The 69,032-nt window shown below is 42.8% G+C and overlaps 1 protein-coding gene across 4 annotated transcripts; it reads left to right on the forward strand.

Annotated features, from left to right (window-relative positions):
- The first annotated feature begins 7,152 nt into the window (after positions 1-7,152).
- Positions 7,153-60,247, forward strand: MORC4 (MORC family CW-type zinc finger 4). Of its 4 annotated transcripts, none has more exons than XM_047716218.1 (17): positions 7,154-7,530; positions 7,649-7,721; positions 13,475-13,607; positions 18,847-19,064; positions 19,710-19,857; positions 22,161-22,293; positions 22,604-22,732; positions 26,845-26,964; positions 28,371-28,471; positions 37,724-37,822; positions 41,060-41,188; positions 43,664-43,732; positions 44,121-44,172; positions 45,545-45,720; positions 56,947-57,640; positions 57,925-58,208; positions 58,516-60,243. In XM_047716218.1, the coding sequence occupies exons 1-17, from the start codon at positions 7,429-7,431 to the stop codon at positions 58,667-58,669; spliced, it is 2,814 nt and encodes a 937-aa protein (XP_047572174.1). In that variant the 5' UTR covers positions 7,154-7,428; the 3' UTR covers positions 58,670-60,243. The 4 variants fall into 4 exon arrangements, with proteins under 4 accessions (XP_047572176.1, XP_047572174.1, XP_047572175.1 ...); XM_047716219.1 differs by having other exon boundaries at positions 57,925-58,170; XM_047716221.1 differs by lacking the exon at positions 7,649-7,721 and having other exon boundaries at positions 7,216-7,530; positions 58,516-59,946.
- Positions 60,248-69,032: the final 8,785 nt, after the last annotated feature.

The raw sequence follows: 69,032 nt of genomic DNA on the forward strand, positions 1-69,032 counted from the left end.
CTTTAGGAGCTGTGCTGAGTAGGCTTGAAGGTCAGGAGTCTCTGGTCCTGGGGGACCTGTCCAGAAGCAGGGACTGCGCCATGTGATCTAGAGGAGTTTTCTAGGTCAAGGCAGCCAGGCCTTAGGCAGAGCTCAGCAACCTACTCCTGGACACCCTTGGTGGCTGAAGAGTATGAGTTATACCTTGGACATCCTGTCAAGGGCTCTGTCTCTGCAGAAGTCCTCTAACACCTGCTGTCCTGCCTTTCTCTTCCTGGGAGGTGGAGGGAACTGAGGCATCAATAAACCCCAGGACATGTGGCCCATTACAAGCTGTGCTGTAGAGCAGGGGTGGCTCCCAAACTGAGCATGTGTTGGAGTCGCTGGGAGAGGAGGGTACTTGGTAAACCTTCACTGCTGGGCGACAGCCCCAGCACTTCTGATCAGTAGGTCTGGGATAGTGGTCGCTGAGAATGTGCGTTTCCAGCAAGTCTCCAGGTGACACTGACCGACACCTCTTGGCCAAAGGGATAAAAAGGCTTCTGTGTTCTTGTGCCTGAGGCAGAGAGGCCTTGGCCATGGAGAGAGATGCAGACCAAGGATCAGCCTGAACAGAGACTGGGGATTTATTTGGGCATCAGATGGAAAGTTCTGAGTGACTTGATTTTTTTTTTTTTGAGTTAAGGATGAGTGAGAAAAATACAAAATTATTTACACCATTTGTACATTCTGCCTATTTTTGGAGCTAATTATCGGATGATGTTGTTTAGGTGCCGCTATTTCACCAAAGGGAAGAGTGAAGAGAACAAACATTTATGAGTTATGTTAAGCTTTGCACTAGGACTTTTTCATATGTTTCCTTATTTGCTTCTCGTAACAACCATATGAAAAGACGTCGATAAAGAGAAGACATTCCTGTTTTTCCAGAGGAGGAAACTGAGGCTCATCTGAAGAGCTTGGGTGACCTAAGGTCACACAGCTAAAAGAGTTGGGCTTAGGTCCCAGCTCTGGCTGCGTAGCCTTTTCAGTGGCTCTGCTCATGAATGCATAAAGGACACATCCTTACTCAAAGACCAGAGGCAAGGAGAAGACAGTGTTTTCTGAGAAAACATGATAGAAACAAAGTGTTCCCCATGGAGAGTAAATAATGAGGAAGGGGACTGAGGGGATAGGTCAGGGCTATATCATGGTGGGCCTTAAATGTCACCTAAGGAATTTGTACTTTGCCACAGTCAACGAGGAGTCGGGTGGGATGTTCAACTGGGTGTAGCTTAAGAGAATGGGAGGTAGTGGTGAGAGCCGAGGGGGTGGGTTGGTGGAATCAGAGAACCCCAGAGCTGGAAGGCACCCTAGAGCTCATCCTTAGCACCCATGTGACAGATGAGAAAACTGGGGCCCTAGGAACATGGCCTGTGACACTTCCCTACGGTCACAGCCCAGTTCAGTGGAGTCAGGACAGGAACCTGTCCTTCTGCCTCTCGACCCTTCTACCCCCTCTTGCTGGCCTCCCACACTGATGCTTCTTAGGCTCCCTCTCCAGCACATCCTTCCAGGAACTTGGGACAAGTGACCTTAGGGACTGAGTCAAGAGGCTAGGAGAAGCCTCTCCTCCCCCAGGAGCACCCTGCATGGTAACAAGTACATGTGTGTGTCATACAAATCGAGCTACCTGTTCCAGGTGAATCCGCCAGGAGGAAATGCAAGGTGCCTTTCTAGTTCTCCCAGGGCTCCTTCATTTGCTGCAACATCGGCTAGGGGAACTCAGCCTGGACTAGGCAGAAATGAAAAAGATCAAGGAGGGACACCTGGGTGGCTCAGTCAGTGAAGCATCTGCTTTTGGCTCAGGTCATGATCCCAGGGCCCTGGGATCGAATTAGGCTCCTTGCTCAGCGGGGAGCCTGCTTCTCCCTCTGCCTGCTGCTCCCCCCTGCTTGTGCTCACTCTCTCTCTCTCTCTCTCTCTGAAAGATAAATAAATAAAATCTTAGAAAAGAAAAGAAAAGATCAAGTAGATGGCTCAGGGCTTTAGGCCCTAGACCCTGGATTAGGGCAAGGCTGGCCCTGGATCAGGGCGAGACAGACAGGGGCAGGCTGGAGGTTGTCAGAGGACCCCACCACACCCCTGCTTGAGCATTTCCCTGCTCCTCATTTTGAGGCAAGACCCAGGGTTTCACAGCCGCCACCCATACTCGGCCCCCTGACAGGCTCTGTTCGCTGGAGTGCTCCCTTACTATGTGCCAGCTGCTGCCGCAGGCCTGTTGGTGGCCAAGTATGTGGAACCTCGTGTTATGGTCTTTTTACTGCCCTGTGGAGCCACAGTGATGCAGTTTGTATGGATTCATTTGCTGCTTTTGTTTCTTGCTGTGCAGCGGCAGCAAGGCCCCGAGGGGGCCGAATCCCGAACTTCCAGAAGCTCCCTTGGCCACTGAGGACCGTCCCTCTGTCTTGCAGAGCTGGGGAGGGGCTGAGAGGCAGCCTCTGACCCCAGCTGCCAGTCAGGAGGCCAGAATCTTGGGAGGACACAAAGGTTTTGTTTAAACACCAAATCCCCCAAGTAGTAAACATACCAGTTCTTAGTGCAGCATTCCCAATGGCCATAGCAAACGGGTGACATGGACGGCACAGCTTAGAAGAAAGCAGTAAGGGGCGCCTGGGTGTTCAGTCAGTTAAATGTCTGCCTTTGGCTCAGGTCATGATCCCAGGGTCCTGGGAAATCCCTGCTCAGCAGGAAGTCTGCTTCTCCCTCTGCCCCTCCCCACTGGCTCGTGCTCTTGCTGGCTTGCTCACTCTCTTTCTCTCAAATAAATAAAATTTTTAAAAAGGAAGAAAGCAGTAAATGGGCATTTTTAGTAGTTCCAAGTCTTGAATCAAATAAAAGTGAGGGGCAAACGAGGTTTTAAGAAACGGTAGTGGGTCACTTGGCACGGAAAATTCTGAATGCTCCTTCCAGGTATAAGGGTTCTGGTCCGATCCTCACCAGAATGACCTTTATTGTCCTGCCCATCTGTTCTGCCCCCCATGCTATATTCTATTTCATAACTGCACTTCTGGCTCCTCCTCCAAGCCTGCTACTAATTACGCTAACTGCACCCACCTGACTTTTTTTTTCTTTTTAAGATTTTATTTATTTATTTGAGATAGGGCAATAGTGAGAGAGATCACAGAGGGATAGAGATAAGTAGGCTCCCTGTGGAGCAGAGAGCTCCATGCTGGGCTCAATCCCAGGACCCTGGGATCATGACCTGAGCCATTAACCAGCTGAGCCACCCAGGCGCCCACCCACCTGGCTTCTGATGGTTGCTCTCAGCCAAGGCTCTCCATCCTGTCAGAGCTGCTCTGGAGAGCCTGGCTCCGTAGTGGACACTCCCACTTGCAGGCCTGACCTGCGGAAGAGAACCAGGACCGGATTTCTTAGAGCTGCTGGTGCCCCTCTCGCCAGCTTGTTCCTCATCTTTGCTACATGGTGTATCCCGCAGCCTTTGGTTGAGTTTTTCAGGCCTGATTAGTGTATCTACTCAAGGATGCTCGCCTCCGAATACTTTTATCCCTTCTTCCACGATTGCCCCAGCAATGCTGACCTGCCAACCTCACTTAGCATAGATCCTCACTCTTCCTGTACTTCTAGGAGCTACCCCAGCAGTGAGTTTGTACCATTTCTTGTGGTCCTTGTCAGGGTGTTAAATCCTATACTCCAGGAGTGTTCCCGCATTGAGAAACTCACTTGTATCCAACATCATAGTCTAGTTCCATCGATCAGGCGCTTGCAGAATCCAATTCTATGGGAATTTTTCCAGCTCCTGCCAATCCATGCTGGCTAGATTTTGTGGCTTCCTGGGGGCATAGTCACTTTCCTCCCTCATCAGGCCTTGTTAAGCAAGCTCAGGCACTTCATTATAGGCCCAGTGGCCAGGAGGGAAAGTGAGTGCACACTGCCTTGTGGAGGAGAAATTCTGCATCATCTCTAAGCAAGAGGTAAGGAGGTTATCAGTAGGGAAGTCAGATGAGTTCTGTAGGCAAATCTGGGGATTCGAGATTTTGGTGGCATCCATCTAGATAGCCCCAAACCATGTGTCAGGGTCCTGTTCTTTCCCAGGAAACATTCTGAATTTGGCATTAGCAAACCTGTCTCCAAGGGGAGTTTACGCTTCTTGGGAGCTCAATAACCACTGCATCCTACTGGTCTTAGAGCTACTATTTCCCCCCTATTGCTCAAACAGTCAATATATATCACACGAGATCGTATGTTCTCTTCTACCGACATACCATTCCAGTTCACCACCTCGTGAAGATCTTAACAATAATAGGACTGCCACCTTGTGGCAGGGGATTATCTGTGATGTGGTCCTAATTGTCAACTGGGCTGTGAGTGACCCAGCTCCCAAGTAGCATCTACGCGCCAATTTCTTGGTTAAGTCTCCGTTTCAAGCATCATCATTTGAGTTCCCCAGGAAATGGATTGCAAGATAGATTGTAGCATGCAGGATGCTTCCTTACTAAGAGGTGTTTTTCGGGGGAAAAACAAGAAAGGAAAAGAGGTGTCTTTTGGATTAGCAGCTGTGGAAAGAAGCTTGTAAGGGCAGAGGGGGAGTGGAGGGGCGCTGCAGGCCCACCAGCAGCCTCAGGCAACCACACAGAGAGATCTAGAGTTAGAATGACCCTTCGGAATTGTCCCCAGTCTGACTGACATGATCAAGGCTTTCCTACTCCTTTTTTGGGCCAACACTGTGGCCGCCTCAGAAAACTTGGTGAGCTCGAGTGAAGCAAGTCTCTGTACCTGGGCAATCCCCGAAGGGACTAACAGCTCTAGTCAGCTTGCCAACAGTATTCTCAGCAAGCAGCTCAGCCCCAAAGTCCTTTATCGAAATGGGAGATGGGCCGGCGTATCACAGCATCCACCACAGGCACCAGCTTCTTCGTCCTAAAAATTGTCAATGAAAAGGAAAGGATTGGGCATTGATCCTCCTTCCTACAGGAATTATATTTCAGAGCAACCAACCAAACAGCCTAAGCTCCCAAGAACTTAGCGGATTAGACGATCATGGTTTTGCAACCCCAATAAATTTTTTTTTTCAGACAATGAACATTGATGAGACCATAAAGTGAAAGGCTGATGGGGAACTTTATAGCAGGATATTGAGGCTGCCTCCACCTGAACCCACTGATCAATCTGAATATCATTAAGTGTTGGATCGTAGGTACTTCCTGATGTGATGCAACAGGAAGTCTATAGCACCATCTACGAGCATTCCTGCTTTCAGAAAACCTTCGTAATAGAATCTAATGAAAGCTTTAGAGCCAACTCATGATTTCTAGTTAAGTTACACTTATTGCTCTAACAAGAAGAGCAAGCTGAATGGTAATTATGAAGAAGCAAACAGACAAATGAGAACATAGGGCATTCAACACTACAAGGGACTGGGTTTCTTCAGCGACTCAAAAGCATGAAGTAAAAGAGGGGAGACTGTTTTAAATTAAAGTAAGTTCAAGACAAATACCCCATGCAGTGTGTGCATCTTGTTTGGATCTAGGTTTAAATAAACCAAATGTAAAAAGGCATACCTTCGAGACAATGGAGGAGATTAGAATATGGACTGTACTGGAGGACATCAAAAAGTTATGAATTTTGTTTAGGGTGAAAATGGCATAGTGGTTATGTTTTTTAGAAAAGTCCATATTTTTAGAGGACACAGACGTATATAGGGTAAAATGATATGATGCTTGAGATTTGATCTAAAATGCTTACAAAAATGAAAAAAAGAAGAAAAGAATATATAAAGCAGATCTGGCAAGGTTGATAACTTTTGAATCTGAGTAATAAGTATATGGGGATTTGTTATATCATTTTCTGTACTTTTGTGTATTTAAAAAAAATTTTAAGATACCACAAAAAGGGACAAATGCAAAGAACCCAATGGAAGGAAAATGATGCTCAAAGGATATAAACAGGCACTTACAGAAAAGGAGATTCAAATGTACAACAAACATTTCAGCTTCACTGGTAGTTGGGGAAATGCAAATTAAAACAATAAGGAGATCCTATCTTTTATTCAGAAGATCCGCAAGAAGTTAAAAGAGTTACCAGATATCTAGCACAATGAGCATGGTAAAATAGCTGACTTGCTGAGGGCAAATTGCTTCCATCTTACAATATTTATTAAGAGTAAACCACGCATATGCTATTAGACAGCAATATTCTGTAGAAATTATAGTACCAGAAATTAATGATCTATACATGAGGATGCCTGAGGCAGCACTTCCTGTGTTGTCCAAAAAAAAAAAAAAAAAAAAAAAAAGTTGAGAACAACCTGAGTAGTCCTAGAAGGATGGTCAAATAAATTCTGTTTCATCCACACCAGGGAATGTTGTATTTTTTAAAATTAAACAATTATTTTCTATAATCAAAGAGTGTAGGTATAATAGCACAAAAATGGGAAAATGCAAATAAGAAAAATAAACAAATGTATGGTTCCAGACCTGGAGATATCCTGGAATACATCATGTCAAGTGTTTCTCATTGTGTGTGTGTATATGCATGCATATGTATTATGTATGTGTGAATATATATGCATATATAGAGACTTGTTTTTCCAATAAAAGAGATATCACGTTACACATGTTGTAACTTCTTGTTTAATTCCTTCATGAATATTTCCCACATCAATAAATATGCATCTACAAACATGGCTTTTAAGATCCGCATAGTATTCCATTTCATGGATACTACATAACTTAACCAATCCCGCATTAGGGGACATGTAAGTGCATTCCAATGTTTTCTTTCATAAACAGCCTCCCTGTACACTAGCAAAGCTTTGAAGATGAGTTCCCAATTGCCTTCCAGAAAGTTCTGGGTACTTCTGGAGGCACTGGAGCCAGCATAGTCAGAATGCTTTCCCATCACGCAAGACTGCTATCTTCCCAGATAGCAAAACTGTAGTCTTTTCGAACTTGTAAGACTTGTCTTATCCTGCCCGTTAGTCATGCAGCCGTACTGGGACTCCGTTCCAGAAATCCCTACACCCTCTCCCTCCTCTAGCCTCATTCCCGCCCCTCCCCACACACCCGCCCCCCCCCCCCCCGCGCGCTCTTTCCCGCTCGGCGGCCTGGCCTATGGCAAACACCAAGAATTAATTAGGGGCGGGGATCAAGGAGCGGCTGTCAGGAGGTCGCCATATTTCTGTACGGCCCGGAGGCCGCCCCGGCAGGCAGTCGGTGGGTCGGGAGAGGTGCTGACAGGGCGGGGCTGCCGCTCGGCTCTGCCGGCCTCACCCCTCCCGCCCGGGACAGGTGGCTGGAGCGCGCCCCGCCCCCGCCAGCTGCGGGTGGGAGCGAGGGAGGGTCAGCCCCAGACGGCCGCCGCCAGCTGCGAGGGAGAGCGAGCGAGGGCCAGTCCGGGACGGCCGGGCTAGGAGTCCGGCAGCAGCAAGCGAGTATCGTGGCGGCCAAAAAAATGCTCCTGCATCGAGGGGCCCCCGCTGGCCCTGGCGCGCCGGGCAGCGGGCTGGCTCGGCCCGGCGGCGGCCCACAGGCCTTTGGGATCCGCCTGAGCACCGTAGGTCGGGGGCCCGAGGGGGCGGACGCGCGCGCGGGCCCGGGGGCTGTGGGGGGCGCGCGGGGAGGGCCTGGCGGGCCGAGGCCTCACGCGGGACGGGACCTTCTCTCGCCCCTAGATGAGCCCCCGCTACCTCCAGAGCAACTCCAGCAGCCACACGCGACCCTTCAGTGCCATCGCGGAGCTGCTAGGTGAGTGGCGAGGGCGGGCTTGGCCGCGATAGCCCGAGGCAGTGGTGCCAACGTGGTGCCGCCGCGGACGGGAGAGGAATGCGCCGAGCCGCGGCGGGCTGGCGGGGGCTGGGGTGGGGGCGTCGGGACCGGCCCTGGCTCCGCAGGCGGAGGAGGGGGACCGCTCTCCGGCCAAGGGGGAAGAGGTTCCGCGGACAAAGCTGAGGAAACAAGGTGTGTCCGAAGAGTTAGGACGCCCGTGTGGTTTTTCTCTCTGGATCGTGATGTTCTGGGCACTTTGGATAGCTGAGTTAATAATCAAAAGGAGATGCATAAAAATATCGGGGCCCGAGACAGCTGGGCTCCTCAAGGACTGGCGACCGATGGAGGGCGCCAAGTTAGCAGAGGGGCATTATGGAAGGGTCCTCAGGAAAGGTCTGGAAAACGAAGTTCTTAACTTTTGGGACCAGAGAGTCTGGGAATGATGGGACATCTTTTAAGAGATGACACGAGTGCATTTGGCTCCCTGCGACCGCGGAGGGCTGGGTTCGTGGTCCACGAGCGCCCTCACACCGCTGGAATGAATACTGAGCACTTAACCTCTCGCTCCATCGATGTTTGCTTTTAAAGCATTTTCAGTTGATCCCTTGAAGCCAAGTACACCAGCTTTTGCAGTAGTGTGCTAAATACTGTGTAGAAAGCAAAGAAGAAAGGCATTCCCGGACAAAATGCAGCACAGAGAGTACATTGTAAATGTTTCAGACATGGAAAGAAGGGAGAGATGGTTACAGGACGAGGTAGCAGCAAACAAAATCTTGAAGAGTGGTTTCCAAGCTCGCCAGATGAGCCCCAGCCCCGACGGAAGCAATTCATTGTGAGTTGCCTTGAGCACGAAGTCAGCGGGCAGCAGAAGGGTCAGAAGAGGTATTGGGAAGGGTGACAGAGAACTTTGATGATTAGATTGACTATCACAAGAATGCTTACATCGTGTATGACCGTTCTTTTGAAGGTGCAAGAAAGAAAAAAAGTGACTTCGACACACTTTGAGTCCTAGAGAACAAGGACTGTACCATTAAGGGTTTGTGCCATCCTTTGAGCGAAACTCTGCAGGGTGGAACCAGACCTCTGTGTGGGTAACTCACCAAAAAGAAAAAAAGAGGGAAAAATAACAATTTACTTAGGGGGAAATGGGAGAAGTTGTTGTGTTACTCCCTCACAGCTGCACTGTGCATACTAAACTTTAGAGGTGACTTGAAGAGTGTGTTCTGTTTGTAATTTTGACTATACTATATTAATTTTGTCCCAAACATTAAAGCCTTAAAGCTGGGCCCAAGATGACTCCTATGAGTGCAAGTGTGTATGTATTATTTATGTAGACACACATGCCTGCACACATGCATAGAGAAACACAGATTTTAAAAACAAGTCACAGCTATTTGTGGTAATATTAACAGTAGGAAGAAAAGGAGAGCAAAGGGTTAACTGGTAACCCACAGTTTTCATTTTAGGTTTTCCCTCGATTTTTTTTCTCCTCCATTTACGCATTAATTTTGTAGTGAATCATTCATTCAGTGAATATTTATGGAGCGTTCACTGTGGGCAAGGCCACCATGGTAGGAACAAAAATGAAAACAACATAGACTCACTTTTCTAGTGGGGGGGGGGGAAACTCGTACAGAAGGTCTATGCTTTGTATAACAGCAAAATGGAAAGTGGTATATCAGCAAAGATCTACATATCAAGTGCTGTGGGAGTTTAGAGGAAGGAGGGATGACTTCCAGCTTACCAGGAAGAGGAGGGTTAGGAAAGGCTTTGTAGAGGAGGTGACATTTGAGCTGAGATTTGAAGGATTGGGACATGTGGATACGGGTGTGGGGAGGGGAGGGCATTCCAGGCAAAAGAAACAACTGCATGAACAAAGGCATGAAGAGTAGAGTTGCTGAGTTTCATTAGAGTGTGGAGTTTACAAAATAGTTACAACTGTAGGTCCTTAGAGAGTTTATAAAGTGCCATCACAAGTACATTTTTAACTTTACCCTTTGAGGTATTATTATATGGCATTATTATAATTAATATTATTATTGTCATTATTCTCGTCCTGCAGATCAAGATATGGAGGCTCAAGGAATTTAACTGACTTTTCCAAGATTACATGTTTAGTAAGTGGCAGGTCTAGGACTCAAGCATGGGTCTTTTTAATCCCAAGTACCAAGTAGGTCTTGAGGTTAGAAAGGCAGCCTGGGGCCAGGATGTGACTAGGAGGCCCAGCTATTTAAGTCTGAAGTTTTCTGAGCGGGGAGAAGTCCTGATCAGAGCTGGGCTTCAAGAGAGTTAATCTTGTAGCAGTGTAAAAGATGGATTGGAAAAGAGAGACAGCCATGATTTTGAAAGACTGGTTTGGAGGTTAATGTGATAATCCAGATGAGTGGGAATAAATTCTGTAAACTAAGAAAGTGACGGGGGAGTAGAAAAAGCTAGATGTGAGAGAGCTTAGGGATGCATAGGGTAAGAGAGAGTGAGGGATAAAAAATGATTTTTGAATTTCAAACTTGTGGTCATTTGAATGCTGGTGCTATGGGGGGGTGTGGGGGAGGGGGCGGACAGGAGCAAAGATTGGCTTGTGTTGGAAGGTGATGAGCGTAATTTTAGACAAGAATGCTTTTAGTTACCTGCAGGATGTCTGTGGGGCAGCAGCTTGGCCCTGGCAGCCTTGCAGGAATCCACACAGGCTGTCTTCCTGGAACGGGAAAGGATGGGGGGCTTGTAAAGTGCTACCTCAAAGCTACCTTCCACTTGCTGTCCTGTCTGTCCAGGGAGGCTGTCATGGGACAGTTTCTCATTGCGGCTCATGTTCTGATGAGCTCTGAGGCTTCATTCAGTTAGAATGCTTTCTTAGAAGATCAGGGGTTAGGTGGACCAGGCCAAGGGATAAGATAGATTCCCTGGGATCTGGTTTCTCATGTTCTTGCCTAAGTCGGGTGGGGCAGGGGAGGGAAGGAAGGAAGGGGAGACAGAGATAGGGTCTTCCCACTCCAGGTAGCTGGACCGATTTAGGAGAGAGAAGACTCCTTGGTAGGGGGCGTGGGTGGCTCAGTCATTAAGTGTCTGCCTTCGGCTCAGGTCATGATCTCAGTCCTGGGATCGAGCCCCCCATTGGGCGCCCTGCTCAGTGCAAAGCCTGCTTCTGCCTCCCCTGCTTCCCCTGCTTGTGTTCCCTCTCTTGCTGTCTCTCTGTCAAGTAAATAAAATCCTTAAAAAAAAAAAAGACTCCTTGGGATCTGGTAGCACGTGAGATTGTGTAGGCCAGGTTAGGAGGATAAAGACATCCCAGGATGTGGTAGTGCACTCTGGCCTAAAAGGTGGGCAGGGGGAGAGGAGCAGGGGTTCTCCAAGGTTCTCTGCCTGTCCTACCTGTTTGTAGGCTGGGTGGGCTGGGATAGCATGTGTTACATGTTGATACAATTTTGGAAGGTTAAGCAGCAATATAGAGGATCAAAACCAGCCACCAGATTGGGGCCTTATTATTATACGTTCACTTGTGGAGGCTGACCTTGATATTATTATAATTTCATTTGTTGAGGCCAAGGGAAAGGTCACTTCAAACTGAAAATAAGTGTAAAGCTGGGCTTGCTGCTGCTGGCTGCTGTCTCATTCCATGCTGCTCCAGCTGACCCTGGCGGCTGGGGTGCTCCCCTCCCCCACTCCAGCAGCCTCTAGCCCAGGAGATAAAATGCCTAGCTGCTTCTTTGCAGCTACCTTGTAACTCCGGGAGTGCCTGTGTTAAAACTCTCTGGTATGTTTCCGTGTAAAAAAAAAAAAAAAAAAGCGTCTAATAGCATTTGGGCAAAATCTGCAGTAAACAGGAAAGAATGAAAAGTGATTTTGTGATAGGTGCGCGCTGATTCATTAACTGCACTGTTACATACACTTAGAATTGGGATGGACATGTGTGATGTGCTTGAGTTGTGAATGTCCATAAAATGTTAGAAGGACTTTCTCCTGTGTTCAGTTTTCAAAACAGAAATGACGCCCTGGCCATTGACAAGGTAAAGGTATCAGTCTCAATGGCCCTAGCTTTCTGCCAGCAAGAGTGACTGATAAGTCCTTAAACAATTCAGGGCCTGTTTGCCAAGTGGTTTCTTGAAACAATGTAGGCAGCTTCACAGTCCTGAATCCTTCTGTCAGTTTGAGGAAAAAAAAAAACTGCCTCTCACACAAAGTAAAAGACTGTATTTGTGATAAAGCCTCTATTGCATGTCAAACTTATAATTCCTGCCAAAAAAGTTGGCCCACTTGATTTACCACATGACACAGGACTTTGGCCCCACCTAGTTCTTAAAGATTGACTCTCTCAGACCTCTTAATTCCCTTTTGGGGCTCTTGGTAATGGTTTACTGCTGTTAAGACTTGTTTGGCTTACAGTCGGTGAGGATTTTATCAATGGACACGGGCAATACCACTATGGCCCTTGAAATCAATCCATGTCTTATTTTCATTGCTGGACATTCCACACATCCAAGTAGTTATAACTGAAACTGCAGATTATATTTTGAATGTGAGTAATATTTCTCTTGCTTGTAAGGGGTGTTCCCAGTGGAGAAATGCCATGATTTGAACAGTGGCAGCGGGACAAATACACAGCCAGGACCCCACCTCGTGCTCTCTCTGCCCAGCCATGTGGTATCAGTAAGGTAGTCTCGGATGCCAGGGGAAGGGAAAGGGGGTGGAAGGGAAGGTCTCTGTCTTGATTAAAGAGCTAGTAGGGACAGGAGTGCTCAGGGAACCCATCTGACATGTGGTTCAAACTGCCCTCTCACTCGGGCCAGCAGGTCCTGATGAGGCTGTTGCAGTCTGTGTGTCCGTGACTGACACTTGTGTGACCTCAAGTCTGGAGCACAAAGATATGGCTACTAGACATTGGCACCCCTGGACAGTTGTGAGCTTTGCCCGGATGTTAGAATGAGGTTCTATTGGTGACTTCAGAGTGATGAAGCCCGTTATGAAGACGGAACTCAGGAAGAATCATGTAACTTTATCTACAGGTTTTTTTCTTTTTCTGCTTTGATTCCACCTTCTCTATTTAATGAGGGGGGACAGTGTCACCTTTAAGACTATGACAGTGTACTTAGGTAGAATCCCACCCTCTCTGTAAGCATGCTTATTAGCATTCACTGGGACCCCACCACCACCACCAATGAAATGTTTCGGTTTGAACTGCTAACTCAGTGCCTCTTAGGCCACAAACAGGTATGGTGATAATGTCTGTGTTCTTTAACAGAGGAGGTGATGTAAAAAAAAAAAAAAAGAAAAGAAAAAAAGAAAAGAAAATGTTTACAGATGCACTGTGATGTGTGCAGTGTGCACCAAAATTGCAGATTTAACTCTTCTCCATAGCCCCCCTCTCCTGTATGTGTTTATGAGCAGTGAAGTGGCTGAAAGACCAGAAAGAAGTAATAAGATGAAAATGGAGCAAAATGCTTTGTGTAGAGGAGTTATTTTTCCCATAGACCCTGAAATGTGAAGGGAGAAAGGCAGGTTGCAGCTCAGTCATTATATAAAATCTAGAAATCAGCTTTATAACTCCATCTGCCATCATTACCTATTGTTCCTAATAACCCAGTAAGTGCACTACCATCAAAGCGCCCCACCCACCTTTGGGGACATCCACCTGAAGGGAATAAAGGCCAGTTTCTTTGTCTTGCGGCACTGAACTAGAGATTTTACTGAAATATGAGAAAAGGGGATCTAATATCACAGATTTCTACCTTTTGCAGATAATGCTGTAGATCCAGATGTATCTGCCAGGACGGTCTTTATAGATGTTGAGGAGGTCAAGAATAAATCTTGTTTGACCTTTACTGATGACGGATGTGGAATGACACCTCATAAACTACACCGAATGCTCAGGTAAAAATGTCTTCGTTCTTGTTCTCTTGCCTTGAGTTCACAAACTCTACCTAGGGCTTCATAGTTTTCTTTAATATTTCCCTTTCAGTTTATTCATTCAGCAAATATTTATTGAGCATATATTATGTGTCAGGGCATTGGTGCTGCAGTAGATACTCTTCTTGCCCTCATAGAACTTACAGTTTAGTTGGCAAGTCTGACAGTGAGCAGTAATCATAATAAAAAATGGTAAGCACACTAGAAAAGCATAGGTTGCAATGGGATAGACCAGCAGGGGAACCAAATCTGATCCAGGAAGTCAGTCAAAGCCTCTTAGAGGAAGTGATACTTAAACAGATATCTGAGGGTGAGTAGTAGAATTTAACAAGGTAAAGGAGCAAGGGGCAAGGGGTTGAGAGTTCAGGCAGAGAATAGCAAGTGTAAAGACCTGAAGGCCTTCACTGACCTGAGACCACCTCCAAATTTTATTAGCCTGAACTCATTCTTTGATCAGAAGTATTGCAGTCGGGATGATTTGTGCGTTAGGACCATGAATATGCCTGGGTATAATCAAGGCCCATGAAAGATAAATAGAAGACATTCATACACATAATCTTTGAAAGGTTTTGCAGTAGGATGGCAAAATTCAGGAATTTTCTCTTCTAACTGCTGAAGCTGGTGATAGAGATTTCTTTTGCAACTCTCAGTTCATTTAATTACTTTAAAAACGTTTGTAGTTGAGAATGTAAGTTTGTACTTGATTATCTTCACATATCACTCAGTAAAAGATGAGTGCTTCCTCACGTCCTTCTCTCTTCTTTTTTTAGCAGATGAGGTTAATTACTCTCCCTGTGGCTTCCTGAACTAGTGTGTGAAGTATGAGTAACAATGGAAGAGGGGTTCTGTGGAGGAGGGAGAGGGCTCCAAACTATAAAAATGGCAAGCATTCATTTGGTTGTAGTTCTTTTTCAAGGTAGTCTAATTCTATAACCCTGTTTATAGGGAAATCCATTTGATCCATCAAAGAAAAGAAATGAAATTTGGGCATTAACCAATGAAATTGTTATGTTTTACCATTCAGCAGTCTGTGTACCTTGTGTCTCAGACCCTCATAATTAGAAGAATGTTTGAGGAAATCTTCTAGAGGTGAGATAGAGATGTGGCCAGTATGTTGGTGAAGGTATGGAATTGGCCCTATCTTTTAATTTATAGCATTATTTTTAGCTCTTCGAGTTGGTGTTTTATATTAAAAAATAAAATTTTAGATGGAACCAAAATATTGGTATGTCTAATTAGGTATATATTTATTTTTCCCCTAAAATCATTTATTTCTTTAGTAAATCCTTCCCACCACACTTTATCCCAGTGACATGGGTGTCTGATAGTGGGCCCAGCCAATCTTAGTGCCTTCAATTTGTTCTGTGGAACTACATCCTTGAAAGTTGGTGCTTTTAGTTACAAGGCAAGAGAAAGGAGGAGGATGGTTTCAAAACAATCACAACAGTTTTTGTTCCTGATTCATTCAAGAAATTTTTACTGAGCACCTGTGTGACAGTCACTGGAGATAAAGTGGTAAACCAGATAGAGATCCCTGCTCTCAAGGGGCTGATGGTTTAGTGAGAAGGGCAGAATAGAATTGACTAGTAATACAACTAAATAGGTTATCTCACTTAGTGGTAAGTGCTATGAAGGAAGACAGTTTCTATGAGAGTATATGGTGGAGGGATCTAACCTAGTCTAGGGAATCAAAAAAAGATCCCCCGAAGACGGGGCATTTGAATTGAAATACAAAGGATGAGTATTATCTGTTTATAATTTTGTTCCCTCCCCAAAGAACAAAATAGCCAAACCAGGCAGACACTTACTTAGCCGTAGCGTTTTTTGGCATTATCATACCAAGTATCTTTCCCACTAATTTGAGCTGGGCAATTGTTCTTCATACTGCAAAATTAATTTTACAGAATTTTGAATGAGTCCTGGATTAATGTATAGTATATATACCAGATTTTATTTATGGTCGTATCTTAAAACAAATTTGAATGAGCTAGAAGGTCCCATTTATTTAAAAGTTCATTTAGTCCAATCCTAACTCCTGACCATGGATTCCAGTTACCATAATTTCATTATAAATAATTGAACTTTAGTGGTAGCCTTGAAAATTAAGTATGTTCATTTTTCTGGATTTGGTTAGGGAAGTATTACTTTTGTATAATTATAGAGGTAATTATGCAAAATGACTAAGCCCACTGAAATTCTACTTCACCAAAAACATTTGTAATAACCCTATCCACATTTTCCAACCTTTCATGCTACTCTTCCTATTTCCAGGCTAGTAAAATAGTTCTCTAACTGCAGCAAGTTTCTCCCATAAATACAGAATCCCAATGAAAATCAAATTAAGAAGGAAAAGCCTGTCATTAAATTCCTTCAGAGTCCACAATGAATTCTCTTTAGCTTTTGGGGATAGCGTGAGGCAGCTAGTCTAAATGTCCAGCTGCTTTTTTCCACAAGGTAGAAAACCTCTTTCAAAGGTCTAGGATTAAAAAGAGCCACAGATCCTTGGATTAAAGGTATTTGCCACCTCTGCTCAGTAGTGCATTCCCTAGTAGGTCTGTTCTTCTAAAACAACAGCCAGAGAATAACTGTGTTTAGCAGTGTTCCACTGTTTTATGTTCCATATTACATCACCAGTATATCTAGGAAGCAGCACTGCCTGCCCTCCTGTGTCCTTGGGTTCACTGAGGTGTGTTTCATTGGTCAGAGTCCCAATTTAAATCGATCTCCTTAGATTCTAGAATCTTGACATTTTAAGGACCTTGGGAGCAAGCTGCTGTCTCCCCACATTCCACTCAGAGAGTTGGTATTCAGCCTTCCTCCCCCTGGTGTATAAAGACTGCCATCTCTTACACAAAATGATAGAACGGGATTTAACTTAGGGAAGCCACCTGTCTAAGCCAAGAGATCTCTGGAAAATTAGTGAGCTACACAAAACTATATAAAATGCATCCATACAATTCTGTTCTTCATTGTGAGGGCTTTTATACTCAGTAGTTGTTTGACTGGGATCTGGCATCCGTTCCACAGTATTGAGTTAAATGGAATACCTAACACAGGACTGTAGATGGAATAAAAGAACACATGGATGTGATAGGTTAACTGGAACATAACAACAACAACAACAAAATCCAGAGCTTCCGGCTCCTCCCTTCTTATTTTTCTTATCCTTTTTCATTTCTGGTTCTGACCCTGAGCTATTACTTGTCTTCTCAGCCTAATATAGTCATCACATCTCTCTAAACTAAGTAACACCAGGAGGTTGTATACTTCTTATAAAGGGAAAAAGAGGGGTTAGATGGCAGGAGAGTCAGGAATAGCTGGGAACTTAAGGGGATTGAATAGATTCTCCCTGTTTTCACCACTTCCCTTAAGCACCAAATTGAAGCTTGTGTGGCACTAGAGATGGTTTAAGTCCACATGACCATATAGATTTATTTCTTGTGGAGAAAGGCGGCTGGACATTTAGACTAGCTACCTCACACTATCCCCAAAAGCTAAAGAAAATTCATTGTGGACTTTAAAGGAATTTAATGATAGTCTTTTCCTTCTTAATTTTGTTTTCATTGGATTTCTGTATTTACGGAATTACTGTTTATGAGGAGCCCTAAGTTTTAGATACAGCATTTGATCTGAAGTAGAGGGAAAGGAAAGCCCAGGATAGTTCTCAGAATGACTTCTAGAGTTAGTTTAAAATTAAGGTTTAAATGCTACTTTATAACTTAAAATATGCTGTTCAGATAGATATAATTTAATACCCCTAATGACTCCATCATTTTTAGGCACTTCTTACACAAGAGGATTAGGAATGCCTGAATTTCACCAGCTTCCATAAGTTTATTTCCTGGGTTACTGAGGCCCATAAATGGCAGAAACTCAATGATCTTTTGGTATTTTCCAAGGAACTGCTGCCCTAGAAATTACCTTTTACTGTGGTTAGACTTATTTAGGATGTACAAAGCTCCTAGGAAGTGTCTAGAAGGACATAATGGTTTTATTGTGTAACACTTTTAATGGAAAATTTAAAGGTGGTCCTTTTTTCTTAGGGAGTAAGCACAAGCCACAGCCTTCAGGAAGTAGAAACCAGGCATCTCAGACCTTCTCCAAAGAACCGAGGCCAAGCCACTCAGCTGTGCCAGATAGACTTTCTGTTTTATTGATATTGGAGAAGCATCTAATCTGTAATACATGAAATTCTCCCTTAGATTGTAAACCATGAAGGCAAGAATCACATCTTTTCTGTTGTTATTAACAGTTGTGTCTCCAGTGCTGAGTACAATGCGCAGCACATAGTAGAGACTCAGTAAATATTTATTGAACAAGTGATAGTGTATGACATTGTACACTTTGTCTGGAGAGAAGCAGTCCTTAAAATTAGTTTTATTTGTGTTGAGAGAAGACCGTGAGGAAGTCAGTCATCATTTTCTGGATTTCGTATTGTTCATATTTTTTTTTTTGGTTCTGTTATTCTGTTGTGTGTTTGAATGGGGTCTCTAAACAAGGGAAAGGATCTGGCTGCAGACATTGTTGAGGTGACACAGTGTAAGTCCCTAATAAAACAAGAGAGACCTCATTCTGCAGCTGCCTGCTGATACTCAGTGGTGGACCTACCTATTTTTATCCCTTGGCCACATTCCAATGAACTGTCCCAGCAGATGGAGCAGAGGTTAAGAATTGGAAGGGTTATCCTTTTGGTGGAGGGTTGAACTTGTTAAGATATATAGCCTCTGGCTTTTCAGATTTCTAGAGGGTGATCTAGATCTCATACTTCTGACCAGCACTGCTGTCGGTTCCTTTTGTGACCCGCACTTGGGCACACTCTGAGCTAACCACCCTTTTCACCCTACCCTAACTTCACTATTAGCAGTCAGAACCATTGTATCTAGATAAGAAAGGCAGCTGCCCACCGCCTCCTCCAGTTCTCCCTGTTAGACAGCAAGAAGAGGCCATCTTGACATTTGTCAAGTATGACTGTGTGTACACATACCAGCTACATAGGAGAACCCGGGGCAATACATCATAGTAATTTCCTACGGTTTTCACTTAATAGTTTTGCCCAGAGGTACCAAAAGGAAAAAAGAAGGAGTGACTTTTTATAAGTGTGTTTTATTCATAAGCCATTCTGCCTGTCAGCCTGTCTTAGGATGCTTTTTATCTTTCTGGTTTCTTTTTTTTTCTGATTTCTTTTTTTCTTGTTTAATTACAGCTTTGGCTTTACAGATAAAGTAATAAAGAAGAGCCAGTGTCCCATCGGGGTCTTTGGTAATGGTTTCAAGTCAGGCTCCATGCGGCTAGGAAAGGATGCTCTCGTCTTCACCAAGAATGGGGGTACTCTCACTGTTGGACTCCTGTCACAGACCTATCTGGAATGTGTCCAGGCCCAGGCAGTTATTGTACCAATTGTTCCATTCAACCAGCAAAACAATATCCTTTCTGGAAATGGTGAATGTTGGTTAAAATGGGCCTGATATGACTATTATGATAGAAAGCTCTTGTCTTTAGCTCAAATCCAGATATCAAAAGTTTTCATATTTAAAGAGTTATTCAAGGGTCTTAAATTTACCTGGAGTCTCACCGTATGAAATACTTTTAAAAATAAATGTACCATTGACAGAAGCTTAGATGTGTTTTTTATTGTATTGAAATGTCCATTGTTTTGAGATACATACTATTCACCAGCTTATCTGATGGAAGAAGGGCTTGTTTCCCTACACCTAAGACAAGCTGTTGTTTCTGTTAGACCACAGGTTGTCTTGACCGAAGCAGCACAGTAGCCAGGTTTGAACTCATTGCTTCCAAAGAGGCTAAAAATTCAGCCTTTGATCTGTTTCTTAAATAGCCTTTGTTTACACTGTATCTTTGAAGCTGTAGTCTACAGGGGTAACTGATTTTGGTGTTTTGTCCCTGCAACCTTTCTCCATTTTCCCCCTTTCCTTCTGTAGCAATACTGCCTGTACTTCTGACTGTGTGTCTATATTTTGTCTAAACATGCAACCCAAAAGGCAGATCTTACTAATTGATAGCATCCTTTTAAGATATTAATTTTTCTTTGACTGTATTTGGTTTTACAAAAAATGATTATTACTGAGGATTCCTTGCCCAGCCTAGAAGCCATCTTGAACTATTCAATTTTCAACAGTGAAAATGACCTGCTTTCCCAGTTTGATGCCATCCCAGGCAAAAAAGGCACTCGTGTTCTCATTTGGAACATCCGCAGGTATAGTATCTCAAGGATGATAGATTCAAGTAAGCAAAAGTAGTACGATGAAGGACATTTTCAGAAATCTCTTAAGAAAAGCAGAGTGGATAAATTTGATACATATTTGTGTCTCATTTCATAGCTTTCCTTAACTTCTTGGAACCACAGCTCCCGTTTGAGAAAGTGGTTCTTACTGGTAAAATGTGGAGCTTGAAGAAATAGAGACATGCGTATCCTGAGGCTGTTGCCACAAATAATCAAGACAGTTTGACATTATTCTAAGATCTTCAGAATCCATTATGAATATCTTATATTCATGGAGATAAGATAATGATAGTTATTTTACGTATTTGACAATGGAGATGAAGTATGAGAAAGACAAATTAGAGTAACAAAGCACAACATGATCTTTAAAATAAGGACTTCTTAGTTGTGCTTTCAGAGTAGCTAGATTAGAAGTGTGAAAATCTTTGAAGCACATAAATTTGAACTATAATGAGGCTGGCTTCACATCATACGTTTAGAACTAATAAAACCATCTAGAAATACTCTAGGATATGTCATCATGTGTTTAATCTTCTGTCAAGTGGAATACATTTAACAGTGTCCACAAAAATCTAGAGACCTTTTATATAAAAGAGGAAATAACAGTATCTTTAGTAGAACAGGGTATCAGATATATTCATTCTTTTTCTCCTTAGGTGAAGTATTTTGCCTCATTTCTTAGCTGGGTAAAATGATATAAAAACTTTGCTGGTTTATACAAAGTACTTTGAGTTAAAAAGAAGAACATAAGGAAGTTTTTTTTTGTTTGTTTTTTGTTTTACACATTGGTAATTTAGATCCTTCTGTGTCCTACTGGGAAAAATCTCAAGTAATGTAATTTATATTATAAAGGATCATTTTCCTGTGGTGTTTCCAGTGACTCAGACATATTAGGCAGAATTTTTCTTTGTACATTGTTTTTAAGTTATATGGTATTAGGTGTTATGTGAATAAAAGTTTTCATGGTCAAATAACAGAGGAAACTGGCTTAAACAAAATTTACCATGTTACTTTATTGCAGGACTTCTCAGAGGCTTTCATATGCTAATGTTATTTCAATCTGCATTGAATGTTTAAGAGAGCAATATAGAATGTGGTATTTCCCAGTTTAAAAAAAAAATAGTTTCTCCATACCCCTTTTCCTTGAATGGTGAATGGTGAGGAATGGTGAGGACAGGAAACCTCCTCAGAGTATGTGAGAGTGGAGTGAGGTAGCAAGAATCAAGAATATCCTGGAAATTTCAGAATATACTATTATAGTGAGGTGGGCTTCATATAGACCATAACGGCTCTGGTCCAGCCCTGAAGAAGGAGCTACATTTTCAACACCACAGCTCTGAGCCTTTGGAGCCTGGAGTGTGTGTGTGTGTGTGTCGTGGGCGGGGGGTGGATATCGGTAGAGCTTGAGGTGGCCCTGAGGGCCAGGAATTGTTTCTCAATTTTATTCAGTCATACAACCCTTATTACTTGTTTCCTATTTAAGAGTATTTGGGGGAACTATGATTCCATGGAACAAACTTGGGTAACTGATATATATGTTTTCTCTATAGCCCATCATTTGTTTTGCGTTTTTCCCAGGAACAAAGATGGGTCTTGCCTTCTTACTCTGGCAGTTGTTAGTGATCTAATGCAGAGTCTTGGAGTGGATCAAAGCTAAGTGGCCCAAAAAGATTATGAGAAGAAGAAAGACCCTTATGAAAGGATTATGAGTACTTTTATAGTTAAATGATAATTCCATAAATGATATTCCAGAGGACTAGCAGATATATGCTATTTCTATAGCAACCTTTTTTTCCCCTCAAAGAAATAGGATTAGATCTGGGGAATCTTGGTATTTCATTATTCCTTATACCATTGCTGAAATCAGAAGAGGTTTTGATTCATTCCTCTATTTATTCAGTTGGTGAAGATGCTGCTGAATGACCTACCCAGCAATACCCCGAAAGTTGGGATCTATTTTAAGATCGCACCGTGAGGGTAGCTGACATCCATTTATCAGATCAGATATTTCCACCTTCCCCTTTTTTTCTCCTTTTCTTCTGTACCTGGCATCACTACTTCTATGAAACATAGTCAACTTGTTTAGACTGGGAATACCTCTAAATATTGTGTGATCTTCAAACCAAGTAATTTATAGTTCCTTTGCACTGATAGTCAGGGAAAGAAGTAGGTGTCTGAGTTTTGGCTCATATTGTTTCTTTTCTCTTGGGTTCCTAGTGCATTTTTGTCCTTTGGAGCCAGTATTTGTTAGATTGGTACTTGTCTCTTTTACCCAGAAATAAAGATGGAAAGTCTGAGTTGGACTTTGATACAGATCAATATGACATCCTGGTATCAGACTTTGGCACAGAAGAAAAAGATACTGGTGGTGTTACCTGTGAGCTGCCAGAAACAGAGTATTCTTTACGGGTGAGTAAGAGTGATTTTTCTTCAACAATGAGAGGTAAGATGTCTTGTACCATGAAAATATTGTAGAACAAGGTCTCACTTTAGTTAGATAAAGATGACAAACTTTTAGCCCTGTGATAGGATACCTTTTCACTGTCTCTGCTAGAGCTCATGTAGTCACTAGCACTTTCATGCAGTAGTTGACATAACAAGGTATAGAAACTAAGCCAGATCTTTGCCTGGAATAGATCTCTGTCACTAGTAGTGTTTTATGAGGATGTCAATAGAACTGACAATGTCATATAATAATTTTCCCTTCACTGTTCCATAGGCATTTTGTGGCATTCTGTATATGAAGCCACGAATGAAAATTTTTCTACGTCAAAAGAAGGTGACCACCCAGATGATTGCCAAGAGCCTGGCCAATGTAGGATATGATTTATATAAACCTACCTTCACAGTATCCTTACAACTACATGAAGCTGACCTCTTCATTCCAGGATTAGATTTCTAAGTTGGCATAGAGAAACAAAAACTTCCTTTTTCCAATTGAAAAATGTGTGTTATAATACAAACCCTATTACAGTATGTTCTGTTTTTTTTTTTTTTTTGAGAGAGAGAGAGAACAGGGAGGAGGGGCAGAGGGAGAGGGAAAGAAAGAACCTTAAGCAGGCTCCACATGGAACCCAACATGGGGCTCCATCTCACGATCCTGAGATCATGACCTGAAGCGAAATCAAGAGCTGGATGCTTAACTGACTAAGCCAGCCAGCGTCCCTACAGTATATTCTTTGAGAAGGTATTTCTTTTTTGTTGTTGTTGAAAATATTTCTCAAAGCCAGTCGATGTATCAGTTTCATCAGAAATCACTTGGAAATTGTTAAAATCATACAGCATCCTGAAATTTTGGAGCTTCTGTTTCAGTAGATTCTGAAATCTCTTTTTTTAATAGGAAATATTTATTTTTAAATTGTCATCTAATTCTAATGAGTAGCCAGGTTTGAGAACCTCTGCAATAAGGAATGATCCACGCTGTTTGGTTTGTACTGGAATTTTGTTACATATTACATTGATTGAAATAAGCAAATAAGGACTAGAACTTGTTAATCTTTTGGGCATGGTATGATTGTTGTTGTAACAAGTCCAGACTTACATTGATGGAAGTTAGGAGAGTGGAAATCAAAGGTTGATTTTCTAAGGTGAGGTAAACCTTCAGCAGGTTTGACATGGATTTCCTGGTACTTGTCATAATGGCAGCCACTCAAAGGAGTAATTACTGATATTCACTTCTACCCCCATTACAGTGAGAATGGATTTCAGACGCTTGAGAAAAATCTTAAGTTGTACTATGGAAGTGAGGTCCCTCTCTGTTGATGGCTTTTGGGGCAAAATAAAGTCTTTGAGAGGGTGGGAACTCCTAAGTGATTGTGAAGAGCTGCTTTTATACTTTATTTTCTAGTAATTAAGCACAGCTCCTGGCCCAAGAAACATGTTCACACTCGATTTGCTTTATCTAAGGCATTATCTAGTTTGCTTTGTCCTTCTTCCCGGACCAAAAATTAGAAATTGTTGTTCCCTTTTTAAAAAGCTGTCTAAGTCCTTACTCCTAGGTCAATTGATTTTCTCCTGTTTGGGGAACACATAAATTCTCTACTACAGAAGTCCATGTTAACAAATCCAGAGCTAGCTTTGTTACATGTGTAGGTAAATTAGTTGTAATATCTCTGTATGTAGGCTAGGATCTGAGTGTCCTAGGTTTCACAGAGCCGGTTTTAAAGAAGTGCTTTCTAACTGCTGTTTCGGGGGATACCACATTTCTGCCCCCAGCTTCTTTCTTTTGTGGCTTTCTATCAGAGCAACTCCTGTTGTTCAAAAACAAAATTCTCCTCAGTAAATTTGAAGATCTAATTGGCTTTGTTAAGTGATTAGTGATTAGGGTAGTATCCCGTCTAGCAATTAAGAGATGTTCCCAGGAGCTGTACAAAATGAAAGGTATTTATAGGGTAGGGCAAAAAGTTGGTAGCAAAAGCAAAGAAAGGATTCTTTTAGGCCAGGCTGGCTTCTTTTTGTGGGAGAAGGAACATCAGGGTTTTTATCATGTACATAGTGCTGATCAGGAAATTTCCTATTGACTATTGAAAGGTCATACTCCTGGGATTGGTTGGAACCATAACTAAGTCTTGGTTTGTCTTGGGCTGGGGGTGGGGGACGCCAGATGATTCCAATTTGGGCTTGTTTTTGTTTTCTTCTTTATTTTTTATTTTTTTTTTTATTTTTATTTTATTTTTTTTTAAAGATTTTATTTATTTATTTGACAGAGAGAGATCACAAGTAGGCAGAGAGGCAGGCAGAGAGAGAGGAAGGGAAGCAGGCTTCCTGCTGAGCAGCGAGCCCGACGTGGGACTCGATCCCAGGACCCTGGGATCATGACCTGAGCCGAAGGCAGCGGCTTAACCCACTGAGTCACCCAGGCGCCCCTCTTCTTTATTTTTTAAAGATTTATTTATTTGAGAGAGAGAGACGCACACCTGGAGGGTGGGGGAGAGAAGGAGAGAGAGAATCTCAAGCAGACTCCCTGCTGAGCAGGAATCCCCAAGCACGCTCAGTCTCATAACCCATGAGATTCATGGCTGGGCTAAAATCACAAGTCAGAGGCTTAACGGACTGAGCCCCCCAGGCACCCCATTTTTTTTAACAGCAGTGCATTTGATATGTGCTTCAACCCTCCTTCCTATTAGACTAGTTAACTTCCCCTACTAGAATTTGGGTTAAACGAATTCACTATAGGCATGAGTGAAATGAAACTCCTGATAAAATTTCCCCCAAGGTCACTGAGGGATGAGATCACTGATGTTGACTTACTTATTCCTCAGTTATCAAAGTCCTCCTTTGTCTTCTTGTCCTTTTTCCTTGTACTAATTTGGGGTAGGGAACCTCCTGTCCCAATGTACTCCCACCATGATTTAGGATTTTAAAAGCCTGCAACAGCAGAATTTGTCATATCTCTAAAAATGTTGATTTTATGGTATAGAGTTTTGGTTTGTCTGTTTTGGGGAGTTTGTCCTGCTTTTTCATTGGAATAGGGTCTTATCTGAGGTTTGACTGGAACTTCTGGAGCCCAGAACATATTTTCTGAGCCAAACATTACTGTGTTATGTACCCACTTTTATGATGCCTTTGTATCATACCTGACACATTTGTTACATGGATTTGATGCAAGTAGCTTATTATGTAGAGGGGACAATGGAGATCATTTTTTGAGTCAGTAACAAATAATTTTTAACTCATTTGGATGTGAAGATTTCTTTATATTTGTTTTAATGAAAATTTCAGTTTCTCTGTCTCCCCCTTTGTCTTTCTCCCTCTCTTACCTTGCTTTTTAAATCAAATAGGACTTGCTAAAAACACATCATATTCATTTTTTACATATCATAATTCGTTCTATTTCATCTATCCAAGCTTGTTCACTTCTTCTCATGAGACATATTGCAACAGGACGATTCATTGTCCTTTTAACTCTAAAACTGATTTTTGTTCTTGGTGCTTTTGCTTTCATTGTGTTCTGTATGATTAGCAGGGCTTACCTTATTGCTTATACATTTGATTCTTGAACAGTGCGGGGGCAGGGGTGGTTGGGGGCAGGGGTGGTTAGGGCACCTACCCCCTACACAGTCGAAATCTGGTATAACTTTTGACTCCCCAAAAGCTTAAGTACTGATAGCCTACCAGTGGTTGGAGGCCTTAACTGATACCATAGACAGTTGACATACATTTTTGTATGATACTAAATACTGCATTCTTAGAATAATAACTTTTTATTATTTTATTTGGTACTTCTGGGCTACACAGTTTGTTTGTGAGTCTTTAAAAGTTGTCACAAATCTCTAAAAACTTTTCTGATGTATTTATTGAAAAACATCCATGCGCAGGTAGATCTGTGCAGTTCAAACCCATGCTGTTCAAGCGTCAACTGGAATTGTGTGGATTTGTGTTGTACTAGTTATGACTCTTGTCTTATGCAACAGCAAACTGAGCAACTTAGCAAAGGTTAAGGAATGTTTTGTGATTATTAATGAATTTCAAACCACTGATGGTATTTTGATGTATTTTCCTACACTCTTTTCTATGCATGTATTTATATATACATATTTTTAGATAATGCTCATTGTTATTTTCTGAACATTTCCTAAGGGTCCCAAATATTTTTCAAGGACACAATTTTAAGAGGTACATAATAGACCATCTGACTATACCAACATTTTTTTAGTCATTCCCTCATTGCCAGACATTTGAATTATTTGTTTTTCTGTCATAACTAATTGATAAATCTCTAACTCATTAAACTTTATGGGCTTTCCTGACTGTTTCTCTAGGATAAATTCCTGGAAAGAGAATTACTTGGTCACAGATTAAGAATATTTTCAAAACTACTGCTACATATTTTTTAATGTCCCCTAGAAAGGTCATACCGATTTCTGTCCCATGGTATTGGATATTTTTTGCTATAGCATAGTACAGAATGTTGTCTGCTAAATCCCCTGGCATTTGTCTCCTTAATGATTTTCTTCTCAGAATAAGCAGGTGAAAATAACTTTTGGGTTCTCTTGCAAGAATAATAACCAGTTTGGAATGATGATGTATCATAACAACCGACTCATAAAGTCTTTTGAGAAGGTGGGATGCCAGGTGAAGGTGAGTAGTTAATGTTTCTTTGCCATAAAAGGCTGAAAAGAGGAGGAAGAGGATTTAAAATTTGCAAAGGGAATAGACTCATGAATGGCTTTTACTCCCATCTTAATGATAGTTGTTAAATCTGATCCTGGAACTCTGTGTTACCAGTGAGCTGTGTTTTGTTGAAAAGCTGTTTCTACTTCTCATTCTTCACAGATGTTGATCAATCCAGGAGCTTTACTCAGTGCATTTTCTAGGTAGCCGTAGAGAAGAGATAGTATTAGAACACCAGCAACTTTGCAGTGTGTATCAGTTTATTAGTGTTTAAGGTAGCTCTTTCTCAGTATTGGAAGACTGCAAAGCATAGGAGAAGAAGCATAAAATTTAGTTGTTAATGACCAGGATTCGAGTTCTGACTTTTCCATGTAGAAGCTGTGTAACTTTCACTTCATTGTTTAATTTCTCTGAGGATCCCTTTCCTTCCCTGTAAAATAGAAACAACAGTAATAATTGTTCCTGCTTTGCCTATACTACAGCTTACAGGGTTGAGAGACTTAAATGGGATAAAGTATGTGAAAATACTTTATAAACTGAACTGTATAAATATCATCATCTTTAATGTTTTAATGGCAATTTAAAGTAGTAATATCCACAAGTATCCTATTCATTCCTGTTTTACAGGTAAGATTTCTAAAGCACGAAGAATGATAAAACACTTTGTATTACACAGTAGGACAAAGTTATAGAAGACTCAGGACAGCTAGTTTACAGCCTATGCTGCTTTTCCTTGTTCTATCATCTTTATATGTGCAACTCATATTTGTATGCCAGTCTAATTAATGACTTTGTAAATCCAAAAATCTCTTGTATCCGCTTCCCATTAAAAACCACTGCAAGTCAGACTCCCTTTAGTAACTGTTTGGTAGCCTATGTATATAAAAATTACTTCTTTTAATAGAATGTCATGTTTCCGCAGCATCCTTAAAATCATTTTTCACGTGAAGTTTGGTTTCCATTCCCTAGAACAGTAGTACGTGGCCTTGATTTTGTTTTGTTTTGTTTTGTTCTGTTTTTTAGCATTGTCATTCTTTGTTCAAAGGAAATCTTATGGCCATCCCATAATATAAAACGGATGAAGGTAGAAGTAGTGTGTATTAAGTAGAGAAGGCAATTAATCCCTGGAAAATCCTAGAGATTCTATGGATCATAGTTTGAAAATCTTTGCCTTAGAATTGGTCGAAGGTGCCAGTTCAGTTTAATACTTGCAGTCTGTTGAAGTACATTCTGAGTATTTCTCTAGATGTTGCTGTACTTTCCTTGCCTTTGAATGTTATGTAACCTTTCTATTACTGCCTAAAATCAAAAGGAAATGTCTCCAGACCATCAACAGTAATGTAAGTGTTGAAATTACATTATTTTTTTCGAAGCCAACTCATGGAGAAGGTGTGGGAGTAATTGGAGTCATCGAGTGCAATTTCTTAAAACCCGCCTACAACAAACAAGACTTTGAGTACACCAAAGAGTACCGGTGAGTCACTCCCAGCCTGACATGTTTCTAATAGTTTCTCCAGTTACAATTCTCTTCTCTTCTCTGAAACCTCTAAAATTATCTCTAAAAGCAAGCAAGATGAGTTAACTGAGAACTCCTTCAAATCTCTCTTCCAAGATTGGAGATAAGATGATTTGACTTTTCAATTAAAACTTACTGATACCTAATAGAGAGAGCCCACTAGAGATAAACCTTACCTTTAAAAAGTATGGAGAGAATATGGAAGTCGTTTCCTAAAATACTTGTAGTGAAACAAAGAGTTGGTATTGATCTTAATGAAAAGGGATGAAAGGATCTGCAGGTATTGAATATGTTGGGGGGGGGATAAAAGCCACAGTTTGAAATTTGTTCCAAATGAGTTTCTTGAAGCCAGTGAACAGATTGAGAGGAAAGCAGCGGGAAAGACATGTGTTTTCATAGACGCATCTAGATTTCATAGGTGAGACAAGAAAAGAATAAAAAAGGAACTTGTTGTTGAGGCTGAAGCAGCAAGGATATTTTTAGAAGACAAAAAAAGGAATCAATAAAGCCAGGATAAAATAGTTTGTTGTAAAACTTTTCAGGAGGGATGTGTCATCCATTCCTTTTTCATCAAGTATGAGATATCCTATGTGCTAGGTACTAGGGACAGAAGAATGAAAAGTAAGAATCCTTGATGTCTGTGAACAAATGGGATGAGATATATGCAAATAAGAAACTCACAAACCTATAAAATAATTGCTTCAATGGAGGATACATGCAAAATGGGAAGAGCCTTTAAATACACCTAAAGGAGTCACTCAAGGCTTCACAAAGCAGGTCCTATTTGAGCTTAAACTTGAGGGAGAAATTGGAGTTGGCTAGGTGGACAAATAGGGCAAGGACATTCTAAGCACCAGGAAGAATAGGCACAAAGGGGCAAGTGGTGTTCTGGGAATAAGGAGAGAGAAGGTATGAGGACATTTGGTACTGCTCTCCTTGAAGCCTCAGTAGCAAATTTTAGAGTGGGGGGAAAGTATTTCCCCAAATCTCTTTGGGCATATACACAAAAAAATGTAACAGAATTAGTTAACTCTTCTGCCTCAATTTGTCAGAAACCATAGGAATTTTAGGTTTAGTGCTTGAAAAAGAGACTGCTGTTTGGATGGCAACCCTAAATTAATTTCCGGGCAATTGGTTCATGAACACTAGGGCTACTCAGTGGGTATGGTAACTACCTGCCCTCCATTTGAGTAAAATGGCCTTTTGAATGTGAGTCTGGTCCAGAACAGAGATCTTTGAATAGAACTTGACTCTTGAGGGTGAAAGTTTAGAAATGATGTCAGTTTGACAAGTCTCAGAGCTAAGTCATTCTATTTCTCTTGAGTGAAAGGAACAGTGAATTTCTAGTGATTAACCAAATAGTTAAGATTTGTGACATCCAAATATTAGATACTAAACATCACTTAACATTTTCTTATATCCTCTCTGTCACACACCCCTATCTAATTTTAAAATTTTAGAGATATTAGACCTTGGCTTGTGATGTTTCATTTCAGCATGATGAGCTTGAGGTGGTTACAGGAGATTCTAATAGAGATAGTCTATAGACAGTAGGTTTATTTGGCTATAAACATCTAGGATTTTTGCCTCAAGTAGCTTAATATCTGCTACACATTTTATTAAAAACTGGAAACTAGTATACTATCCTATATACAGTCTTTTGAGGATAATAAATTTGCATTACTTTTATTCCAGTTCTGGCATCATGATTCTTTTTTACTGTATTTTATATAAAAGAAAAGGTGTTTAGTTAAAAAAAATTAGGGGACTTTGAGAAGGGGATTAGAGAAAGCTGTCTGCTATCAGAAATTCATCCTAAGAGTATTCTAGATATCAAAACTGCAAATGCATAACATTTGAAGATATTTGAATAGAGACTAGCTCTGTGATAATATTAAAGAATAATTATAAATAAAAAACCTGCGAATGCTAAAAGAGATACCAGCCATCACAGTGCTGGAATGTCTACAAATAAATCATCTGTAATATCACTCTTAATAGTTGTGGATATCAGATTTCAGTTGCAACTACCAGGGCTCAAACTGACAACATTTTTAGAATGAATTTCAGCTTAAGAAATAACACCACTGAGCACCTCCCCGGTGCATGGCACAGTGGCTGGGCTTTGTGGAATTTTCCAGAGAAATTCAAGACATGGTTGCTGTCTTTGAGGAGCTTACAGTCGATTTATAATGATGAATTGTTGGGGGTGGGAGGTTGGGTGAGCCTGGTGGTGGGTATTGTGAAGGGCACGAATTGCATGAAGCACTGGGTGTGGTGCATAAACAATAAATTCTGGAACACTGAAAAGAAATAAAAAAATAAAAATTTTAAAAAATGAATTGTCACATACATGAAACAATTTGGAGATCAATAAAATGGCCGTGTCATCAGCCAAAACCTAATATGGTATGGGAAAAAAATGCCCTGATAGAGCAGATAGGGAAGGTTTTAGGTGGAAAGTGTGACTTGAGATTTGTCTGAAAGGATATAGGACTTAGAAACAGGAGAGAAGGGAATTCCAGGATGGGGCTATAGCATGATCTAAAGTAATGACAGGAACTTAGAATGGTGAGAGTATAGGGAGTGGGGCTAAGAGGAGACAGCTAGAGTGAAGGAAAATAGAGTCTACTAGATAGAGTAGAGCTGTCTTCCTAGAGCAGGAGTTGACATCCTTTTCCTGTGAAGGGCCAGGAAATAAGTATTTTAGGGTTTGCGGGCCATATGGTCTCTGTCACAACTGCTCAGTTCTGCTGTCCTATAAAAGCAGCCCTAGACAAGAAGTAAAGGAATGAACTGTGTCCAGTACAGTGTTTTTGTTTTTGTTTTTATTTTTGTTTTTGTTTTACAAAAGCAGGCAATGGCCTGAATTTGGCCCACAGGCTGTATGCTGAGCCCTGTCCTAGAGCCACAGTTCCCAAACAACGTGTCAAGCTGCACCTAACGAACTCACAGAGGATTCATAGGATATTTGAAATTTTTGAGGGAACTACAATGATACTTGACTTCTGCCTATAAATCCTAGAAGTTGTTTTCTCTTCCTGCTAGAACAAATCACTACTCACTTCACCGCTTAAGACAATGCTCATTTATTGTCTTCGAGTTCTATAGTTTAGAAGTCCGATGCAAATCTCACTAGGCTAAACTTAAGGTGTTAACAGGGCTACATTCCTTTCTGGGGGCTCAAGGGGAGAATCCATTCCCTTGCCATTTCCAACTTCGAGAGGGCTGGCATTCCTTGGCCTGTATGTGGCCCTCTTCCTGAATCTTCAGAGCCATCAGTGGTGGATGGAGTCCTTCTCACATCACATCACTCCGATGACTTGCTTCTGTCTGTCATCACATCTGCTCCTCTGCTTCTGACTCTTCCCCTTCACTCTTCTCCTTTTAAGGCCCCTTGTGATTACATTGGATAATTCAGGATAATCTCCCTCTTTTAAGGTCAACTGGTAAGTAAGTAACCTTAATTCCCCTTTGCCAGGTAACCTGATACAGTCACAGGTTCCAGGGACTAGGACATAGGCGTCTTTGGAGGACCATCATTCCACCTACCACAGCCTGCTCCCTGGCCTCCAAAGATCCACTTATACCTCACCTACAGAATATATTTGCCCCATCCCAACATCCCCAAACTCTCAACTGTTACAGCGACTCAAGTCTAAACCCTCCTCTTAATGTCAGCAACTCATAATCCCCAAATCTCATCATCTAAATCAGGTGTGGGTCTGATGCATCCTGGGGCAAAATTCCTCTCCCTCTGCAGCTGTGTCCTTTATTTATTTGTTTTTGTATTTCACTCTAAAATATAATGGTGATACAGGCACAGGATATCAGTTAGGGATATTCCAGTTCAGACAGGGAGGAAAATGGAAGGAAAACGGAGCCACAGGTCTCAAGCCACTTCAAAGTCCAGCCAAACTAATTCCATTGAATTTCAAGTCCTGTGACAAGTCTAGGGCTTGCAGCTTCATCCTGCAGACCTCATGCTCTACCCTCTGGGCTCGTGGCTGCACCCTCAGAGTCCTCTTACCTTTTTCGGGAAAGGGAGCATGTCTCTGCAGCTCAGGAGCCTCATCAGCCTGTTTTCCTGACTCTAGAGTTTTGGAGGTCCACCAGCCTTCTTTCAGTGTTATACTCTCTCCATCCCTTCAGTCCAGTGAGGCAGTGCGCGTGCCGGTATGCCAACCTCAAGACCCTTGTGGGTCTCCCATGTATGTCATGGATATTCGTTCACTCAGACAAGAAGCTCTTGACGGGTCTTTCCTAGATAATCCTATTTCTATTCTTGGCTTCTGCTGAGATGGCTGTGAAGATCTGAGTCACATGTTTAAGCTTTTCAAAGAGCTTTTTGTGTGACTGAATACACTGACCTTTTGATCTGAGATATTAGCAAAAGGTTTTCTAGACACAGCCTTGGCTTTTTCTGTAGAGCAGGCTTTCCTGACAGTGAATGTCTCAATTTTAGCATCTTCTTCAGTCTGGTTAGGCTGAGGATTTCCAAAATCATAAAGTCCTGGTTCCTTTTTGTCCAATAGTTCTCTCTCAATATATTTGTTTCCTCCCCACCTTTTTATGTGAGCAGCAAGAAGACACTAGGCCACACTTTCAACACTTTGCTTGGAAATCTCCTCAGCTAAATGTCCAGTGTCATCATTTACAAGTTCTGCTTTCCACAGAACTATAGGACACAGTTCTGCTGAGTTCTCTGCCGTGATGTAACAAGGATCACGTTCCCTCAAATTTCCCAGTAGCATGTTCCTCATTTCCTCCTGGGCCTTCAGCAGCAGCACCTATCCTATCACCCGTGATTCTGCTAACAGTCCGTTCCCACTGATGAAGGTATTCTGAGGAAATTTGCATTTTCTCCACTATGCCCCTCGCTTCTTTCTGAGCCCTCACCAGGAGGCTTTTTAACATCCATATTTCTACTAACCATCTGCTCAATCTAGAATCTAGGTTACAGTCTCATCCATTTCGGTCTGGGTCCTCAAATTCTTCCAGCCTCTGCCTACCGCTCAGATCTAAAGCTGCTTCCACATTTGTGGGTCTTTGTTACAGCAGCACCCCACTGCCAGATAACAAAATCTGTTGCATTTCTTTTGATTATATCATATCTTTGCAAGTCTGGGTGTTTAGTGGTTGTTGTGATAAAAAGTAATACAGGAAAGTCAACATTGAAGAAGAAGTGAGGGAAGCCGTGTCCAGTTTCATTCCAAGGTTTGAGCAGTGGTACACTGCCCAACAGGTATGCACACATATCCATCCCAGTAGTAATTGTGGCTGTTTAAGAATGAAATAAAAATTTTCTTTTCAATTTATATGTATTATTTTCTCAAATAGCTATTAAATTGTTTGGACCTAACTGTTTAGTAACTGGAACTGGTACGTATTACTTTTGACCTGAGGGTGCCGTGAAAAACTTGAGACACAAAGGGTGCCACAAACTGAGAAGGTTTGAGAACTTCTGTCTTACAGGATTGTTGGGTAGAGTAGTTGATACCTTAGACAGTGAGACTCCATTGTGTATTCTTGAATGGCGGAGTGACTTGAAACCCTTCTATCTTAAGGATATACTATGTTATAACTATATACTGCTTTATGGTTTTTAGGTGCTTTACATGAATTAGGTCAGCTGATAAATCAGGAAACAGGGCCCAGGATGGATTGAAGGAAGGATTAAAGGCTCTTGGAGTAACATAGGTCTGAGATGAATGTCTGAAATAAGAGTAGCTGTGAAGAAAAGTTCAAGTGATTTTGGTGACGTACTATATAAGACATATAAAGGAGAGGGAAGAGTCCAAGATCATTGCAAGGACTCGAATTGAGTACACTGGGACATTGGCAGGATCACTGATAGAGTAATGACTCTACTTTGGGGAAAGGAACAGTCTTGTGGAGTGGCGATGGTGGAAACTAGACCATAGTGGGTTAAGAAAGGAGAATGAAGAGGGGGTAGTGGGTGTAGGCCACATATACCAGGATTGGGGAAGTAAAAGGTTGGAGATGAATAGAACTGTAGAGTCAAGCCAGGGTTTTTTGAGAAGAAATGGGATTTTAGAACACCTGGTAACAGTATCTCGGTTGAGATGGTGGTTACGTGACTGTATACATTTATCGAAACTGTTAGAACTACACACTTAACAAAGATTAATTTTACTCTGTGTAAATTTTACCTGAATACATGAGAACAGACTTTTATTTTTCTTTTTGGTAAAGGTATAATTCACATACTATAAATGTCACCATTATTAAGTGAACACTATAGTGGTTTTAGTATATTCATAACCTGTGCAATCATCACCACCATTGAAGTCCAGAACATTTCTACCACCCCAAAAAGTGACCTCTTGTCCATTAGCGGTCACCCCAGTCCCTGGCAACCACATAATCTTTTCCCTTTTTTCCTCCAGTTTTTTTTTTTTTTATTGTGGTAAAATACATGTACCATAAAATTTACCATCCTAACCATTTTTAAGTGTATTGTTAAGTGGCATTAAGAACATTCACACTGCGGGGAACCTGGGTGGCTCAGTGGGTTAAGCCTCTGCCTTCGGCTCAGGTCATGATCTCAGGGTCCTGGGATCGAGCCCCACATCAGGCTCTCTGCTCAGCAGGGAGCCTGCTTCCTTCTCTCTCTCTCTCTCTCTACTTGCTTCTCTGCCTACTTGTGATCACTGTCTGTCAAATAAATAAATAAGATCTTTAAAAAAGAAAAAAAAGACCATTCACACTGTTTTACAACCATCACCACCCAGCCCCAGAACTCTTGTCATCTTGTAAAATGGAAACTCTATACCTATTAAACAATAAGTCCCATTCCACTTCCCTCAGCCCCAGGCAGCCCCCATTCTCCCTTCTGTCTCTATGATTTTGACTACTCTATGATTTTGACTACTCTGACTACCTCATTTAAGTGAAATCATATAGTAATTTGTCTTTTTGAGACTGGCTTCCTTTAGCATAGTGGCCTCAAGCTTCATGCCCGTTGTAGCATGTGTCAGAATTTCCTCTTTTTAAGGATGTATAATGGCCTAGTGTTTGTGTGTGTGTGTATCTATACGTATACACACATGCACACGCACAATACATTTTGTTTATCCATTCATCCATTGGCAGACACTTGGGTTGCTTCCACATTGTAGCCCTTGTGACTTATAGTCTGTTTTGTTGGACGTTAGTATAGCCACCATTTTCTCTTTTGGTTAATATTTACACGGGACATCCTTTTACTTTCAATCTATTTGTGTCTTTTTAAATCTAAAGTTCATCTCCTGTGGGCAGCATATATTGACATCATGTCTTTTTTTGTGTTTGTTTTTTAACCCATTCCACAACTCTCTGTTTTTGATTTACATTTAAAGCACTTAGGGATAAGGAAGGACTTCTTTCATTTTGCTGTTTTCTGTATGGCTTAGAAGATTTTCTTTTTGTCCTTCATTTCCTGTATTACTGTCTTATTTTGTGTTCAGTTGATTTTTTTGTAGTGAAAATTTATTTCTCATTTCTTTTTGTGTATCTTTTATAGCTGTTTTCTTTGTGGCAACCATGGGATTACATGATCTGTGATCAGGAGCAGCAAACAGCTATCAGAGTCCATATCCCCAATATTTGGAGGGCAGTCTGTTTTTGCCCATCCTGGATCCTGTAGGTTGCTCCTAAAAATGTGTGCACAGCTGCCTGCCATGGGTCTGTGGATGGGAGATGGTAGCTATTCCTGTTCTAAGAGCGGAAATTTGCCCATGTACCATTCAAGCCTTCTCCCGAAAGTTGCAAGCCATCAATAGACTCTAGAATTCCAAATAGTTCAGCCAGTTCTGCTAGTGCAGTGGCTCTCTAGGTGGGGGGATAGATTCCTGGTGCTTCTTACTCCATCACCTTTCCAGAATCCCATCTAATCTTCTTTTAAAAATAGTTTTAAGAGGCACCTGGGTGGTTCAGTCAGTTAAGCGTCTGCCTTCAGCTCAGGTCATGATCCCTGGTTCCTGGGACCAAGACCCGTGTCAGGCTCACTGTTCAGTGGGGACCCTGCTTCTCCCTCTCCCTCTGCTGCTTCTTCCTCTGCCTCCTGCTCCTTCTGCTTATGCATGCGTGCATTCTCTCTCTCTCTGACAAATAAATAAAATCTTTTAAAAAAACAGCTTTAAAATAGAGTTGTAAGAGAAAACAAGGAATAATTCTTCATCTGTGACTTGAAGGAAAGATACAAACATAGAAGTGTGACTTTTTGGTAGCTTGGAGGGGAGTAAGTGTTTATAGGGGAGCTCACGAATGATTACTCTTCTCTGTATATAGTCAGAATCTAACTTAATATTAGTAAGGTGGAAGTAAGGAAGAATACCTCTTAAGGAGAGAAGAGGTCTACAATACCTTTGGGAATGATACATGGAGTCCAGAGATTTTTTTTAAAATACTAAATTTGTAGTATTTCAGGTGTGTACAGCTTTACAGTAAGGTGTAACACTAGGTTATAGAATTAAATATAAAGCAGTCATTTGAAATTGGCAGTTTTTAAAAGTAAGTTTTGACTTATACCATAACATCGTTTGACCCTAGGTTTACTGTTGTTCATTGGGGAGGAGGGATAAAGGAGAAAGAGCCAGAGCCAGAGCTGGGGTCCAGCCTCCACTAACAAATGTGCAGTGGAGGGTTGAAGGGGGCTTTGTTGTCCATTGGTGCCCTAACTTCTGTGATCAACATTTGAGTGAAGAGCTATATAGACATTTTTAAGCTAGGATTGGATTGATTCGTAATAAGTAGGGTGCAGTATTTGATATGTGATCCTTTGACTTTCGACTGGGTCCTAAATTGTTTACCTGGAGTTATCTGACAGTCGGAGCAGCTCCCTATCAACTTATCAGTATGGCTCTGTCCTCGCTCTGCAATTTAGTCTTCCATCATTGTCAATAATGTCAGCTCTCCCACCTCATGATTCTCAAAACCCTGAGTATTTGGAGAACACAGTACTTTTTAGGACTTGTGGCCATTTTACCTTTGCAACCAACGTGACCACTCGACATGATGACTGTCATTTTATACATGTAATTTGCAAAGGCCGTGGATTCCCATCCTAGTTTCTGGAAGTGTAGTTGTTCAAACTTAGACTGAATAGTCTACATTGTCAGCTTCTCTTAAAGGGGAGCATCTCAAAGATCGTGAAATTGTTTGACAGATCCTCAGCATTGATGTGCTTCTTCCTGCTTTTTCTTTCAGGTTGACAATAAATGCCCTTGCCCAGAAGCTCAATGCTTACTGGAAGGAAAAGACATCCCAAGAGAATTTTGAGACCTCAGCCATCACCAGGCCAATACCGTGAGTAGTAAATAAGAATATAAAAAGTATTAGGGGTGATGTCGATAGAGCGAGTGGAAGGGACAAGGGTAAGATGGTGCTTTTCACATATGCAACTTTAATGAACTTTAATGAATAGGAAATCACGGGTACTAATTCCATCATTCTCTAGACCTCTTCATTCTGGTTGAACACATGTGTGGTTTGGCTCATTAATGTGAAGAGTTTAGGACTGTGAGTTTATCCTACAGGCAGTGTGATATAGTGGAAGATGAAGCCATTTAAATGAGACACTTGTGGGTTGAAAATCTGGATCTGGTTCTTAATGGTTTGGTGAGTTTGGGTAAGTAAGTCACTTCACCTCCGTGAGAATATGAAATTAGGTAGCATAACATTTTTAGCATAGTACCTGGCATATAGTACATGTTCAGAAGTGTTAGCAAACTTCCTTTCTCTTTAATCTTAGAGAACATTGTTGGGCCTGTACCAAGGAATTTGAGGGTAGAAGTAAAGAACCCAGCATACCAGGAAAAAGGTAGAATTTATTGAATCAAAAATAGGGAGTTACAGAACTGTGGATCAGGATGACATGCCTCAGTGAGCCAGCATGGGAGCATAAAACAGAGGATAGAATGTGTAACAACACGTACGTGATCAGTTACACCACCATCATGACAAAGATTAGAGTGTTAGAAGTTCATTTTGGGGATTCTCACCTGTGGGGGGGGTTTTAAATGGAAGTTATCAGGTAAATGTATGATACAGAATTTCCTTTTGAAGGCAACATGATCGGCTGTTGTGTAAATCACTGTCTTATTCTGAAGATCTCTGCTCATGTCCAACCTCTGTGGTTTTCAAAGAAAAGCCAACCTAGACAAGATGCCTTTTTTTTTTTTTTGCCTTTCACATAAGTGGTGATTAATGCAATGAAGCAGATGTTCATATATTGCTGGAGTGTGTGTGTGTGTGTGTGTGTGTGTGTGTGTGTGTGTGTGTGTATGTGTTACATAACCTTTCTGGAGGCAGAATTGTAATAATTACTATTATTTATTGAGTAATTATATGCCAGGCTCTGGTCTAAGTTCTTTACATGTAGTTACATTTATTTGGTCATTACGACAACCCTATGAGGGAGACAGAATCGTATTTTTACCTGTTTACTAATGCAGACACTGGTACACTGAGAGCTTAAATAACTTGCTCAAGATGAAACAAGTAGAAAGTGGTAGATACAAGGTTCAAATATAGGCAGTCAGCCCCCCAAACCCAAGTTTTTAGCCATGACACTCTTCTGGAAGGATGCAGTGAGGGAAATATGGTCTAACCCCTTTAACTACCTGTTTATTACAAGCACAAGCTAAATGCCTCTCCTGTCTGCCTGGGTGGAAGGATCTACCATGGTTTGATATAACCTGAGGCAAGGAGTTGCTATCTCTAATGCTTGCCTCCAAGGCAGTAATATTGGCATGCTTCTGCAAGCAGCTCTTCTGTGCACCTCCATGTAAAACCAAAGCTAATAGGACCTTTTCTCTGCCCACCACTCCTGCTAGAAGTGCTTTTTGCAAAAACAGTGGCTGTATGGAAATATATGGACACCAGAGGTCAGGCCTGAGCTTAGAGCTCAGAGGTTACAAGGCTGTAGTAGCCTGGAACCAGGAGATAGGAAGCTGTATATCCAGAAATGTGTATGAATTCTCTTTGTTAAAACAGAGTTTTAAACAAGAAGAGGACATTGTCTTTGAGTGGTAGAAATATGAGTGTCTTTTCTTTTTTATATCTTTCTGTATTTTCCAGTTTTTCCATCATCTTGTATTTTTATAGCTAGAAAAAAAGCATAATTTAAAAAGATAAGGAAGGGGCACCTGGGTGGCTCATTCGGTTAAGCATCTAACTCTCGATTTCAGCTCAGGTCATGAGCTCAGGGTTGTGAGATCGAGCCCCACATCAGGCTCTGTGCTGGGCATGGAGCCTGCTTAAGATTCTCTCCCTCTACCTCTGCCCCTTCCCCTCCCTACCACCTCCTGCTTGCACGTGTGCGTGCGTGCTCTCTCTCTTAAAAAAAAAAAAGATAAGGAGAACATTGAACTAAGACATAAAAGAACCACATCACTCTGTTGAAATGGCTATTAGAAGAACGGTATAAATGTAATATACATACATCTTGCTCTAGGCTAACTTACATGTTTCTCAAATCAGCCCTTGCTGCCCCTCTGCCCTCTTTCTGCTTCTTTTCTCCAGTCATCTCCCTCTAGTCTGCTTTACATTCCTTGGATGCTGACTGCTCCTATACACAGACCACCTCCTTTCACAGAGAAACACGTTCACGATGCGATATAGCTCACTGGGTTACGCTTCCTGGCAGGGATGGGAGTGGCTTTGTGTACAACTCTGGAAGGATTTTACCTTAATTCAACCAGTTGTTGGACTGGAGCCACCATATCTAGTTAGGAAATTTAATCACATTTATAGGATGTTTTTAAGATGAATGTTGGGAATACCAATCTAATAAAGTTTTGACTGAGGTATAAACAAAGACTTTTGAACAGAAAAAAGAGAGGACTAGGGAGTCTGTAGGGAAATGGGGGAGGTTTTGTGATGATGATGCTTCTGTGACTCCTACAAATGCACTTTAAGCCTGTTGCACAGCTGGATAGAAGCAAATAAAATGATTTCTGTGGGTTTTGGTTCTTGGTAATATTGTTAAATATATATATTTATATATCGATGTGTATATTGATTTTTTCCTAATAATTTTAGAGTTAAAATTATCATCTTGTTTGTTTAAAAGAAGTGATTCTGGATAAATATTATTTACTTCCATAAATAATGGTAGCTTACCTTCTTAATACTTGTTATAATTTTTCATCTCCATATCTGGTGTAGTTCTATTATTATTTTATTTGTGAAGTTGAAGATGCATATTTTTTAAAAGATTTTATTTATTTAACAGAGAGAGAGAGAGAGATCACAAGCAGGCAGAGAGAGGGCAGGGAGCAGGCTCCCTGCTGAGCAGAAAGCCTGATACGGGGCTCTATCCCAGGACCCTGAGATCATGACCTGAGCTGAAGGCAGAGGCTTATCCCTCTGAGCCTCCCAGGCGCCCCCAAGATGCATATTTTAGACACCCTGACCATAACATAGCAGTTCTAACACATTTCCTATATAAAATTTTGTTCTTTCACTTTTGGGTGTGACTTTCTAACGTAAGGGCACAGAGCTAGGATATACACAGTCATACTTCTGTTTTCCTTCTTTCAGGAAGATTCCTGACCAGACATGGGTACAGTGTGACGAGTGTCTTAAATGGAGGAAGCTTCCTGGCAAGGTTGATCCGTCTACATTACCTGCAAGATGGTTTTGTTACTATAATTCCCATCCAAAGTACAGGTAAGGTTGGGACTCAGTTCTGTGTTAGGGAACATTCCTGATTTGTCTCTATATTCTAAAACACTTTTTTAAAAAGTCTTTTTGAGTATAGTTGACCTATAATGTTACATTGGTTTCAGATGTCTGACACAAGCATAGTAATTCAACAAGTCTATCCATTCTGCTGTCACAAGTGTGGCTCCCATTTGTCCCGATATAGCACTATGACAGTATCAGTGACCATATTCCCCTTGCTGTAGCTTTCATTCCCAGGACTTACTCCATAACCGGAACCCCACTCCCTTACGTTCATTTTACTCACTTAAAACACTTTACCTCAAGTCTACACTCTGCAGCCTGGCATCAGAGCCCCTTGCTAACTGATCCCACCTTACCTATCCAGCCTTAGTTTTCACTGTAGCTTAACACAAATCGTATGCTCTCACCAGGCCTATGGCTCCAGTGTTCCCTGCACGCGCCATGCTTGTTCCCTCCTCCATGACTTGAGAGTGTCATTCTCCTTGCTTATAGTGTGTTTCCGCATTCCATCTGCCTGTCGAAATCGTATCCATCTGGGAAGCTGAAGTATTCTTGTGTGGTACTTCTCCTGTTGACAATAGTTTACAGTGATTTTATGCTGGCTTCCTGTGGTGTTTAATTCTTGACATTTGTTCACATACTGTTTTGTATTCTTTAGATAGTGTTCATATGTATATACTTTGGCTCTCCAAATGATTGTAAACTACTTGAGAACAAGGGCTTTACATTTCAGGTGAAGTTGATGATTTTCTTCATATGCTTCCCTTCCTCTGCCTAAATCTATCGTGGTACCTGTTGTGCATTTAATGCCGTCTGTGCACATGTCCCTTGCAGCATCTAACATCTGGATACTGCCTGGCATATCCGTGAGCATTCATTTCGGTTTAACAGATATTTCCGATTTGACTCAGTAGTCACACAGGTTTAAAATAATAATACGGTTTGCTTCACTTCAGCTCTGATTTTCTTAATATATTTTTTCCCCTGTGGGATAAATGCTGATAGAAAAAAAGGTACTAAAACAGGGTATGCGTTTTAGGGAAAATGTTTAAAATGGAGGAAATTAAGTAAGTGAGGTCTAGGTCTGTGATGAGTAAGCATTCCCCCATCATCTCCAGATGTACCTAAGCCCCTCTCCCTGGACAGTTCACGTGGGACTAAGTGCTCAGGAGTCTCATTTTTGAAGCCTGGATCTTCTGTCAGTTTACACTTTAGTTCAGGAGACATAGCCTTCTAGGAAATGCCTCCTTATAAAATGGGTATAACATAGGGTTTCCAGTCATTACGAATTTCTGTTTATTTGTTCTAGGATTGCTTTAGATCACTGAATACATTTTCTAGTACTCCTTTTAGTGTTTACTCCTAAGATTCTCTTCTTGTGCTCTACATATAACAGATGTATTTCCATTTATAGAATCCTCTTTTCTCTCCTCTTTGCTCTAGTCTCCACTATTTTGCTTTTACAACGTAAGCTCCTAATCCCTTATTGCTTCCCTCTGTCATCACCTCTGATTTTCTTCTTCAAGCATCATTACTTAGTTTAGGGATTCTCATGCTTCTAGACTGCACCTTGGGAATTACTTTCTTTCTTTTTTTTTTTTTTTAAAGATTTTATTTATTTATTTGACAGAGAGAGATCACAAGTAGACGGAGAGGAAGGCAGAGAGAGAGAGAGAGAGGGAAGCAGGCTTCTTGCTGAGCAGAGAGCCCGATGTGGGACTCGATCCCAGGACCCTGAGATCATGACCTGAGCCGAAGGCAGCGGCTTAACCCACTGAGCCACCCAGGCGCCCCGGGAATTACTTTCTTCATAAACATGAGGCGTATGACCCAGGTTCTGGTCTCAGCAATCATCTCTGTATGTGGAACCTCAGGCAGGTCTCTCTCATCCTTGAAATCCACTGTGTAAAAATAGAGATTATGCTTCTTGCCATGCACCATCATAGGAATTTTGTAGCTGTCAAGTACTTTGTATGTCTTGGGGGAAAGGTATATATGCACCAAAAATTAGATGATGGTATGCCTTGAAGTAAGAATTGCTACATGTTGGACATCTAGGTGCCCTCAGTCGGTAAAACATCTGCATTTGGCTCAGGTCATGATCCCAGGGTCTTGGGATTAAGTCCTGCATCTGGCTTCCTGCTCAGCAGGGAGTCTGCTTCTCCCTCTGCCTGTGCCCCCCTCCCCCGCTTGTGCTCCTGCTTATATGCACTCTCTCTCTCTCTCTCTCCCTCTCGCTTTTTCTCAAATAAAAATTTTTAAAAACAACAACGAAAAAGAATTGTTGCATGGTAACATGGCACACAGGTTTTGTAATGTGGGTGGAATCTGAACTCTGTAGTGCCAAAGGGTTGTTAACCTCTATGACCTGCCTCATTATAGTTGTAAGGAAAGCAAAGGGTAAAAACCAAAGGGCACATTTTGTTTCCCAAAGATGATTTCTTCTCTGTACTGCAGGAGATGCTCTGTTCCAGAGGAACAAGAACTCATCGATGAAGACCTGTACTTGAACAAAGCTAAAAAACAGTTGAGTATACCTAAGGTTTTAGATCATACAGTAGAGGGGACTTGACCCTTCCCAACAGGACAGGGGGAGTTTTAAGAAGAGAGATGACTTATCTTTCTTTTTTGGCTTTGAATGATTTCCCTCTCATTTCTGTTCTCCTAATTCTTTCTTCCTTCTAATCATCTCCTGAGTGTCTAACACATGATTGTCTTCTGTCTCTCACCTTCCCTTCCCCCTCTCTCTCTTTTGATGGGGCATTGGACCTCTCTCTTCAGTGGCAGAGTTTAGGAAGGTACCTTCAGTTACTCAGCTTGGAAGGAACCTTATAACCTAAATCTACAATCAGTAATCCATTTCAGATGAAGAAATTTCATGAGTGAACTAAATAACACTTTTATCTTCTCCTAGGGATCAAGTGGTTGAGAAGAAGAAGCTGCCAGTGGACAGTGAGAACCACCAGGTGAGAGACAGTGCGCCATCTTTGTTTTCTCACGCAAAATTTTCCCCAACAGAGGACATAGGTTGAAGAAAGCAGCAGTCTTGAGAGCTGCGTAGAAATAACAAACCATTTCTTCTGGTGATCTTTTTTTCCATTGGATCTTTTGATTTTGTCTTGATCTGCTGTTACTGATGTTCAGATCACCAAAAATAGAAGAGCCAAATCTTTTATTTCTCAGATTTGGATTTCATACTGATTATGGACAGTGTGAATGTCACGTTCAGTGTCCCAGAATATTCAAGGCTGTGTTCCATCCTCATACAGGCTGCTCCTATTGAGTGTCTGGTTTTTCCCTCAGTCTCCTTTCTTCCAGGATTCAGGGGTGATTCCTTCCTCCTTCCTCTTGGGAAGAAGGGGTGGTTCTCTGTGCCCCTCCCCTATCCCTGCTTTCAGGCTGGCTGGCTTTATAAAGACTCTGCTGTTTTGAATTTTCAGGAGCACTGTCTCTCGGACATGGTTGCCCAGCTCCGGACGCTGAAGGGTGCAATAAGGTTGGCCGTCCTCTCAGGGACACTCCTTTCCTGACAGCCACCATAGCACCCATGTCTCTTCCCCACCCAACCTTGCCTTTCTGCATGATCTTCCTCTTGACCCTCTTTCCCAGAGATATCTGCTAGTAGCATGTTAGATTCTCCTCCCCTCCCAATCAGGGTAGGTCAGACTGGTGAGGATAGAGGCAATTCGATACTAATCTTCTGACATCCTACTGAGACCCAGGCATATGAATAACCAGGTTTCATACCCTAATGTCTTGGCTTAATCGTCTGATCTAGAGATTGGGAGATGTCCTGGGACCGCCCTGTCCTCATTCAGTTTACCTCCCCTTTATATTCCTCTACCTTCATCGTTTCTACTCTCTTCCTCAGCTGGCTCTCCCACGAGATCTTAGATGCATGTCTCTGTGTGTGTGCACTGGGAATATGCGTTCGTCTCTTGCATGCATTTCTCCAAAACCAGCCCTGACATTTGCTGCGATGCTTACTCCCTCCACCCCTGCCCGCATCACAGATCTCAGAGGAGTGACCCCCCAGCCCTCAACTGGGTCACAGGAGAGAATTAGATGGTGATTCGGGGGCCTGGTGTGCTGTGGGTGGGGTGACTCTAGGAGCCAATAAGTGAGTTGGGGAGGTCTATTGGTGTCCAGCCAATAAGGTTATAACTGAACTAGGTTCAGTGGTCTAGTGTACGTTACTGCGCGCTGTTTGTTTTGTGTAGGAAACCAGTTTCTTTTTATTTGGCCAAGTGTTTTCTCCTAGCATCAGAAGGATTTGACTCATCCTTTTGGTATTTTATTGAAATTGGGATTTTTATGAATCGCTTCTTTCTTTGCTAGGTATTTGCCAATCTGCTGAAGATCCCTGCTAGTCGAGATATGGATGACTTGAACAATAAGACAATTGGATATGAAGGAATGGATAGTCCTAGCCGGCCTCCATCTGTTGGAGAAGAAAGCAGGACACCTTCTCTTCAGCTTAAGCCTCTGGATTCCAGTGTTTTTCAGTTTTCCAGGTGGGTAGACAACATAGTCTGCCTTCAGTAGTAAGCCTCAGGGTCCATTTTCCTGTGAAGTAAGTCAGGATGGTGATCATATTTATGCTTCTCCTAAGGCCTAGCATGGACTTCAGTTGGAGAAACATGATTCGGGGGTAACAGAATTGTGTGTTGCGTGTACTTGCAATTTTTCAGCATTACAACTGCTGTGTCGAGTCTGTCTGTCTCTCTTTTGAGGCAGTCAGCTGACAAATACTTTTACGTATTTTGTATTCCCATTATGTTGGGAACTGTGTTAAGTGAAATAATGGATGTGAAAACTCTTTGAAAAGCATAATATGCAATCCAAGTGTAAGGTAATGTGACATAGGTAAGTGTTACTTCTTTCCTTAACCTTAGGAATATTGAGGTCCTGTGGGGCCCCATAGGTCTAGCACATGTTGGCCACATACAAAGAACAACTATTAGAAGTTTGTGCCATTAGGCAAGCCTTCTCATCCATTGTCTCCTAGAGTCAATTGTGAGTGTGAGTGTAGTTTTGGGCTTCACTTGTCCATCTCCTAGCACCTCGTTGGTATGATTTCGTTAGTCTTTCTAACAGGAAGGAGCATACCTCTTCTTTTTCTGAAATAGCAGGAGTATTTGAAGTGCTGAGAGATATGACTGCCCCTCCACTACCATGAGACTGGAACTCAGGACTCCTAATTAGGACTTGCCTTCTCCTATCGCTATACTTCTCCCTTCTGGCAAGTCCAAACCATAAGGCAGGTACAGGGTTGCCCTTTAAAAGTAGAAACTTCTGCAGTTATCAGTAATGTGACTGTTCTATCGTGGGTTGTGAACTTTTCATCGACCCTCTTCATTTGGGGTATCTTCTTAATATATTCTAGGATAGAAGCAATGGTATATACATAACAGGGTAAAAAAAACAAACAAAAATGACTCTTGGCTTTTCCCCCTAATGGTACTGAGTCTTTTCCTTGTGTCTTGCTTCATAGGTGGGTCTTTTCAGCTTCTCATCTAGGCAAACATTTCCATATGTGTCCAAGTCCCCTCTTCTGTGCTTCTTCCACAATTTAGCCCTGTAGATATTGGAAGAACCCCATGACCCCCCTGAACGTGAACAGAAGGTCTTGAGAGGAAGTAAGCTATTTTAGGAGTGACACTATTAAAACTCTAAAGGAATTAAATGAGAATCAGTAAGAGATCACCTAGAACAGTGCCTTGGGAGCTTGGAGGCCCTGAGTAACTTACATGAAATCAGAGTCCTGCAACAGGAACCATTTCTAAGATTGAACTGTGCAGCAAAATAGAGTCCAGTCCGTCTCATGGCCTTGAGTCTCATTTGACTCTGTTCCCATCCATAGTTTTCCAACTCCCACTGTAGGTGAGGAGGGACACACAGTAAAGGGCTGCATAATTTTTAAGCACATTGTTGCCTCTCTGCTTCGATCACCTTGAGGTGGCCACACATCCAAATTGCCATTGGCATTTCAAGGTGTCGTAGCTCTTGAAGGCTATCCTTTCCCTGCTGCAACCACTGCCTTTTCCTTTTTCTGCTGTGTTTCTTTTGTTACCCTAGAGTGGTTTCCCGTCCCTGGAAGGAAGTTATAGACGCTGATACATGTTTGTGTATTTAATGAGTGCAGTATGGAAGTACGGCCATTGGGTGGCGCACTTCATCAGGCTTTAATGAGGTTGTTGTATGAATTATTTATAGAACAGCCATATCCAGGTTTGGGTTTTGGCTGTAGAGGACAGGCAAAGTACATCATTCATGTGTAATTTTAATTTGAGAATACTATTCTTTCAAGGGAAAACGATAACGTGATCAGTGGTATTGCTAATGTCCTGTTTTATATAGGGTCAGTAAGCTGAGGATGTCATTTTAAGCGACGTGGATAAGGGGATTCAGATTGAGTGCAGAGTCTGCCTTTTTATAGGGAGAAGTAAAGGTATGCAGGGGTTTGGTAAAATATACATGGCTTTCTTGGTAAAACAATGTTAAATGAGATAATAGGTTTAGTCAGCAGTTACAAAGGTCTCCTTTGTTATTTATCAAAACCTGAAGCTAGTAAGGGTCCTTGGGTCATGTAGTACAGCTTTCCAACACTAGATAAAATAAAGCCCATACTATCCAAGAGAATTTTTTAAAGTTTTAGTGGAATAAGTTATATGACCTAGCAGGGGCCCTCGAGGGGTCATTGGAAATAGCTTTGTGAGTTTCACAAACTAGCCAAGGGGATAGGAGGACACGCCGTGAGGAATAGGTTCAGCCAGGATGCAAATGGGCATAATCATTTAGCTTATTTCTGTTAAAGGAAATAGTCCTTTTTCTTCATTTATTCTGCATATATTTGAGTGCTTGCTGTATGAAAGGCAATGTTCTAAGGCAGTGATGGACTCAAAAATGAAGAATTTTATGGCAGTCAGAGTTCTGTATGTAAGTATCCCCAATACATGCTAGGTTTCATATGTGCAGTTACAAACTTAAGGTCCAAAGTATCCATTAGCATAAAGACACAGGAGAGAATTAGTAGCTATAATTTATTTAGATGTTTAGAGACCCCTTGAATAAACTGTATATCAAAGGCTAATTATAAATAGTTCATGTTTTCAAAGGATAACAAAAAGAAACCATCCAAATTACACTGTAATAGTTGAAGGAGGGGAAGACAGACATTCTGATATGTTTAAAGGAATATTTGAAACAACAAACACAAGGTAGAAAGAGAAGAACAATTTTATAAGTGAATAAGATGGATTCAGCAGCCAGTATTAACATTTTAATGAGAGAGACTTCCAGAATGGAGAAATGAGGAGTGTGATAGACTCTTTCACCAACAAATAACCTAATTAACTGGAAAATATTATTAAACAAAACAAAACAAGCATCTGAAATTGTACTAGGGGCATACAGCAAATAAACATTCATTGAAGAAAATCTATGAAATTTCAGAGACAACTGCAAGGGTCTTCAGCCTTCAGCTTTGCTACCATCCCCCTTCAAGCTGTATTTTACAAAAACTTCTCAGGGAGTTCTAATCCAAATGGGTGTGGTCAAGAAGCTGGGGGCTCCCTCTTTCCCTAGCTCCCAGTGTGGAGCTGTGGTCTCCCCTGGGTTGGACAGGCCTCCGACATTTCTCAAGTGCCCTAGTTCTGTCTTGCAAAAACTCTATTCCAGGCCAACCCGGAATACTAGGTCTCTCTTCTCCCACCCAGCCCCCACTCAGGGTGGAAGCCCTCTCCTCAGGACAGCGTGCTGACAGTACTGGACTCCTGCTGCTCCAGCCCCAGCTTGCTTACAGGCCAGAGGTTCATGCCTAAAGTAGCAAGCCCCGAAAACATCCTGGCATCCACATTCATAAAGAAAATTTTCTTTTATGCCATTTTTGGACAGTGGCACCGAGGTTCTGCTTAGGTCAAGGGGCCTGAAAGATGAAGAACTCCTTCGCTCTACCAGAAGGACCTGACTTTTATGCGGAACAGATCATGAAGAATTCCATTTGTAAAAGCACTGTCAAAAATACTGGAAATCTGGTGCCTGGTTGGCTCAGTTATTAAAAATACTGGAAATCTTGGTAAGCAGTAATTAAGAGAGCTCTCATAGCTCTGTGATACACCTTACAACAAGTGAAATGGCTGAGCAGTCAGAAGTTTGCTAACAGAGAGAACCAAGGAGAAAGACAGTCAAGAAAGACCTCTCCTGGCATCACAGTCAACCCTGGGATTAGGAAGGCTGCACATAGGCACGAGGCTCCATTTCCCTGGAAGCAGTCAGGCTAGGACAAGAGGTGAACTTTAAGGCAGTCCTCGAGCCTCACGCAGATCAAGCAACAAAAGGACACGGCCCTCAGTGGCACTAGGGACTTAAGCACAGCCTCTGACTAACCACTGGCCAATTAATAAGCTTTTCTGACCCAGGGGCAATTCCTAGGAAACCAGGCTTAAAAAGAAATCACACATATCCTGGTAGACTGGAAGACTGTGTGCATGCTCAAAGTCGTGCCCTCCCAGAGGTGATTCGAGAGGGAAAATCCAAGCTGCTACTACCAGGCCAGATGTGGGGCCAAAACAGATTCCTTGAACTGTGATAGCAGCCTCCACGCCACACATACACCCAATGGGAGAGGGTAAAAAGCTAACTGGCTGTGGGGGCTTAAGCACAATCTGTGACCAGTAACTGGCCTATGCTGACCCAGGGGTGACTCCTACATGGCCAGGTAAGAGAGAAAAACCAAGAAGAAATCAATTTGTTCTACAGTGAACAGACAGACTCTCATACTTCTGCTCAGATTTCTTCTGCTCAGATTTCTTCAGCCAGGTCACTAAACAACCAAGCAGACAACAACATCAACCACTCAGGCATATGGGAGCAGTGTCCAGAGTTGCTGTTCTGTGTTATTAAAAATACCCAACTCTCAGGGCACCTGGCTGGCTTGGTGGAGCGTGTGACTCTTGATCTCACGGTTGTCAGTTTAAGCCCTCCGTTGGCTGTAGAGATTACTTTAAAATTTAAAAAAAAAATCTTAAAAATGAAAATAGCCAATTGTCAGGAAAAAGTCATGAGGCATGCAAAGAAATAGGAAAGTGTGACCTGTACATAGGGGGAAAAAAAGAAGCAGATACTAGAAAGTGCTCTTGAAGAGACCCAGATGTTGGATTTAGTAGACACAGACTTCAAGGCAGCCATTTTAAGGAAGGCATACCTGGGTGATGGGCATGAAGGAGGGCACATGATGGAATGAGCACCGGGTGTGATACGCAACTGATGAATCACTAAACTCTACCTCGGAAGCTACAACCAACCAACAAAAATAATGGAGACCACAGTCAGATCACATATTCATGGTAGTAAAAGAAGAAAGAGTGTCAAGCAAGAATCTTAAATCCAGTAAAACTATCTTTTTAGAAAATGAAGGTGAAATAATACATTTCCCAGATAAACAAAAGCAGATGGAATTTGTTTCTAGTAAAAATCCCTTTCAAGAAATACTGAAGGGGACACTTGGGTGGCTCAGTCATTAATTGTCTGCCTTCGGCTCTGGTCATTATCCCAGGGTCTTGGGATCGAGCCCCACATTGTGCTCCCTGCTCAGCGGGGAGCCTCTTTCTCCCTCTCCCACTCCCCCTGTTTGTGTTCCTTATCTTGCCATCTCTCTCTCTGTCAAATAAATAAATAAAATCTTTAAAAAAAAAGGAATACTGAAGGGAGTTCTTTAGGATGAAAGCAAGTGATACCAGATAGTAATTCAAATTCACATGAAAAATAAGAGTACTGGCAATGATAACTAATTCATTATAAAAGACAATATAATGGCTTTTTTCCCTGTTTCTATTCATTCATTCATTCATTTAGTCATTCATTTATTCATTTATGTATTTGAGACAGAAAGAGCCTGAGCAGGGGAGGGGCAGAGGGAGAAGCAGACTCCTCGCTGAGCAGGGAGCCCAACGTGGGGTTGATCCTAGGACCTCGGGATGATGACTTGAGCCAAAGGCAGGTGCTTAACTGACTGAGCCACCCAGGCACCCTTACTGTTTTATTCTTTTTTTTTTTTTTAAGATTTTATTTATTTATTTGACAGAGAGAGATCACAAGTAGATGGAGAGGCAGGCAGAGAGAGAGAGGGAAGCAGGATCTCTGGCGAGCAGAGAACCCGATGCGGGACTCGATCCCAGGACCCTGAGATCATGACCTGAGCCGAAGGCAGCGGCTTAACCCACTGAGCCACCCAGGCGCCCCTTTACTGTTTTATTCTTAACTAAATTAATTTAAAGAATAATTTCATAAATTAAGTGTATATATGTATATAATTTTATATATGTGTATAACTTCATTGTTGGGCTCATCCACAGATGTGAAATGTTTGACAATAACAGCATAAAGGAGGTGAGTGGAAGCAAAGCAGCAGTATACTGGAGTAAAGAGATAACACCATAGTAAGAAATGAAGAAAATTTCAAATGGAAAAATAAGGTTGATTAGCAGACTCTATAAACATTATAAATATGCAGTTGCTCTGCTTTCTTCTCTCTGCTTCCTCAAAAGGCATAACATTACATAAAGTAATAATTATAGCAATGTGTTGTTAGATTTATAAGTGTTAAACCGGAAAATATCCATATAACGTGAAAAAGGAACAGTAGAAGAAGAAAGGAACAAAGAAGGCATGGCACATATAGAACACAGCAAGCTAAATAGCAGATGTAAATTCTGTCATTTCCATAATAACATTAAATATGACTAGTTCAAACTACCCAATCAGAAAATATCAGATTGGATTTAAAATCCAAATATACAGGAGAAACACTTTAGATTCAGAGATATAAATAGGTTGAAAATAAAAGAGTGGAAGCAGATATACCATGCAAAAGCAACCATAAGAGAGCTAGAGTGCTTATGCTAATATCAGACAAAGTAGACTTCAAACAAAAAGATGTTACTAGATATTAGGAGGGATATTTCATGACAGAGTTCATCAGGAAAATGTAGTAATTATACCTATATGTGGACCCAATAACAGAGCCCCGCCAAATATATAAAGCAAAAGCAGACAGAATTGAAGGAAGAAATGGATATCAATAATACTTGAAAACTTCAATGGCCCACTTCCATTATGGGCAGAAGACCAGCAAGGAAACAGAAGAGTTGAAGAATGCCATAAACCAACTGGACCTGACAGAAATGTATAGAACACTTTATATTCTTCTGAAGTGTACATGGAGTATTATCCAGGATAAGACCCTATGTTAGACCAGAAAACAAGCCTCAGTAAATTGAAAGGATTGATAACATGCAAAAAATGTAGTCCAATCCCAATGGAATTCAAGTAGAAATCTACAACAGAAGAAATTTTGGGAAATTCACAAATATGTGGAAATTAAATAACAGACTAAAAAGCTTTTGCATAGTGAAGGAGACCATCGACAAAAAAACAAAGTAACTCACTGAATGGGAGAAGATGTTTGCCAATTTTATATCCAATAAGGGCTTAATATCCAAAATATATAAAGAACTTAACACAACATCAAAAAAACCCACAAAAAATTTGGCTAAAAAATGGGCAAAGGGCCTGAACAGACATTTCTCAAGAAGACATGCAAATGGCCAGCAGACACATGAAAAGATGTTCAAAATCACTCATACTAGGAAAAAAACAAATCAAAACCATAATGAGCTATCACCTCATACCTACCAGAATGGCTAAAGTTAACAACACAAGAAACAACAGGTGTTGGGGAGGATGTGGAGAAAGGGGAACCTCTTGTATTGTTGGTGGGAATGCAAACTGGTGCAGCCACTCTGGAAAACAGTATGGAGGTTCCTCAAGATGTTAGAAATAGAATGACCATTTGATCCAGTAATTCCACTGCTGGTGTTTATCCAAAGGAAATGAAAAGACTAATTTGAATAGGTCATAAGCAGCCCTGTGTTCATTGCAATGTTATTTACAATAGCCAAGACATGAAAGCAGCCCAAGTGTTTGTTGGTAGATGACTAGATAAAGAAGATGGGGTACACACACACACACACACAGTGGAATATTACTCACCATAAAAAATGAGATCTTGCCATTTGCGACAGGATAGGGTATAATGCTAAGTGAAATAAGTCAGATAAAAAAAGACAAATACTGTGTGATTTCACTCCTATGTGAAATTTAAGAAACAAAACAAACAAAAAAGCAGAGGGAAAAAAGAATGAAGTGATAAAATGGACTCTTAAATACAAAGAACAAACTGGTGGTTGCCAGATGGGTGATGGGGGGGAATGGGTGAAATAGATAAAGGGGATTAAGAGCACACTTATCTGGAGGAGCACTGAGTACTGTATGGAATTGCTGCATCACTATATTGTACACCTGAATCTAACATAACACTGTATGTTAACTGTACTTCAAATACATAAGTAGCCACTAAAAACTTTAAGAAAACAGTAAAGTGATTTCATTTACAGTAGCTTCAAAAATAGTCTTTAGGAATAAATTTAACAGAAGTGCAAGTAAGCCTTGTAAACTGAGAACTACAAAATATTTTTGGATGAGATTAAAGAAGACCTGAGTAAATGGAAAGACATGTCGTGTTTATGGATTAGAAGATTTGCTGTTGGGCGCCTGGGTGGCTCAGTGGGTTAAGCTGCTGCCTTCGGCTCAGGTCATGATCTCAGAGTCCTGGGATCGAGTCCCGCATCGGGCTCTCTGCTCAGCAAGAAGCCTGCTTCCCTCTCTCTCTCTCTCTGCCTGCCTCTCCATCTACTTGTGATCTCTCTCTGTCAAATAAATAAATAAAATCTTTAAAAAAAGAAGAAGATTTGCTGTTGTTAAGATGGCCATATTCCCCAAATTGAGCTACAGATTTGATGCAGTCCCCTATCAAAATATCAGCTGGCTCCTCTGCAGACAGACAGTTGAGGAGTACGACCAAAAAAAAGGAAGAAAATGAGAAGATGGGGTGCCTGGCTGGCTCAGTTGGTTAAGCGCCTGCCTTCAGCTCAGGAGTTCTGGGATCGAGCCCTGCATCAGCATGGGGCTCCCTGCTCAGCAGGGAGCCTGCTTCTCTCTCTCCCACTGCAACTTCCCCTGCTTGTGCTCTCTCTCTCGCTCTCTCTCTCTCTCTCTCTCAAATAAATAAATAAAATCTTAAGAAAAAGAAAAGAAAATGGGAAGAAACTAGCTATGTAGTCTGAAAAGAATTCCTGGTGCTTACTAAATGAGTGAATACAGGTCTAGAATAAATATCAGTCCCTAAAGGGGAAGATCAGACCTTTACTTACAGAACTGCTAAGTACTTCTAGAACCACTAAGTAAAATCCACTTCTTTTTCTGTCACATAATAGTTTCATTTTTATTTCCTCTGATGTGCCAGGTTTTGTCCCTTCCTTCCCATCTAGCACAGCTAGTTAAGCTCTCTTCTGTCAAGGAGCTTATACTTTAGTAGTTTAGTAGGAAATTTATAAGACACACACAAGGTAAAAAAGAGGTAATATGTTATAATTGAGTGCTAAGGTGCTGTAGGAATTCAGAGGTAGTATTTGAGCCAGGCTTAGACGTGCAGTATTGAGTAGGAGAAGGGCATTCTAATCAAAAGAAGCAGCATAAGAAGTCGCGGGCATTTCTTTTGGCTGGTATATTTGAAGGGAAGTAATGAGAGAGAAAGCTGGGGCCAAGTGATGTCCCACCCCTGCCCCTGACTAGCTACATGACCCTGACAAAGTTAACTTCTCTACATCTGAGCATCCTCTTTAACCAATGCAGATAAACATACCACTTACCTCAGGGTTTTTGGGAAAACTGAATGAGACCATGCACATTAAGCATTTATCATACTGTCTGGCGTGGAGTAAGTGCTCAATAAAGGTTTCTTAGGTTTTGGAATGGAATACCTAACTAAGGCGTTTGAGCTTTTATGTTGTGGGTAGCAATAAATAAAGATTTCAAATAAGGGTGTAACATAAACAGGGTAGCACCTTAGGAAGATTAGTAGCTTGGCAGCAGGTGGTCTGTCAGTGAGATAGAGAAGGGGAGGCTGGAGGAAGCCATTGCAGTAGCTCAGGACAGGGAATGTGAGCTCGACCCTGAGTATTGATAGTAGTAAAACTATATAAAATCACTGAGAGTTTGCTGGTGTCATAACACAAATCAGACATAGGAGAGGGAATGGGTTTGACCTTGTCAACAGAAGGCCAGTTTTCTACATCCTGAGACACCAGTGGGACAGGCAGGAAGGGTTGTGCTGGGTGATTGGAAATTCCATACTAGAGATCAGGGCTGGGGGAATGAGCAGAGGTTATAGCCCAGAGGTGGTATGAGATTACCAAAGAAAAGAAATACAGGGAGAGAGATAAAGATAGAACCCTTGGAGACAGCAAAAGGAAGAGAAAGCGTATCATTTGACTAATTGCCTTTCATAGAAGTGTGGTCTTGCTATCTGGGATCGTGTACCCTTCCTTCCTACCTCTGAACTGACTGACTGACTCTTCCTCCCTACCACAGCTAAATGGGCCCTCTGCAGTGGCCCTTTATGCAGGTTCTAGATGAATGCATTTGGTCTCACATTGCCCCCAAATATTTTTGCTTTCCCCCTAAGGTTGACACAGCAAGACCTATTAAGAGGCAGACCAGTTTTCTTTCTGGGTGAACACTAGTTTCAAAGAATGTTCAGGGCGCTGTAAGAAGCTAAGGTTTGAAATGTCTTACAAACGTTCTCAGAGCTTGCAAAGAAAAGTGGGCAGCCTTGAAACATTGTAAGGTGACTGATGACATGCCTGACTCTTTCTCATTGAAAATTTGAAATTTGATATTTACTTTGAAATTTCCGCATTTTCTGCAGGGAGGACAAAATAGTTATGGGGTAAAAACGAGCTGGTGTGCCGGGGGTGGGGGAGGGGTCCTGTCCTACTGCAGGATTTTAAATTGCCTGTGGATTTCACGGGTGCCAGTCATTTCCTTAGTTCCTTCACCACTTAGTGCGAACAGAAGCCAGAAATGGAAGGCAATGGTGCGATTACTCTCCTGCACTTTCCTGAAGAAACGAGGGCGCGCCTGCGCGCCTGTTTGCCCTGACAGAGGGCAGTTCTTTTACCCGAAGAGGGAAATGATTTGAAGTGGCCGATTTCACTTGTTTGTTTCTGACTAGGGCCTTGTGTTTTAATTAACTCTTATAAGTGAATAATGGGCTATAGCCACAATCCAGTTGGCTGGCAACGAAACTGCATGGTGTTCTGTTGCAATATAAAAAATGTGCCTAAGTCTTTGATACTGGGAGGTTTTCGTGACACTTTAAAATTAACGAGCTGGCTCAACTTTCCTCCGCATACTCTACTAGGCTTTTTATGACCTTTTTTTCCATTCTCGTGTTAGGGGATTTTGTGTGTGTATTCGTGTGTGTGTGTGTGTGTACTTCTCCCTTTCCTTGCATTTTGGAAACTTCCAAGTCAGGCCGGTTTCAATCCTATTTTCAGAATTCTTACCAAAATCAACTTGGTCTTGCTATATCCAGAGACTGACTCTCATACTTTTTGATTTCATCTCTCCATTCAGACTGGTTGCTAGCTCAGCAAGGTGCACGAGTGAAGGCTTTGGAGTTCAGGGGTAGAGTTGTGTTTTCCTAACCGGAAATGATCTGTGGATAACAGCTAGGGTCAGTTCTAATGCAGGAAGTTTGGAGAGAGGCTGCATGGGATAAGAATATACCTAGCTTGTATTTTGACAGCTTAACATTTAATTCCCTCTTCTTCTTGCAGTAAGTACAAATGGATCCTGGGAGAGGAGCCGGTGGAGAAACGAAGAAGGCTCCAGAATGAGATGACAACACCTCCTCTAGATTATTCCATGCCTGGCCCTTATAGGAGGGTGGAGGCAGCTGTCTCCTACCCAGAAGGGGAGAACAGCCATGATAAATCCAGTTCGGAGAGAAGCACACCACCATACCTTTCTCCAGAATACCCAGATGCAAACAAGAATACCAGTCAGAGTAGGGAGGTGTCAGTCCTGTATTCAGGGGCCCAAGACCAACACCAGGGGTCCCTGCTCCCTGAAGAATTAGAAGATCAGATGCCAAGATTGGTAGCAGAAGAATCTAACAGAGGCAGCACAAATGTAAACAAAGAGGAAGTAAACAAGGGACCTTTTGTAGCTGTTGTCGGTGTTGCAAAAGGTGTTAGAGATTCAGGAGCTCCCATTCAACTGATCCCTTTCAACAGAGAGGAGCTGGCTGAGAGGAGAAAAGCAGTGGAATCCTGGAGCCCCGTGCCTTACCCCTCCGTGGCCTCTGGTCCCACCCCTGCCACAGCCGCTGGGGAGAAGGGCCGAGGTTCTGAGGAGGGCGGAGGTCGCAGTTCGCCAAAGATGAAGAACCAAAGAGAGCTGGAAGAACTGAAAAGAACCACAGAAAAACTGGAACGTGTTTTGGCTGAGCGGAACTTGTTCCAGCAAAAGGTTAGGGCATCACCTTCCCACTAGGAATAAGAGATCCTTGTAACCAAGAGACCAGAGAGTCGCGGCTCTTGACGATTTCCCGTTCTGAGGCCTTTCCACAACTGAAGCCATCGACTCATTCTGTGCCGTGTCTCAGACTGAATGAACCCGAGTGGGCTTCCCGCCCCTATCTGGGGATTGAGAAGGTCCCTCAGTGGAACGTGTATGGAGGAATGTATTAGGGACACATTTTGGTGCACTCCTAGCATGTGGGGGTCATTGAATTTCTGTTTCTTGGACTGCAGGTGGAGGAGCTGGAACAGGAGAGGAATCACTGGCATTCTGAATTCAAGAAAGTCCAGAGTGAATTGGTGACCTACACCACCCAGGAGACGGAAGGCTTGTATTGGAGCAAGAAACACATGGGCTATCGCCAAGCTGAATTCCAAATTCTGAAAGCTGAGCTGGAGAGAACCAAGGAAGAAAAGCAGGAACTTAAAGAGAAACTGAAGGAGACAGAGATGCACCTGGAAGTGCTGCAGAAGGCTCAGGTCTCCTACCGGACCCCAGAGGGAGATGACCTAGAAAGGTTAATTACTAGGGTTTAGTTATCAGCTTGTGAGTGCTAACGGGAAGCATCCCTTAGGACCCCCAGTTATTGGCCATAGCTAAGGGAGGAAGCCTTAATTAATTTAGAGGCCACCAAGGAGCGAGGAATTACTTAGAGAGCTGCAGTCAGTCTCCCTGCGTTTGGTGGCACCGTGCTTTCTTCTTTCTGTCTAGCTAATGGACACATCATTGTTGAGAGATGTAGGCCCATTTTTAAGGAGCTTCATTTTGTTCTGTTGGCTAATGACTTCATGTCATCTCTTCTGCCCCCTCACTCCATCATACAGGGCTTTGGCAAAGCTTACGCGGCTGCGTATCCACGTCAGCTATCTCCTTACTTCTGTCCTCCCTCACTTGGAGCTTCGTGAGATCGGGTTTGACTCAGAGCAAGTGGATGGGATCCTGTATACGGTGCTGGAGGCAAATCACATACTGGATTGAGCACCGGACTATACACTCTATATACCCTTCTGTACCCTACCCTACTCTACCCTACTCTACTCTACCCTACCCTACTCTACTCTTCTCTTGTCTTGTCTTCTCTTTTCTTTTCTTCTCTTCTTCATTCCCTTCTTCCTCCTCCTTCCCTCTCCCCCTCTCTCTCCATCTCTCCTCCCCCCGCCACCTTTTTATGCCTTATATAGAGAATCTTTGAGTAAATCCTGGCTGTCACTCATTCTGCTTCTTATTCAGTTTTGGTGTGGAGAAAGAGGCTAGTTAATAGGCTTTCAGGAGTTCCAGGAACAGAAAAGCAGTAATCACCAAGCCAGGTGACCTGAAAGCTTTAATTTTCATGATGTAGATACTTGGCCTGTTTTATATCCTTTCTGAAGTGGTTTGTATTCATTTAGGTTAAATCAGCCAACAAATACTGGGTCCAATGTGGTAGGTGTTTGGGGATAAATTAAGAAGTAGAATTCATGGCTTCAGCCTTCAAGCATCCAACAACCTAGTTGGAAGTGCAGAACACACGCCAGGTTCACTAACTGGTACAAGTGAGGGGTACAAACGTGATAGAGAAGTTCTGGGGAAGGAAGATGAAGGCAGGCATCACATCAGAAATGGGACCTAAACTAAGATTTGTTTAAAGAACAAGCATGACCACACTATCAACAATGGCAACAATGGTTGTTCTCTAGGGGTAGGACTATGGTTGATATTTTTTTTTCTTCTCGCTATCTTCCTGCTTTTTTCAAATTTTCTATATAAACCCATTATTCTTCTTACATTGGAAAAAAATAAATTGTTTTAAAAAAGAATGAGTAGGTTTGGATATAGATATCAGATGAGACTCTGTTGAATGTTTAAGGTAATTTTATATTTACAGTTCATGTCATATTTAGCATTACCTCTGGAAGAATAGCATGAACAAAAGCTGGAATGTGAAAGGGACATGTGATAGAAGTGATGGGTTAACGTGAATAGAAGTAAGGTTAAATCGTGACCCACCTACTCACCCTCACGTGGTATTTACACATCAATACATGCTCAGATTCAAAAAATATGTGCCACCAAACGGGGATTTCAGGAAGTGGGGAAGCCCTTTTAGAGCAGGGAGGTCTGTTTGCCAACCCTCAGAATTCACTACCCACCTGCTCCTCAGCCTAGTGCTGAGTAAGGGGCTGGTCTCATATTATCAGAAATAGTAAAACCTACACTCTTGTAAAAGTAGCTATTTTGTTTATCCATTGCTTTATTGTGTTTATATAGCGCTTACTCTCCAACGAGTTCAAGGTACTCCTCACAAGACAATGAACAATGAACACTTAAACTATGCCAGCAGTGAAAAACAAGTAAAGGAGAAGGAATCGAAGGGGATGGTGGGGTGGGCTCAAGCCATCGCAGTAAGGATTAGGAGGTGCAGACGGATGTTTGGGGTACTTGTTCTGGTTTCCCTGCAGAGTGACTTTGGAAGTCTCTCCCAAGCTTATTTTGCCTCCTTGGTGAGGAGGCCCGGCACAGGTACTCCAGGGAGACCAGAAGGCCTGGGGGGAGGCCCGAGCCAGGCCTCAGCATCAGAGGGAGTGCTGACAGTCTCACGTGTGTGCGCACATGCGCGCGCGCGCACACACACACACCCCCCACCCGGCCCCAGGCCCTCACCACACCACACCTCTAGCCTGCAGCCTGGTTGGTTTTCATGGAGATGTTAGGACTAGGCTATTGAAGGCCCCCATTGTCTAAATAAATATAAATGTTACTGAGAAGTGGGGCTGGGGGCGCATTTTTAGCTATCCTCTCAGTGATACTTATTCTTCGGGAGGCTGTGAAAAGCTGGGACTTGGCGCAGATCTGGACAATACGGATGGAAGGTGGTGTCAGAAGAATTTCAGAGCATTGAAGGTTCAGCCTGTTGGGAGGAGAGTGAGCATGTGTGAGTCGTGTGTGTGTGTGTGTGTGTGTGTGTGTGTGTGTGTGTGTGTCAAAGTAGGAAAGAATATGGGCAATTGGGCTTTAAAAAGAAAAATGTTGGGGGAAAAAGTTGGAAAATATGACTCCTCTTTACTAGTGCTTCCTCTGCTCCCATTTCCTAGACCCAACCCCATACCGCTTCTTCCAGCAACAGTTAGGTGTGTGAGTCCGTCTACTATGATACTAGAGCTGCCCCTTTATTATCTGTTTGCAGTGAGACCACACCAGCATGAGGCCCCTTCAGCCAATGTTAAAAGCCACAGTGGAGAGATTTGCAAGTGTCCCCCAGCCTTAACCAGAGCGTATATAGTGTGGAGGTAAAAGACATTGGAAGAAAAAAGTGGGTGCCCTCTCCTGGTTGTCCTGATGGGCTAACAAGGTCATAACTCTCCTTTCAAATGTCCCTCCTGTTTACCCCTTAAGTTTTCATTTCCACAATCAACATTTAGGCCCTTATTATCTCATGCCTGGAAAATTGAAATCAGCTCTTAACTGGCTTCCTTTTCCTCCTGTTCTCACTTCTTCCATCCATTCTACTCACTGTCACGAAATTGCATTGAATGACCTCCTCAGGTTATGCCTCTGCTCAAAGACCCACTAGTGCTCCCAGTTGCCGAGCAAGTACAGTACAGAAGCCCCTCTGTGGCCATTCCTGTGCTCCCCAGACTCCTCTAACATTCCAAACACAAACTTCATTCCATCCAAGCTGAACTGTTTTTCAGTTTCCGAACCTGCCTGGAGGTTTTCTCCTGCACCTTTACTGTTCGAACGTTCCCTTTACCTGGAACGTCCTCCCTCATCATCTTTCTTTTGGCTCAAATGTCAGCCTCCCCGCCCCACCCCAAATTCCCCCAGTTAACCCAGGCAAGGCATAATGTTTTCTTTGAACACGTAAGTTTTGTGTCACAAGGCTTTTTATCACAAACTTCCTTGTCTGGTCTTCCTATTAGCCCTAGATTCAAATATATAGCTGCCTACTTGGCATTTACATTTACATGTCTCACAGGCATTTCAAATAAAATGTGTTAAAAATAAACAGTGACACACACACCCTGGGACTGTTCCTTCCCCCAGTTTTCTCATTTTAGAAAATGGCACCTCCACCCACCCAGTCACATAAGCTAGAAACCTGGAAGTCATCCTTAATTTTCCTCTTTTGTAGTCCCCCACATCCAGTCTGTCAGAAAGTCTGTCAGTTCTATCACCAAAGTATATCTTGACTTCCCTGACTTTTACCACAGCCTCCTTAGTCTAAACAACCATCAACTCCCATAGACATTTTTGCAACTCCTAACTGGTGTCCTTGCTTCCACTCTCGTTCCCACAACTGTCTTATCATGTCAGCCAGATTTAAAAAGGAAAAAATACAAGTCAGGTTATGTAACTCCCTGCTTAAAGCCCTTCCATGACTTCTCATTGCATTTAGAATAAAATCCATCCTCCCTACTTCATCTGCTTTGTGTCTTGCAATTTTTCATCGTATCTCACTTTTCCCCGCGCTCACTGTGGTCTTCCCACAGAAACATTTCAGGCTCTTCCTTCCCTCCGAGCCTTTACCTATACTGTTCCACTCCTCTAGAATGATCACACCTCCAGTTTGGGCATGGCTGCCTAGTCCTCATCCTTCAGGTGTCTGTGTAAGTCTCAACTTTCTCAGAAAGGCCTTCTGTGCAGCCTTTCTTCTCCCTCTACCCTATTCTGCCATCATTTCCCGTTTTCAATTCCTGGCACGTCTCACAATTTGCTGTTATGTATTCGGCTGTTGACTTGCACTCGTTCAGCAAATACTAACCAGCTACCTACTGTGTGCTGTGATAGACAGCAGGGAGCACAATCTGCTTGATGTCTGTCTGCCTCTTTGCCTAACAAGTTTCCATGAGGGGAAGGGCCATGCCCGTGATGGCCAATCCCTTTTATCGTAGCACCTGGTATATAGTAGGCAATCAATCAATAATTCTTACTGAATGAGTCAATGATGTGAAATTGTCAGTATTTCCATCTCCCTTGAGAACCTATAGTAGTGCCTCATTCGTGGAAGGGGCTGGCTAGATCAGTCTGAGTGAGGGAAACAACAGTGCTGGACATCAAAGTCTAAGAATGCCAAGCAGACCATAAGTCCTTCAGGTTGCCGGGGGAGGGCAGGGGGGGCAGACAGTGTGAGCTGGGGTGACCCAGCGTTTCTCTGTACCCGAATTTTCACTTGAATAATTGGAGAGACTACCAAGGGGGAAAAAAAAGAATATGGGTGTTCTTTCCCACAGACTCCAAATGTTATCAAAAGGAAGTTCCCTAGCATGCAATTTTAAAATACTGAGAATTACAGAATACAATCAGAAGCCTAGAGAACAGATGTTGAGTGTGAAAACTAAAAGGAGGGGGAAAAAAAACATTTCTGAGGGGTCTCCTGTTCCCTTTTGCCAAGAGCAGTGATCGAATCTTTCAGAAGAAGAAACAGGGATGCCTGTGTGGCCCAGTCGGTTGAGCGTCCGACTCTCAGTTTCTGCTCAGGCCATGATCTCAGGGTCTCAGGATCAAGGCCTGCATTGGGCTCCACGCTTGACGTGGAGTGTGCTTGAGATTCTCCCTCTCCCTCTGCCCCTCCTGCTCATGCTCCCTCTCTCTAAAAATAAATAAATCTTTAAATAAATAATTTTTTAAATTAAAAAAAAAAAAGAGAGAAGGGAGTTATCCATAAACAGAGTAGACAGAGCAAGCCTCAAGAAAATAAGTTCCTGGCATGTGTGAGGAAGTTAGTACTGTGGGATGAGCAAATGGGCTCCTAGCAGAGGACCAAGTTGGAGACTTGGTGGTCCCAGGGGGGAGCAGAAAGATATAGTTGTCCACACCCAGTGATTGCAGATGGGGCAATAATTTAAAAGCAAAGGCTTAATTGGCAGGTTCTCTGTTCCCAAAGAGCAATCACCAGATAGAACATGTTTCGGAGTTCTATACTATGAATTAAAAGCTCTTCCTGTAGTGTGGGGTTAGGAGTGAAGCATGAGGGTATGTTCAGGAAAGCCAGGGGTGAGCTAAGGCCCAGTCAAGGGTAATTTCCCCAAAAGAATCCTTGTTCTTGAAGACAAGGGCATCCCTAACTTACGACTTCTCTTAGAGAGGAAATTCAGGAACCATACTTGTGAATTCAGTCACGGCACATGGTTGGGTAATAAACCAGATGGTTGGAAAGAACTAACCTAGATCGTCTTGGGTAGTTTGAAGCCTTAGTCATGGAGACATATGCAGCATTCATCTTTCACAGAAAGAATGTGTTTTGTTACTTGCCTCCATCCCCAAGTCCAAAGTCTTGATGTGAGTTATCAGAAAACCCAACCCCCTTTTAGAGGAGATTAGTCCACATGTTTTGGGGGCCTTCTACTCACCAAACACATGTGTCTGACCATTGAGTCCTCAGGGGACAGAGGCAAGATGACTTTAGGCAGAGGCTCAGGAAGGTGTTCCCCAAAGTCCTGATTTTCCAGAAGGCTTTGGAAACTGGTAATGATCGGAAAGGCGGAGGTGTGTGGAGAGGGTTTTCCAGGTTGTAGGGAAGGGTGTAAGTAAAGTCACAAGACTATGTGGGAGGAGGGGTTGTGAATAAAGGAACACCCAAGTGTGTTTGAGAAATATTGAATTATTTAACTTGAAGCATAAGGAACAGAAGGGACCAAGGGCTGGGGAATACTAGCAAGACAGGGGCTATGCTTAATCTGCCTACCAATGGCGCCCTTATAGGTTACAAACTAGGAAAGTGGTTGTTGTATCTCCCCAGTTGTCCCAGAGTTGGGGGAATTAACCTCAGTTTGCAGTTCCCCTGGACTAAGATTTTCTCTAGAAGTAGGATCTTATTGATCATGGTTCTGTTCTACCTCAGTTTTTCACAGATCTGGATAAAGGGCAAAGAGCCAACACCCCTCCTTTATTCTCCAACTTCTCAAGTCTGCTTTTCCTCTGGCCTCTATTAATGGAATCTGAATGATTCCTGTGAATCCTATGAATCTAGACTTTGGGGAAGAATCTGGAGAAGTTTTGACCTGGGCAAGAATATCCCTTGATGTAGATTCAGATCTGTAGTGGGAAATAGACTTTGTCATCTGCCCCCACTCCCCACAGACACACATTTTGGTGTGACTTTGACACTACCCTTTGGGTCACCAATATGCTTAGAACACAGTTAACCCCTTGTTGAGGACCTACCATATGCCATGACCACACTAAGAGGCAGGCATCATTTCCATCTGACATGTGTAGGAACTAAAGCATAGAGAATTGAAGTGCCCCTCCCAGGCCACACAGCTAGAGAGCGTGCAGACGCCAAACCAAACCCAAGTCTGTCTGACTCCAAAGCCCAGGCTCTTTGCCCACAACACCGTACGGCCTGTCTTAAAAACGATTAGTCTTGTCTTCTTCCTTTTGATAAGAAAAAGCTAAAGCCAGCCCATGCTAATAGGAATTTCCAAGGAAGAAAGTTCCACAATCCCACACAATGTTTAACTGCCCTCATGATCAGGAAATTGTTCACTTATGTAACGAATATCCCTCCAAACAATGTGGAAATTCATTTCCTCTTGACTGGGTTTTTCACGCAGGGCTGTCACTTGGCAGCTTTCCTGATATCAAAACAGCCATCAAGATCTTATTCTTACACTCCAGGAGGTCTTGGACTTGTTGGCCTCTGCCTGTGAGGGTTCTCACTGGCTCCTTGCGACCCCACCCCCACCCCAGACAGTGCTGAGGTGGGCAAGTTTCTTGGGGAGTGAGAAAGTGACTCTTGAGAACATGCTGGTTTATTATTACACACAGAAGAGTAAAATTAACCACAGGAGGTGCCTCTGGAATTGCTGAGAAAAAGATGGCACCACCTTTCTCATCTTGTCTGCCTCTTTCTTGATTTCTCCTTCATCTCCATCAAAGCCTATTGAATCATTTAGTTGAAGAGTGCGCGCGTTATTTAGAGAAGGCCCTCTGCTTCCCGTGATTCCAGCGTCCACTGCCTCTGAATCGATGTTCTATTTTTTCTTAAGCCCACTGGGCTTGTCTTCTCATTTTGGCTCTTTAAAAAAAAAAAAAAGCACTAAACTGAGAAACTAGTGCAAATGCTGATGTCAGTGGCTAATCTATGACTGAATGGGTTTCTCTTGCTAGAAAAATATACGTGCTTTTTTTTTTTTTCTCCCATCGAGGCACTTAGTGCCTTTAAACCAAGGGAACAGAGTCTTCGCAATGTCAGCAGATAGCCTTTGTGGGGGATGCTGATCCACCTTCTTGCCTCCCGTTGGGTGATTCTACATAAAAGCAAACAAAGAGGCTGCTTGTGATTTTGGTGGGAGTGGCCTTTCTCCTGAGCAACCCACAGGAACTTCGTCAAATGTCACAGGCTCACGAAGTGCTGTTGGAGGAAAGGGGCCCCCGCTGAAACTCGGGATTGCCCGCCACGCTATGAGACTCATTGAGCACCTTGTTTCCCATTGCATTGTACGTATCTGTCTGAAAGCATGTGAGCTTTCTCAGTGTTCCCTCCACGAGGCCATGTTTGCAAATAGGAAGTTCTTTGAAGCCCTCCTCAGAGGTGACTTGTGAAGCAGCAAGGGTGCCATTCTGGAGGATTGGGACTTCAGGGATAATGGGGAAGTGCAACCTGATGGTCTGCACTTGTGGAGTGACCTCCTGCTTTGTTAAGCCCAACACCACCGCCACCTGTTTTGTGGAGACATGAGGCCCAGAGCAGGGAACTTTAGGCAAGAGTTAGCTAGGAATTCCTGAGCAGCTGGTCTCAGGAAAGTGGTAGCTTGTGGGAGACAGAGGGGTGGTCCCATTACAGCTTCCGCAGTGCCAGGCCTGATAACCTGTTAATATTTTATCAGCAATCACATCGCAGCGTGGAGGAGCCACCACTTAGGGCAAAAGAGAGAGATAACCTGCTGGACTCCCTGTTTGAGGTTTTCTCTCTCAGGGAGATAACAGGAGTTCTCATCAAAGTCCGCAGCCGCTGGGGCAGGGAGACCAGGCTGGGCAAAGGCCAGGCTTCAGCCAGCGGAGCAGCACATGCACTTCCCTGCCTGGGGCCTCTGTGTCCCAGAGTGGGCAGCGACAAGCACAGAAGAATCTTCTGTCCATGGACCCAGGGCTGAGTGGGAGGGAACAGTTGACTCTGCCCAGGCCCCATCTGCCCGCCTTTAGCGCCGTGCCCTTCTCCGTCCTCTCTCCCTTCTCCCACAGCTGTTTCTCCTCTGGTCCGGGGCCAAAAGGCCTCAGGTTACTCGGATGGGCACTGCCTCCACTGCCCCCACCAATTTCCAGGAAGCTGCCCAAGAGAAGCAGATGAGGGAGAAGGGGCTGGGCCCTAGGGGCACTCTTTCCACTGGAGCCACTCAGGAGGCCTGTGAGGCAAACTCAGAGGCGTTCTGGATGAGCTGCGCGGTATAACCGTGTTTCCTCCTCAGCGCTGCCGTCCACTGTTTTGCTCTGTCTCCCATGGTCCCTTAGCCACAGGAGGCAGTTTCTTTAGATCATCCTCCCCGCCCCCCCCGCACCAAAGCTCAAGGGGTGCCAGACCCTCCCTTCATATGGATTGGGATTTGAGGGGATGTACAAGCCTTTCTGAAGTAGCCGCTGACACCCCTACCTTCTGGAACTTCCCTCCTATCTCTCATAGGACACACCGTATCACGTGTTGCACCACGCTTCGGTGTGCATGTCTTATCTGGCCCTGCATCAGCTGTCAACTCCTGCAAGGCACAGACTTTACCTTGCCGTTCACCCTCATTGCACTTGTTGCCCTCGAAGCCTCTTCCCACATGGAGTGAGGGTGTAGGCCACGTGGGCTGCCTGGCTGCGGAGCCCATTGAATGGCTTTTGGATGGGCTGGATGAAGGTTTCTCAAGAAGCTGGAGCTCGCCTTTCCCCCCAAGAAGCCAGTTTCAGCCTCCTCCTCCCCTATTAATGATCACATAGCAGTAGGTCACTAGGGCCCTGACGGGGAGAAAACATGAGTCACACTATTATCAGAGGAATGAGGGAGGGCAGAAACATCTCTCCTTGTGCAAGGGTCAGAGCCATCAGTTCGGGGCATAAACACAATGGCCTTCGCTATCCCCTTGGTTGTGGCTAATCTAAATTACTTTATGATGGAAGGCAATGGGGTGAGCTGAAAGCTGTTCAACTTGGACTCAGACACCGGGATATTTCGAGGAAATTATTTAGAGCAAAGCTTTCTTTGCACACCCAGCCAAAGGGAACAGTTGCTCCTTATCGGCTCTGCCCCGGTTTTTCTAGTTAAGGATGAAAATCTAACTTCCTCTGTAGACTCTTCCCAGATTACAGGGAAGGAGGACGTCCCTGGGAAGCCTCCTCCTAAGATGAACAGAAGCCCTGAGCCCTATTTCCCTCGAAGGCCCTTCTAGCCCAAGGGCAGACAGGGAGAGGAGGGCTGCGGCAGTCCGAAGAGGAGAAGACACTCTTACACCTTCCCAGGCAGAATCACAGACCCACATTGCTGGGGGAAGAATTTCTAAGCTTAGAGTCAGACTCTGACACTGTGACTTTAGGGAGGCCTCCATTTGTCTCTTGTAAAAAGACCTGCTTCGTTTGGGGTATTTGGAGAACGCAAGGCAGTTGTGGATCTGAAAGTGCTTTAGTGGCCCTGTGGTGGGTCCTCAGAGCCCAGACCAGACGGCTGCCCCCTCAGCACAACACAGTCAGCAAAGCAACCCCTTCTTCCGGCCTCTACTGCCCCCCACCCGAGTCAAGCACTCTGGGAGTTCCTGGTGCCAGACCAGAGACGTGACCCCTTGTACAACTTCTGTTCAAGGAGCCTCTTCTCTCCACACCTTATTCCTGCCCACCTCCATTCCCTCTAAATGGGCTCGGGTGGCGGGGTCCTCGCCTCTGCACCAGAGAAGGCCTACGTGGGGAGTGCAAGGCAGGGCCTGTTGTAACAGGTTCTTGTGCTCTGCGACCCACTCTCTCCAGGGGCTGTGCTGTGTAAGTTGAATCTTGCTGGGGCGGGGGTAGGGAAGCAGGCGGGAGCTGTTATCATCAGTGTTGCCACAGCTAACATCTTTTATGAACTGGGCTTTGTTCATTCCCCCAGGAGGTTCGAACAATGGCTGGCCGAATCATTGGCCTCCCAAACTCTCACACCTCCAGAGTTCGGGAAATTAGTACGGAGGTATTACGTCTCTTTCAAATGAGAATTGGTCCTGCTCCCCCAGATCATCTTCACGGGAGATCTCCAGGAGAAGTGTGTGTGTCCCCAACGTGTCTTTGTTGGCCATAAATTGCTCTCCTCCCGCAGCTTGAGGGGACCCCTGGCAGGCTCTCCCAATGAGTGGATCAGCAGAGTCCTATTTGGGGAGTCTAGAGTCTGGGGCACCAACACCAGCAATGTAGCTCT

Source organism: Lutra lutra, chromosome X, assembly GCF_902655055.1.
Source record: "Lutra lutra chromosome X, mLutLut1.2, whole genome shotgun sequence".
NCBI lineage: Eukaryota > Metazoa > Chordata > Mammalia > Carnivora > Mustelidae > Lutra > Lutra lutra.

What these genes read in the sequence shown, in the direction of transcription:
- MORC4 (XM_047716218.1), top strand. Translation starts at nt 7,429, where the DNA reads ATGCTCCTGCATCGAGGGGCCCCCGCTGGCCCTGGCGCGCCGGGCAGC. An exon ending in AAACAGAGTATTCTTTACGG is followed by an intron (nt 22,294 to 22,603) that starts GTGAGTAAGAGT and finishes ACTGTTCCATAG; the next exon opens with GCATTTTGTGGCATTCTGTA. An exon ending in TTGAACAAAGCTAAAAAACA is followed by an intron (nt 43,733 to 44,120) that starts GTTGAGTATACC and finishes ATCTTCTCCTAG; the next exon opens with GGATCAAGTGGTTGAGAAGA.